The 69,228-nt window shown below is 49.3% G+C and overlaps 2 protein-coding genes across 4 annotated transcripts in view; both read left to right on the forward strand.

The window, feature by feature from the left end:
- The first annotated feature begins 1,406 nt into the window (after window positions 1-1,406).
- Window positions 1,407-30,688, forward strand: COL6A1 (collagen type VI alpha 1 chain). Of its 2 annotated transcripts, XM_026852841.1 has the most exons (36): window positions 1,407-5,007; window positions 5,131-5,373; window positions 6,180-6,309; window positions 8,221-8,421; window positions 8,743-8,902; window positions 9,090-9,212; window positions 9,304-9,324; window positions 9,535-9,555; window positions 9,655-9,699; window positions 9,964-10,017; window positions 10,836-10,880; window positions 10,985-11,011; window positions 11,391-11,417; window positions 11,511-11,555; window positions 11,795-11,848; window positions 12,609-12,671; window positions 13,095-13,157; window positions 13,330-13,383; window positions 13,472-13,507; window positions 13,674-13,736; window positions 16,071-16,133; window positions 20,032-20,094; window positions 20,557-20,619; window positions 21,105-21,155; window positions 21,240-21,275; window positions 21,753-21,815; window positions 22,272-22,337; window positions 23,051-23,086; window positions 23,432-23,468; window positions 24,364-24,372; window positions 25,226-25,359; window positions 26,432-26,541; window positions 26,849-27,032; window positions 27,239-27,413; window positions 27,831-27,860; window positions 28,631-30,688. In XM_026852841.1, exons 2-36 carry the CDS (start codon window positions 5,265-5,267, stop codon window positions 29,239-29,241), a joined length of 3,072 nt encoding a protein of 1,023 aa, XP_026708642.1. In that variant the 5' UTR covers window positions 1,407-5,007; window positions 5,131-5,264; the 3' UTR covers window positions 29,242-30,688. The 2 variants fall into 2 exon arrangements, with proteins under 2 accessions (XP_026708642.1, XP_026708641.1); XM_026852840.1 differs by having other exon boundaries at window positions 1,407-5,373.
- A 23,058-nt stretch (window positions 30,689-53,746) lies between these two features.
- COL6A2 (collagen type VI alpha 2 chain) overlaps window positions 53,747-69,228 on the forward strand; it is a 28,716-nt gene continuing 13,234 nt past the window's right edge. For both annotated transcript variants that reach the window (XM_026852741.1, XM_026852743.1), the window contains exons 1-19: window positions 53,747-53,959; window positions 58,540-58,674; window positions 59,626-60,224; window positions 60,786-60,806; window positions 61,530-61,595; window positions 62,327-62,380; window positions 62,494-62,538; window positions 62,723-62,749; window positions 63,028-63,054; window positions 63,153-63,197; window positions 64,372-64,425; window positions 64,822-64,884; window positions 65,152-65,214; window positions 66,129-66,218; window positions 67,049-67,111; window positions 67,508-67,570; window positions 67,715-67,777; window positions 68,329-68,391; window positions 68,836-68,886. In XM_026852741.1, coding sequence (XP_026708542.1) covers window positions 58,569-58,674; window positions 59,626-60,224; window positions 60,786-60,806; window positions 61,530-61,595; window positions 62,327-62,380; window positions 62,494-62,538; window positions 62,723-62,749; window positions 63,028-63,054; window positions 63,153-63,197; window positions 64,372-64,425; window positions 64,822-64,884; window positions 65,152-65,214; window positions 66,129-66,218; window positions 67,049-67,111; window positions 67,508-67,570; window positions 67,715-67,777; window positions 68,329-68,391; window positions 68,836-68,886 — 1,563 coding nt within the window. In that variant the 5' untranslated portion in view covers window positions 53,747-53,959; window positions 58,540-58,568. The remainder of the gene's footprint in view (window positions 53,960-58,539; window positions 58,675-59,625; window positions 60,225-60,785; window positions 60,807-61,529; window positions 61,596-62,326; window positions 62,381-62,493; window positions 62,539-62,722; window positions 62,750-63,027; window positions 63,055-63,152; window positions 63,198-64,371; window positions 64,426-64,821; window positions 64,885-65,151; window positions 65,215-66,128; window positions 66,219-67,048; window positions 67,112-67,507; window positions 67,571-67,714; window positions 67,778-68,328; window positions 68,392-68,835; window positions 68,887-69,228) is intronic.

A 69,228-nucleotide genomic window follows, 5' to 3' on the forward strand; every position in this document is an offset into this window, starting at 1 on the left:
GGGCTGGGGGTGGCATGTCCCGGGATGCTGCTGACACCATGTGGGCTGGTTGGGCCAAAGCACAGTTGCTTGCCAAGGGCTTGTTCAGGAGCTAGCAAGCAATGATTCTTGGGAATCAACGCCTCCCATCATTTCTTCTCTAGCTTTGTCAGAAAATCAGCCCCCCCACCTCGGTTTTGTTTTCTGCAAGAGCAGGAGAATAGTGCAGGTGTTGGCGATCTTCCTGTTTTGGGCCAGTTTTATCCCCAAACCACAATGCTCCCAGACCCGAAAAGCCTACGCTTTGGGTTGTTTCAATTTTCTGAGTATAAAATGTACATTTTCCCCAGAGAAAAGGAAACAAAAAAAGAAACCTGAAAGTGAGTTTTGCTTTGTTCAGCTTCAAGCCTCCATGGTGGGGCTCTCATTCCCAGGAGCATGCAGGGAGGGCCTTCCCAATATCCCGAATGCAAGACATCCCAGCATCCTGCAGCACCCCCATGAGGAAATCAGCCTTGCGAGAGCTGGGGGCCAGAAAAAGGAGCCTGAAAGCGGTATCTCCTCTCCTACAGCTCCCATGCCGCATCTGCAACCTCCCCTCTCACTCGACCCTCTCATCTTTCCTAAGAAGCTGAGCCAAGCTTTCCCACAGACCCAGACAGCTATTAGAGAAATATTATTACCAGATGGCTTGTTTTTTCCATAGGACCAGAGGCCAGCATGAGGTAACAGGGAAAATATTAACCCATCCCACACCAGCCTGGTCATGGGTTTGTGGCTTTGCTGGTGGAGCTGTGCCGTGTCTCAGCTGTGCCGGCACACAAGGGGTCTGCAGAGTCGGGTGGTGACGGGGGGGAAACTAGCACCCAATGTGTGCTGGACCAGTGGGGTAGTTGGAAAGCCCACCTTGGACCATCGACGGCCCTGTGGGGGTGGCTTGTGGAGGTTTTGATGGGGAAGGGAAGGGCATGTCCCCAGACAGTGCTGGAAGGGAGGGAAGGGTCCCCCCAGGACAGCTCAAACTTGTAGGTGCAGAGACCAGCTGGCAAACTGCACAGCGGGGATGTTTGCGCCAGGTCAGATGAGCCATCGATTCAAGCAGAGGAGAAGCTCCACATCCTGGCTGTCCTGCCTCTTGCAGGGTTGGCAAAGAAAATGTGTCCCTTTGAGTAGGGCTGTCAAGGGATTTGGAAGATACTGCATGGCATGGGTTGGCTTTTCCACTGGGTCTTTTTGCAGGTGGGTGGATGAGTGTGAGACCTTCCTCTGGTGCTGCTGAGCCCACTCTATGCCCATGGTAGGATGCTTGCAAAGCACCACCCACCTGTGCTGGGAGAGAAGCTGCAGCTGTGCTGGGAGATGTGATGCTTTTCCTGCTTGGAGGGGTTTCTCCACTGCCTCCTCCCACAGAGATCCACTGTGGGAAGATAAATTATCATGTGCAGAAACACCACAAGCCGCACTCTTTCCAGCAGGGTTTGTGGTTGGCACAGCACTCAGTCTGGACCACTGCTGCTCCTGTTGTTCAGGTCTGACCATGGAGATGGGCCAGCCAGTGGGGATGCGGCTGAGCCATGGGCAAGCTGGGTTGTGCTCCCTAGGGGTCCAACAGCCAGCCCAGGGAGGTGCAGTCTGTGGCAACCAGAGCACATGGAAACCTCTCAGAGCAAACTCCTTCAACATCCCAAATGCTTGGCAAATCTTGGGCACTCATATCCCCAGGAGTGGTGGAAAGTGACACAGCCAGCTGTCAGGATGCCAGTGTGCTTCATGGCGTTGCAACTGGGGAAATTTCAGTGCTCGTTAATTGTGGCATCTCCCGGGACCATGTGAGAGGACAAAGTAGCCCCAGCTGCAGAAGATGGAGCTGGAAACCTGGTACTCAGTCCTTCCTTGCTTTCCAAAGCACCCTTTGGTTATGAGTGTGCTGGTAGGTTCAATCCTGTTTTTTACCAGGGGAATTCATTTCAGCTCATTTCCATATTTCCTGTGGATAGAATGTTTTCCATTTCTAAGTGGACTTGATTAAAAGGAAGGAAAGGTTGTGTGAAAGAGTTAATAGCAGGACAATGGAGAAAACTCATTCTTCTCTCAATCTCTGGGAAGAGAAAAAGCAAAAATTCTGTCACAAGTGCACTTTTTTTTTCTGCACCCTGATTTGGTCTGAAGTTGAACTAAAAGTTATTGCTTGCAGTACTGTGGGCTGGGACTTGGGATGGGAGCACGTGTCCCCCAGGGCATGCAGCCACTGTGGAGGGGATTCCCTTGCCCATCTGGAGGAATGCTGGTAGATGAAGGGTGTCTGCTGCTCCTGAGGGACCTGCTGTGCCAGAGCCATAGGGGTCAACTTCCCTGGCCTCATCTGAAGAAGGGAAAGGGGACGTCCTTCACAGGCACATGTCCTTAGATTTTTGGATGTGATGGCATGCTGCTAGGCCCAATGATTGCAACATCCCTGGGGTCAGGCTGCAAACTGCTGCCCAGCTATCAGCTGGATTTCTACAAAACTAGCCCACACTTTTCCAAGGAAACGTCCGTTCAATGCCCTGGGGACACTGCTGGCTGCTAGCCCTGGTTTAGCACCGTTTTAATATGCTTTTGAAGCTGGACACAGATCCAAGCCTGTGGCCCAATTGGACAGCAGAGAGGATGAACCTGGGATGTTGGGCCTGATAACAGCCCCTGGGGCTGGCGGCTGGGAACGGGGGTCCCCGGCGGCAGGGGGGAACCCTGACTTGCTGGTTCCCCATACTGGAGTGCACGAGGTCGGACAAACTGCAGCTGTGTGGAGCCATATACGGTCAGCAGGCGCCTTGCACAAGCCATACCATTATCATTAAGTCTTTGCTGGCGCAGCCAACCAGCCTCCAGCTTGCAAGGCTCTGTAGAGCAGCCGGGCTGTTCCTGAGATGGATGTGCGTTTCCCTTCCTCTAAGGAGGGGGAGGGAATCGGCTCTTCTGCTGCTCAGGGTAATTGCCTGGGAGGGAAGAGGAGAGAGGAAGAGATAAAACAAAGAAGAAATGTCTCTGGTGTGCAGATTCACAAGATGCCTCAGCTGAGCTGAGGTATGAAGACAGGTCCCTTCCCAGCACCCCCTTTCCTGGGGGCCTCTGGCTGGTTTTCAAAATCCCAGGTGAGCTCCCTCATGGGGGCACCAAGGAGGCATGTTGGAGAGCCAAAACAGGTTTGATCCCCTGTGAACTGTCACACAGCAGGATTTGTCCCTCAACACCCTTGCTCTCTTGGAAAGCATCTTTAGTAGGTTTGAAATGCCTTGAAAATTTGCCTTTTGGTGTCCTTATCTCCTGGTGCTACATGCACAGCTCTGCAAAGTCCACTTACCTCTATGCCTGGACAGTTATTTACATCCACCAGGTTCACACTGGTTCTAAAGCTTTTAAGCTGTGGGAAAAATGCTTTCTTCAGTCCAACAAACACCTGGCTCTTTTGTGGCTGGGGTGTCTCTTCCCACCCCCAAAACACAGAGAGTTTTGTTTCACTTTCTGGTGTCACCTCCCAACACTTCTTGTCTCCTCCCTGTTGGTCTGGCTGCCCCTCAGCCAAAGCACATGGTACCCTGAGGCTCTCCAAATGTCCGGAGGAGCCGCAGGGACAGGGTGCAGGTGAGCCCAGCAGCAGTCCTGCCTCTCCTTGAGATCACCAGCTTATCCCCTTTCCTTTGTTTTAACATCATCTTCCACAGATGCACCTAAATTTGTGTTGGCATGAAAAACAGCACCTGTTGTGCTGTTGGGTTTATGAGGTTTCAGTTCAGCACAGTCTGCAGGTTTTTTTTTTTCCACTGACCTTGGATTTTGTTTATCCAAAGAGTCATTATTTGATGTATCTGCCTTCATAGTGTGGACAGGCCCCTCCACTGATGTAATTTGTAATCAGTGGAGCCATAGCTTTTTTTTTTATATTTGTCTCAACTTGAGACAACTTCCTACAGCCAAGCTTATGATATTTTCTCGTGATCATTCACACAAAGATTCTGTCAGAGAAGCTGTGTGTGAAAGGCAGGGTGATGGAGGTGGCAGCCAGTCCTGCACAGCCCCACAAAGGACAGGTCTCCTGCCTTTGTACAGCCAACTTGAGTGCAAACCACTTGCACAGGCTGGGTTTGTGCTGTCAACTGTTTGTGCTTTGGAGCCATCCTGGACAATCCATCAATTTGCTATTTAATGACAGGTCTTGGTCCCCTTTGGGAGCAGGTTACAGCTGCAGCTGTAGTAGGATCAACCCCCAGGCATTTTGCCTCTCTCTCTCCAATAGCAACTAATGCTCCCAGTGTGATGAGGGGTTTGGCAGCACCTGTTTCTGGGTCTGAGTTCAGCAGCACGGGATTCATCTCCAGTGCTGGCCATGGAGAGCAAATGGTCTACAATACTCTGGGGGCCTTGATGTGGGGGTCCAGCTCCCCACTGCTACAGGTCCTGAGGCTCTCCTGCCATCCTGCAGGATGTGAAGATGCTCATCTCCAGGCATCCCTAAGGACTTGCACTCCTGCTTCTACCTTCTGGGCTCGACAGCTTTGACCCCATTCCTGCTCCCTGCCCTGAGCATGGCCCAGAGGAGTTGTTCCCAGTCTGTAGGTGTCCCTGTGGGATTTTTCTCAGCTTGCTCCTCAGGTTCCTGACTGGGTTGAGTAGAAAGCCCTGAAAGTCAGGGAGAAAGGTGCTTCTCCAAAAATGTGGTGCATTCATGGTGCACCATCCCTGGGTGGCTATGGAACAGCTCCAGCTCTGACCTGTGGTGAGGACTCCCCTGTTTAGCAGGACAGCACAGGCCAGCTCACACAGGTGGGGATGCAATGGGAATGCATGTCCCCCTGCCCCAGCTTTCTTGCCCCAGGAACCAGGAGGGAGCAGTCTGGCAGGTGCCCCGATCACCCCTGCCCCACAGAGAAGGCTGAACCCCAAGTGGGGGGCACTGACTGGGCCAGGGCTCCCTGCGTGAGGCTTGAAGAGATCCCAGGAACCGGTGGCCAGGGTGCCATGGCAGGTACAGCCACATCCAGAAAATGGGTAAGGAGAAATGCCTCATTTGTTTCTGACTCACAGCTGACAGCTCCTGATCCCTCCCTCCGTCCTCAGGCTGGAGAAGTCTCCTCCTCACCCTTACCCTCCTGCCTGCTCTTCCTCCCACAGAAACCAAGGGGAGAGTGGTAAAAAGATATCTTCAGTGACTCCTGCCTCCGGACTGCAGCCTCTCTGTGCTGCTGGGTTCTCCTTCCCTGCTTTTTTTCTTCGATCCAGCTTGATGTTAGTCTGAACCAAGAAAAATGAGGCTGCGGGACTTTCTATTCTCTTTGCTGCTCTTGACCGTCTTCCTGGGGGGGGGCTCATGGGCTCAGCGCCCAGAAATCACCACCCGGGTCGCAAACGCAGAAGGTAAGCCTGGGCTGCTTCCAGAGTGTTTTTCCTCCCCAGGATCGGCAGAGAAGTCCGGCTGCTGTTTCCCTCCTGGGCGGACGCCTCCACTACCGCACACAGCCACGGTTTTGTCAGGACATTTCGGGGAAGAGTTGTGTTTGAGGAGGGCGATGTAGGATTAGAGACGATCTGCAAGACATACCTTCTTTTAATGCTTTTTGGGTCTTTCTCCTTGGCTGTCTTGTTAGGTGTTACCAGCAGCGCTGGGATGCAAGAGATGGGGATAACAGCTGGTACTAATTTATCTTTCTGAAATATTTTGAGTTTGGCACTGCCCGTTAAAGGGCATTTTCATTTTTGCTCTCCTCTGCAATGATATTTGTGCCAAGATGTGTCAGAAAATTATTAGTTTCTCATTATATAAATTGCTATCATGTCTTGGTTTTATTTTTTTAAGTGATTGCTGCAGCTGCATGTTATTTTATATAATAACAAGTATTGGTCTTGCAAAGATATTCTGTGAATGTAAATGGAAAAAAATGTATAGGAAACTGTTAAATGCCACAAAGTTATGTTTTCTGAATATGTGCTTGATCTGGCTTACCCCTGATGCCAAAACAGAAATAAGCAACCTCACCAGTGTGTGTGTCCTTCTGTGTCTTGCATGGGGTTAGGATGTGAACGTGGTCTCCTCAGCAAAGATTCGGGGAGCCTGGTGGGAGGGAGGGGAGCTGAGCTGCAAGGAGGTGGGAGTGGGGAGCCCCAGCTGGGGAGGTGATGCCGTGGGGCTGCCTGCTGACTCCTGCCTCTCCACTTCTTCCCAGACTGCCCTGTGGACCTGTTCTTTGTCCTGGACACCTCGGAGAGTGTCGCTCTGAGGGTGAAGCCCTTTGGGGACCTGGTTGCCCAAGTGAAAGATTTCACCAACCGGTTCATTGATAAGCTGACAAACAGGTACATGTCCCCAGGGTTTTGTCCAGGCTGCTTTAGGGATGGAGCCTGGTGCTGGGTGGGATGCTGAGACCACTCGGTGTGCCATCCAAGGAGGGAGAGTAAGAAAGCAGGGATGCTGGAGAGGGGGGTGGGAGTGTCTCCTCCTTGTCCCGGTCTGCAGCCATCCTGTTTCTGCTCCGTCCGTGCCGATGGTGGCAATGTGCATTCAGCAGAGCTGCCTGCACCCACCCTTGGGAAAGCAAGGCCTGGGGCTGCAGACATGGCACCCCATCCTCACCACCTCCAGCTGGCCTGGCTCGCCAGATGGTTATTCTGTAGGGCCAAAATGATGCTGATTCCCATGCCACTGGCTGCTCAGGCCCGGGACAACCCAGATGCTTGAGTGGCAGCAAGGCACCTGTGATGTTAAACCCAGTGCTCACGGGCACCCTGCAGAGCAAACCCTCCCTTTCAACTGGCATCCCCCAGGATGATCTGCAGCACTGAATCCAGCTTTGGAGGCCCCTGTGGAGTGACATTCATCCACCCCACTGCCCAGCCCTTTATCTGCCTCCTCCTCACCCACCCATGTTGTCACCAACCCAGGTTGACCCTGTCTTTCCCAGGGTGAGGGCACCCAGAGGCACCAAAGCTCCCAGATCCTGGAGGGGGGTGATGCTGGGAAGAGGTGAAGGCAAAGGCCATGGCTCACCTGCTGTCAGGAGTTCCAGGGATGCACAGGACCACCACAAGTCCTGGGGCCATGTGAGTCCTGGTCCTTGGGTCAGCAGGAGATATGTGCTGTTGCTCAGAGGGGCACTGTGGGGGTGTCCCAGTGCTGCACGAGCTGAAGGGGCAAGGTTGTTCCTGTCTTGACAGATGTGGGGCAGTCAGCAGCTCACCTCCCCATTGCCCAGGTAGGAGAGTTACCACTGAGTGACCAGGAGCCTCGTGCTTTGGAATAACCTGCCAGGCCTGCATCAGTGTAACATAACTCTCTCCTAAGCAAGGTGCTGGGTTTTGTTCAGAGCCCCCACTGCATGCAGACAGATGGGTGGACCTCCTGAACCCATCCCAAACACCCCTGTGCCCACCCTGCTGCTCTCTACCTGCTTCGGAGATATCTCCCTGCAAGCCACCACTGTGTACGCTATGATTCCAGGAACCCATGGCATGCATGGCATCACTGGCACAGATGATGGTGAGGCAGCTGGCAGCAGTGGGGTGGAGGGGAGAGAAGTAGGCAATGCTCAGGTGGCTTTGGGAAAGGTCCTACTGGGCAGAGCTAAAATGAGCTTGGGAAAGTGAGGGAGCTGTGCAACCCCACCGCTTTGGGATTGGCCCCAGCATCCTGAAAATACTCTTTTGGGGGCACTGGCCAAAGCATGGAGAGTTGTGATGCCCCTGTCCCAGGGGGTCACAGGTGCAGGCTCTGTCAGCACACAGAACTTCAGCACATGCTCATAATCCTCTGAGCCAGAGCACCCTTCAGAGGGAGGCATTCCTCTTTGATTTTAACACATCTTGCAGAGGAAAACTCACCCCAGTCCCGTGTGGGGTGTTTTGGTGGTTACCTGTCTTGCACACATACACCTGGCTGTCTGGCTCAGCACCTCCTGCTCAGCTCCAGCCACTGCAGCCCAGTACCTCTTTGGGAAGCCTCGCTGCCAAACAGTCTGACCCCTGTGGACACCCACCAGCTGCACCCCTTTGTCCTTCCACCTGCTGAACAAACTGCCCTGCTCCAATGACTGGGCTTTGCATGTGAAGCACACCCCAGCCTTGCAGGAGAGCAAGGAGCCCTAGAAAAGTCCTGAAGTGTTTGGCAGAGGATTTGCATTTTGCATGGCAGGCCAGTGCAAGTGAAGTGGAGGTGGCAGCAGGGCATGGACAAAGGTGCTGAAAGCACGTGGTCCTGGTCTATCCACACAGGTACTACCGCTGTGACCGCAATCTGGTGTGGAACGCTGGGGCACTGCACTACAGCGATGAGGTTGTGCTCATTAAGAGCCTCACCCCTATGCCCAGCGGCCGGAATGAGCTGAAGAACCGTGTCTCGGCCGTGAACTACATTGGGAAGGGCACATACACTGACTGTGCCATAAAGCGGGGCATTGAGGAGCTGCTCATCAGGTAAGGCAGTGGGGCTGGGACGGGCAGAGGGAGTGATGCTGGTGGTATGGCAGTGGTGGATGGAGGTTGGGAGCTTCTGGGTTAGGACATCCCTGTGCATTGTGCAGAGCTGTCCCCAGGGTGGGACAAGAGGTCACCTAGGCATGAAATAGGCACGGGGGTGGCAGGTTGCTAGGGATCCAGCTTTGCTGGTATGAGGCATGCTCTCATGATAGGCTGGGGCACTGCCTGGGGTGAGTGCCCGGAGATGCCCAAGCCACTCCTCTTCAGCTAATCTGTTAAATTCTTGCAGTGTTAAATCCTGTGTTTAAACTGTTGCAGTGGCTCCCACCACAAGGAGAATAAATACCTGATCGTGGTGACTGATGGACACCCCTTGGAAGGGTACAAGGAACCCTGTGGAGGCCTGGATGATGCTGCCAATGAAGCCAAACATTTGGGGATCAAAGTGTTCTCTGTCGCCATTTCTCCCAACCACCTGGTAGGGACCATGCAGCTGGGATGCTCCCTGCAGGGGTCCCAAGTGGTCCCACAAGACCCCCAGCACAGCGAAGGAGTCTCGGAGTGCCCTTCAGAGGCCCTCTATGGAGGGAGGGTGAAGGGTAGTCTCTGGTAGTCTATGGGTGCCTGCAGATCTCACTCAGCCTTCCCCACCCTCCCAATCCTAGGACCAGCGTCTCAATATCATCGCCACAGACCATGCCTACCGCCGCAACTTCACTGCCACCAGCCTGAAGCCAACCAGGGAGCTCGATGTGGAGGAAACCATCAACACCATCATCGACATGATTGTGAGCATTGTCTGTCCCTTCCCCAGCCCGGCCCCTTCCCAGGCTCACCCATCCCTCTCAAATCCCCTCTCTTTGCTCTCTTGTCTTGCAGAAAGCTAACACGGAGCAATCGGTGAGTGTCCTTGCTCCCCCTCAGTCCTGAGCCTGAACCCATTCCCTGCGGGTCACCCACAGCTAAACAAGGGCTTGGTGGCACAGCCCTGCCCTGCAGGCAGCTCCTTCTTGGCCCCTGCCAGCCTGGGGAGCTCCCCCCAGCTAGGTGCAGCCTGGCCCTGGTGCTGCCTGCTGCCTCTAATGCTGTTTTCTCCTTCTCTCTGGGCAGTGCTGCTCCTTTGAGTGCCAGGTGAGTCAGGCTTTTATGATCCTTGTCCCCTTCCCTCATATCCCCATAGACCCAGGCTGTGCCTTGGTGACTAATCTAACCCATACGTCTCTCCTGCAGCCTCCCCGAGGGCCCCCTGGACTTCCTGGCGACCCAGGCAATGAGGTGAGGGACCAGCTGCAGCCATCTTGCAGGACCAGGGTGGTGGGACGGGCTTACTGAGGATGCTCAGGGACCAGTGGGGCACATACCCTGCCACTACCCCATGGAGAGGTGGATGAGGACGCACACCATGCTTTCATGAAGCCAACATCTGCTCCCCACATCCATGGATCATTGCTGCTATCATCCTCCCTGATCTCCTTTCAACAGGTCATCATTCTGTTCCTGAGGACGATGAGATAACTTTATTTCTGTCCTGTATTGCAGGGAGAAAGAGGCAAGCCAGGTCTTCCTGGCCAGAAAGGTGATGCTGGAGACCCAGTAAGTAACAGACCAGCCCTGTTGACTCTGTGCAACAGCTAATTTTTGGCCACTTCTGGCCAGACCTCTCAAGTGCATCCTCACCAGTCCTTGCCCCTGCATCACCCTGTGGTGATTTCCATGGGGTAGTCAGTGGGGGGTCATGGCCAGCTGTCCCCCTCTGCAGCCACCCTGCTGAGCGATGGCTCCTGGCGGGCAGTGGAGTGGTCCCCTCCTCTGTTGCTACAAGGCTTCCTTGTTCTTCACCCAAAATAGCCATTCTTCTTGGAGGACACATCTCTGACTCATGTATGCCAGTCCAGGGGTGGACTCTGGTCTCCTTCCTGAGTCCTCTGACATGACAAGCACAGCAGTGTTCCAGGGAAACCTTTGCTAAATAATAAACTAATAGCATGAGGAAACTATTTCCCTCCTCCTCCCCTTTTACTAGGTGTGCTTATTTTGGGGAGGTGCATTTCCCACACACATGTGAGTGTGCAGTTACGCAGCTTGTGCATTCCCAGTTTGGGAAACCCATGTCATGCACATGCAGATTTTTCCTTTCTAAGGGTTTTCTACCCTTCCCTTTCATCCCAGTTGACATGTTCCCAAGCGCCCAGTTTCTCTCACCCCCAGGAAGGGCTGGAGATGGTGGAGGTGAAGGCAGGTCCCCTCTGCCCTCCACAATGATCCCGTGCTTCCAGACTAGGAAAATGAGGAGCATTGTTAAGGGAGAGCTTCCTCTGGGATGGTATGGCAGCTGGAGCCTGTGGGAAAACTGCCCCCTGGCAATGGTAATGATAATATCTGCCTCGGTAACACCATTTTCTGTCCTCTAGGGCAGGCCAGGGGACATGGGACCTGTTGGCTACCAAGGAATGAAGGTACATGGGGCTGCGGGGTCATGGGCACTCTTCCTAGATGGGCCACAGTCTCTGTGCTGGAAGTGTTTTCATTTTCCCATTTTTCTCTCCCCTTTCATCTCTAGGGTGACAAAGGAAGCCGAGGAGAAAAGGTGAGGATAGTATGGACTTGATGGGAGGGGGAAGGTTTCTCTGTGTCCTCCTGCTTGGTTAGACTGGGCTGCCCCTGCAGCTGCACAGTGTTGGGGTCTGGTACATGTCCATGCCCACACATCTGTCCCTCCTGCCAGCACCACTTCTGCCAGGAGCAAGGATCCAACGGGAGCAGAACATTTGCAGCTGATGTGGCCTTGGGGATCAGGCAAGCACCATGAAGTGGGCACAGCTGGGCAGAATGGGAGGGACCAGCTGTGTGCAGGGGCATAGTGATTGCCTGTACCCTCAGACTGAGCTAGCATGGGGACAACAGCATGGTGGTGGGATGGATCTGCTCTGCATGGGGGCCTAATTTCTCTCTCCTTCCCTTCACAGGGCTCGAGAGGAGCCAAAGGAGCCAAGGTCAGTTTCCAGTTTTTCACCATTTATTCTTTCTAGTTGATGCTGGGGGGTCTTTGGAAATTACTTCTTCATGGTCTCTATTCTTCATTTCAGGGTGAGAAGGGCAGGCGTGGAATTGATGGCATTGATGGCATGAAGGTAAACCTTGGCTCTGGGGCATTTTGCTTAGACTGAGGACCCTGACTTTTTCTCAGACACCCCTTCAAAACCATTGTGGGGTCCCAGACCAAAGCTGGTGTTCCATGTGGGGCAGTGGGGATCCCTCCCTGCAGAGGCCTCCACCTGCCAGATGAGGACAGGGCTGGAATATCCCTCTGGGATGATGGATGGGGTCTTCCATGGGCACTGTTCATGGAGACCCCTGCTCTGTCTGACAGGGTGAAGCTGGATACCCTGGCTTACCTGGCTGCAAAGGCTCACCTGGATTCGATGTACGTACCCTGCGGGTGTTCCTTGCATGCAAATGAACCAGTGCAGCAGGTCTGCTGTGATGGTGCATGGAAACTGGGAGCCCCCCAAGAAGGGGAGATGTGGGAGGGAGTTTCTGTGCTTGAGAATACACCTCTAGACATGTGAGGTTCATCCCAGGCGTGGCACCTCAGGGGTGTTCCCAGGTCTGCCTTGTCTTTGCCTGGAAGCTGTCCCCCATTGCATGGGGCTGCCTGGGAATCTGCATGCTGGGGGAGCATTTGGCTGGAGGTTGGGCACAGGGAACCTGGCAAAGAAGATCTCAGTGCCAGATAGGAAAGCCCAGGATTAACCAATTTCAGCTTGCTCTGACCAGCCACCCAGGAAACGCTGGAGATTTTGGAGAGCTCTGGAAAACATTAGTCATTTATCCAGTTTCCCTGATTGTTTCCATACTCCCAGGATGAACATTCATGGTGTCACCAGTATCACTGCAGTCCAGTCATAGCAGCCCAACAACCACGTTTTCTACCATTTTTCTCTAACCTGCAAAAGCACACTCAGTTTTGCAGTGTTTCAGCAACATGACTGCAGCGTTGCTTGCACGGTTCCATGGTGCAAGGTTACCTTGCCATCCCTGCATTGCTCCTGAGTACATGTCCCTCCTGTTCGTTCCGCTAGGGAACTGTGGGCCAGGCTGCTGGGATTCTCGGTTCATGCCCAGTTTCCTGCAGACAGTGATACCAGCTTGGTTATTAGTGATGTTGTCATTATTTTCAACAGGGAGCTCAAGGCCCGCCTGGACCAAAGGGAGATCCTGGTGCTTATGGACCCAAGGGAGGAAAGGTCAGCCACTCTGCCCAGCCTCACACAGAAGGAGGGTTGCTGGAGCCCCTCTCCTGCAAGAGGGAGAGGTGGCAATTGACCCTTCGCTGGCCTCCTTTGCACTGCATGGGGGAAAGCCTGTGCTACAGGCCCCTCACCCACAGTAAGATCCTGCTGGTGTGACTCCAAGTGTGCCCAAAATTAGTGGGTACCCACAAGCCTGGCACAAGCATCCCTGAGATACTGGGGGGCTACTGTAAAAAGGTGGCTCACACTGGGCGGGTGGAATAGTGGGTGAGGGTCTGCTGGGAATGGGGAGTTCCCTGGGGAGAGATCAGAGCCCAGAAAGAGGTTCGGGGTGCACCAGGGCTCCTGACAGCCTCTGCACCATGGGAGCCAAAAACCATTACTGTAGTCTTGACAGTGCCTTGTGTCCTTGTGAAGGGGGAGCCTGGGGACGATGGAAAACCTGGCCGACAGGGGATTCCCGGCAGCCCTGGAGAGAAGGTGGGTGAAGTGTCTGTGCACAACCATTCTCTGCCCTCTGTGAGAGGGAGAGGTCCCCAGTGTCAGCCTTGGTTTCAAAGCAGAGCTTGCCCAAGGCTCTGCAAGTGTGCGGGGCTTTGCTTCAAAACCTTCTGACTTGTCTCGTTTGCACCCCTGTGGCTTGCTCATCCAGGGCATGCCTGGAAACCAGGGTGAGCCTGGACCTGCAGGAGAGACAGGCGATGAGGTGAGTCCTCTGCCCATGCCCGCCATGTTCCCCATGCATTCTTACTGGCCATACACACTGCCTGACCACCCCTCTTATTTCTCCACAGGGTGCTCCTGGCATGGATGGTCCTCCTGGAGAACGGGTAAGTGAGGGGCTCCACTGCCAGGCACCAGACTGGCAGGGTGCAGGCTGGTACACTGCTGTGGAGGAGGGCTGGGGGAGAGCCTGCTGAGAGGTGGGAAATGAGGGAGGGCTTTGCTGCTGCTGGGAGCAGGTCTTGATTTTGTGTTCCTGCCATCTCCTTGCAGGGCAGCAATGGAGAAAGAGGACCCCCAGGCTCGCCGGGTGACCGCGGGCCAAGAGGAGAGCCGGTAACTGTATCTGCAGGGTGGCTTTTGACATTGGCTTACAAATATGGTGCGTTTGACAGCCAGGGACTAAAAACAGGTGCCCAGTGGCTAACCCCACTGGCCTGTGGACCAGCAGGCAAGCTCAATACCTTTAACTGCCAGCCCAAGGGGGGACTTGCTCTTGTCCCCCAGCAATTGCCCCTTTACACTGGCAGCTAATCACCAAACAACCAAAACCCAGAGGAGAGCATGCCCAGGAAGCCAAAAGTAGGCAGAGGGGGGATGGGTCAGCCCCTGCCTCACAGCCGATGAGAAGTCAAGGTGTCCTCCTCTTGAGATGCTGGGGGGCTGCATGGGGTACTGGTGACTTGGGAAGGAGGGCACAGGTACCATTAGCAGTACAGCAGCATGTGTGGGTGTAGATGGGAGGGGGAACACCCTTCTCTCCACTTTAGGGTGGGAGTCACTAGGAAAGTATTTTTCTTGCCTTCCGAGGGTGAGTCACAGAGCATGAGCGTGGGAGGGACAGGCAGTAGCCCTCAGCAGGCCAGGACAAACATGTGGTGAGTGACAGAGGTGCCACGCACACTGAGGGACTAGGGGTGCTGCTGCTCAGGGTGGAGGCAGCGGGAGTCAAGGCGTCCAGCAGCAGCATCCTGGCAGGTGGCCATCCATGTCCTGGCACTGCCAGGCAGCCACCACACTTCTTTTCCCCTGTCCCTGCAGCGAGGAAAGCCAATACCCACCACCAGCTCGGGGAGTGGGGGCAGATGTCCACCCTGGGGAGGGGGCAGCTCTGGCAGGGGGCTGCTGGCAGCCTCCCCCTTCCTGTTTACTGCTCAGGGAGCGGCAGCACGGCTGCACGTGATGTGTGGGGCAGATGTGCGCAGGAGATGAAGGCACGCCAGTGTCCCGGAGTTAAATTGTTCAGCAGGCAATGGGCTGCTTCCTTCCAAGTTTCAGTCCAAGCACAAGGCTGTGTAACCTCTCCAGAAACGTCTCCACTGGCGCTGAGGGTCCTTTGGAAGTTGTGTTTTATATTCACTGTTTGGCTTAAGCATCTGGAAGCTTCTAGCTTGCAAACAACAGCTTTAGGTCAGCAAGCTTTCAACCTCTTTCCTCAAAGTTTTAAGTCAGGTGTGACTGTCATGGGACATTCCTGAACACCTCCCTTCCTCGTGGACTGGTGGCTGCCTAGCCCCACGTCCCCAGGCTGCAGGCAGAGCAGCACCTTGTGCACAGAAACTTGTCTTGCAGCACTTGGTGCTGGCTGATCTCAGGGGTGGTTTTACTGTAAGGTGCAAAGCTCTGTGCTTGGCGGTTGTGCAGCCCTGTAAGGGGTAATGCTCTGTTTTGCAGGAGGGAAAGCTTGCAGCAAGACTTCAGGCTGCAGGGATGGGGGGCTGTGCCTCCTGGCTCTCCTTTTGACTTCCTGGCTTGCTCACTCCTAGCCATGGGTCTAGGTGGGAAAGTGCCCTGGAGCCAGCCCAGGTCTGACAGACATGCTGCCCTGTTGGGAAGCAGTTTTGCCGGACTGGTGGAAGGCTGTCCCTTTCTACATTGTTTAAGTGAAAGTGGAACTGAGCTGTGTCCAGCCCTTGGGCATTTCCTTCTATTGGAGTTGTCGGGGTGTCAAAAAAACGAGACTCAGTTCTTTCCAGGCTTTCTTGGGCTGTCAGTTCTTTGCAAAGGGCTCTAACCCAGCTCAGGGTGCTGAGTGTTAGTAAGGAGAGGGGAGAGCATCAGCAGTGAGAGGTCAGGATGTCCCTTCCCATGTGCTGGCTCATTCCCTTGGAAAACCCCCTTGGTTCCACAGGGATGGCAGGCCAGAGGAAGAAGGGGTGGAGGAAGGAGGCTGCTAACCTGGAGTCTCTGCCCATGCATGGGGATAGCAGCTCCTCTCCATGCAGACTGCCCAGGGCATGAGCTGCTCTAGAAAAGCAGCCATGATTTCAGAGCATGGCTGGGAAAAGCCACTGAATGGTTTTGGGGACAGGTCCAAGTCTGTGTATCTGTAGAAGACTTGCAAGATGGATCGCTTCAGGCATTTGATTTTCTGTCACAAAATGGGCTGAAACATGTCATCCAGAGGCAAGCACTCTCATCTTTCTGAAGGTCTTACTCTTAGGGCTATCTTCTTGACTGCAAGGTGGCCATGCTAGCCTCTCTCTCCCCATACCTCTGTTTCCCACCCAGCTCCTGAATCTGCCTCAAAACCTCCCTGTATGGATGACTACATTTCTATTCAGCATGTGCTATCTGTGCTGTATCACCACTTCCATCTGCACGTAGGGCCCTTTACACCCTACGCCTGTCCCTCTTTGAGTTTCTTATGGCCTCTATGTGTGTTTTCAGGGAGAGCCTGGACCACCTGGTGACCAAGGGCGGGAAGGACCCCTCGGACCACCTGGTGACCAGGTAGGAGCTTGGGTTAACCTTCTGAATCCCAGGTGGAAGTGGTTGGGGCAGAGGGGAGAGCGGGGTAGGGGCTTGACTGATGCCACAGCATCTTGGGGCAAGATCTCAGCATCTTTCAAACCAGGTAGAAAAGCTGGTGAAGAGGGGAAGGGATTTCTAGGAGAACCCAGAATAGGAGCAGGGCTGAAAAAAATGGAGACTTGGCTGCTGGGCTGGGGACAGAGCAACCTCCATGCCATTTCCAAATCCCATGGAAACAAATGTCAACACATCTCACAGATTTGGAAACTGGCAAGTACAAGCTGCAGTAATGCACAAAATGTTCGGGCCTGGGGCCAGACACTGCTCACCTCGGTCAGAGGAGTCAATGAGACATCTTGTGCCAGTGAGGATAGCCTGACGGGGCCCCAGTGCCGCCCCTGACACCACTGGCATCTTCAGAGACAGTCTGTCCCAAGGCCAGCGCTCCTCAAGTCTGCTTGCTGCAAGGTCTGGCTCTCCTGCTCTGGGGTCTGCTTGTCCTCATGTGCCTCAAGGAACAGATCTCAGACCCCACGGGCTTTCTGGAGAGCAGAGCTGGCTACCTCCAGCCTGAGGATGGCTTCTGCCCCTGCACAATTAAAGGCTCTTTCTTCCCAAAGATGTACCCAGGTCCCAGTTGATAACTGGTTCTGGAGTTATTGCTAGGTCAATCCTCCATGGTGATAGCACTGTTTGCAATGCCAACAGGGTCTCTGCAGCTGAGCGAGCATGCTTTGACATTGTCTTTGGACAGGGCTCTGTGAGACAACTCCCCTCCTACTCATACTGTCAGAGTTTTAACAGAGCCCAAGATACAGGAAAGTATTGAGATAAACATCCCCACATTGGTGGAGCAGGTCTTCCAGAAGGGGTGAAGCATGGAGACCAGCATGCAGACAAAGAGGACACAGCTTCTGAATTCCTGTTATGGTTGACCAGTTGTTGAAGAGCCCTGAAGGAGATCCAGAGGGCAGGACAGCCATGAAGGGGCCACATTATCCCCACACAGGTGATCCCCATGGCAGACCTGCGCCATGCCACAGCCCGGGGAGAGGACATGCTTGTGCCAGTGTTGTACTTGCCTGGAGTCGAGTTTCCCTCGAGCCTGTCTCATGCTAGTGAATTGCACCAAATTCACACAGGGGGATTGTCTAGATCTTACTGTCTGTAGCTGAGCTGAGCTCCTGCTGCAACCAAAGAGCATCTGGCATCATCCAGCCTGCTCAGCACTGCAGTGGTGAGAGGTGTCATTTTGGGAGGGGGCCCTGGTAGGAAGGCAGCTGTTTGGATGTGTGCATGTAATGGACTGGTGATGTAGCCTGACACCAGTGAGGGAGGAAGGACTGGAGCTGCTGTCTGTGTGGCAGAGGCTTATTCCAAGTTCAAGGCAGGAGAAGGATTGTGCAGAAGAAGACAGATTTAAGGTGAAGATTTGATTCAAGCCTGGAAGACGAAGCTGTACAAGCATGGTGGGGATCCAGGCTGCGGTAGATCCTGCCTTCAGCCAGCCTTCCCTAGTGGGGAGGAGGAGGAGGAAGAATGGTCTCCCTGCTGTCACTGAGTCACCAGTTTTCCCTCCCCAGCACTGAACTTGAGTCAAACCCCTGTCAGAGAGGGAAGCATTAAAGAAGCAGCTCCCATGCCTCCCCAGACCAGAGACTACCCCAGAGCCTCCACGGCTCCAGGAAGATTTCAAAAGCAGTTGCAAAGTGAGGACATTTTTTCCACAAGCTGATGAAGAATGCTTTTGTTTGGCCAAATTAAAAATAAATGCATAATTGGGCTTGGGCAAGACTAGGACTTTGGCAAACACAAGTGTTTTTCAAGCCGTGTTATCTGCAAGCTCTGGCTTTTGGAGTGTATTTCTCTTGGCAAGGGGAAAGGGCTCCCGCTAACCTGTGACTCCCTTTCATCCTCTTTCTATCCGAGAAAAGCTAAAGGTCAGCACACTCTTTCCTTGATCCTCATGGGCAGGTTTGCTGGTCCCTCTCTATTCCTGGCCATGGTGCCCATCCTTCCTGTGGTTCCTGTCACCCCCAGAAAGGTAGTGGACAGGGAGCTCCTAACGATTTCCCAACCCAAAATCCAGTATCTTCATAAATTCCTCCAGGGCCATGAGGGATTTGCACTGTGTGCTACAGTGAGAACATGTACGGCCATCGCAAGCCAAGAGTGCTGTGGATCCAGCTTTGGCTGATGTGAACAATCATGAGTTCTTGTCCCTTCTTCCCAGCTTTCTCTCTTCTGGGCTTCTGTGCAGAAGGTCACATGCCTTTGAGCAGTTTAGTGCTCTGCACTGCACTGTGTAATTTCAAGTCCGCTGCACCTTTCCTTGGAAGAAGGGTGTGTGCAGCATGCATGGATGTTTGGCACCAGATTCTTCCAGCAACTGTCATGTGAAGAGGAGCAGGGATGACAGCTGGAGGAGATTTCAGCTTCTTCAGCCTTTGGGGAGGCTGCAAAGCTGGGCTAGGATGAGCCACTGCACTGAGGCAGCTCCCCAGAAAAAAGCTCAGAGGTGCTGCTGGTGTACTGAGAACATGGAGGAAGCTCTCAGGCATGCACCTCTGTGATGCTGAAGCCGAGGTACCACCGAGCAAGTGATGTCTTCTGCCTGCCAGGACACTGCAGTCGTGTGGCTTGCCACAGTGAACATTTCAGAGACTGGGAGTCTTCAACTGGCATGCCCACTGCCTGCAGCAGCAATGCTGGAGGGGCCAATTGCTGAGCAATTGCTCTCTCCCACCACAGATTGCACTCTGCCTTCCCTCTGCCTACCTCTGTCTCCTCCATCACCTGGGGACTGGTTGCACACCCAGATCCACATGAGATGCTGGCTTGCTCAAGGATTTGGACCCATGAGCAGGAACATCATTACCCAATCTTTACCGAGTATCATCACCTGGCAAGTAAACCCTGTGAAGGGCTGTTGGCACCCAGAAAAGGGTGGAGGGGCTCCCTTGGACATCTATTGGAGCTCTCAGAGAAAAAAACAAAATCTCCTTTTACCTCCTCTCTTATCTCTGTCTGCCTCTGGCCATCCCCGCAGCTGATAGAGTGAGTGGCTGCTGCCCAGATGGGATGTGGCAGCTTTGGTCTGTTCCAGCACATGCTTCCAGGGCTCTGCAGCCTCCTGAGGACAGAAACTCCCCAGAGCCACAAAAGGGCCTCTGCCAGCCCGGCTGCAACCCAGACATGTCCAAGCCCCAAGGGACTCTGTGGAGGGAGGTCTGTGTCACCTTCAGGTGCTCCATCAAAGACCGTTCTCTGCCCCGGCGACACCTCTGTCACAGCCGATGAGATGCCACTACACAACCCAGCTGTGTTTTTCTGCTCGAAAATATCATCCCTGCCTCCCTGCTCCTCTCCCCCACCAGGTCCTCTGTTACTGTACTGAGATGTGGAGGAGAGGGATGGCTTTTAGGGCCTTAGAGGCTGTGCTCAGAGACCGCTCCCACCTGCAGCCCAGCTGCCACTGAAAGCGTGTGGTGTTCAACCCACTCCTGCAGTGTCACACCTTGGCCCAGAAAGCCTCTTGTTCTGGCTCGCAATCAGCAGGGGTCCGGCCAAAGCTGCCTCCAACAGGGCTTTGCAGAGAAAGCGGGGCATAGGGAAGCATGGGGAGCTGCAGCCTGTGCAGACAGAGGAGGCAGGGAGGCACGGGAGGAGCCAGGCACAGGTCCTGCAGCATCTCCCTACCTGCATTCACCCCTGTCAATATGCCATTTACTGTGAGGCTGGCCAAGGCGGAGATGGGTGTGAGGCATGAAGCGGATGCTCCCACCCAACACATCACAAAATGAAGGGACCAGCCCTTCGGGGCAGGAGCAGCACCAAGAGAAAATCCCTGTTATAAGAGCTCTTTCTGTTTCCCTAGGGCGAGCCTGGACCACCAGGACCCAAGGGCTACAGGGGAGATGACGGCCCTCGCGGCAATGAGGTCAGTGCTACTTCATCACCACAACTTCTGGGGGGAGGGAATGAAGGCAAGACCAGGAGATACTGCCCATTAGGGCTGTCCCCAGATCCCTCAGATCTTGGAAACCTGTTGTAAGTACAAATTCGGGTTCTGGCTTCCTGGCAGACACATCAAGGTATTTTTCACGGGTCTTTAAGGCCCTTGCTGCCTTTTTCTCCAGAGGCCATTTCATGGAGAGAGTATAGCCACACCAAAAGCCATGTGACTTCCCATCCCAGAAGCTGGAGGAGCTGCTCTCTGAGGGCAGTCATCTGATCCCCAGGGCAGGGAGTAAGCTGAAGTCCAAGCCCAGCTGTGGGCTTTGCGTTGCTCTTGTATAAGCAAAATGCATCCTGTGATGGTAGCTGGTTGCCTCAGAAGGCATCATCTTCCCAGCTCGAAGGATGGTATACAGTGCTTGACTGTTTCTTCTGTTCCTTCCAGGGCCCAAAGGGATTGCCTGGAGCACCTGGGCTGCCTGGAGACCCTGGCCTGATGGGAGAAAGGGTGAGTGGTATTTGGTTGGGGGCATTGCACGCCATGTGGAAAGGATATACAACATGCTTGTTCCACACAGCATGATGCAACTCAGGAGAAAAGAAATCACATTCATACACAGCTGAGATACTGGGAAAACGTGCAAGCAGCCTGGTTTTGAATATGCATCATGTCTCTAATGTTCTAAGAGCTGTATTTTGGGGTGTACTTTCCAGCGACAGAGACTTATACTTCCCAGTTTGTTCCCAGCCTGTGGTCATATCCCCAGTCTCTGAGAGGGACAGTGTCACTCTCCTCTTGGTGGTTGTGCAGGTCACACACAAGCAAGATGGTCTTTTTACCTGCCTGCACCAGTGTTCAACCACTAGTGACTTATTTTTGGCACAGACATACTACTGTGGAGATAAACTGTCCAAGGAGGTCAGGATCCTGCTGCTGTGCTATCTAAGGGGTCTGCTTTACATTATCTCACATATTTCTCCCTACCTTTCCAGGGGGAGGATGGCCCTCCTGGGAATGGTACGGTTGGATTCACAGGTGCCCCGGTAAGTATTTTGTGCTGCTTTGAAAGTACAAGACCATTATTTCTGCTTGTCTGACCTAACACACTTGCTTTCCTTCATCCCCAGGGGCAACCAGGAGACAGAGGTGACCCTGGAATTAATGTAAGTGTGCTGCTTCTTCATACTCCCAACAGAAATTGTCCTGGCTGGCGGTTTGGCTTCTAGAGCCTCTCCATCAGCTGCATGGTGAAATGAGCTCCCTGAAGCATCCTGCTCCTCCAAAGACCTCTTTTCCTTCTTCCCACCTCTCCCTGCAGTGGATGCTTCTGGTGGAAGTGTCTTGCCTTGGTGTACTGGTAGTAACACCCAAGGGCAGCAGCCTGGGTTGAGTGCTTTCCAATGCTAGAGCCAGAGTTTGCTGTTGGGAGTGCCACTCAGGGGGAGCTGGATGATGCAATAACAGTGAAAGCCACCTAAGAAGCTCTATCCTTCAATAGCACTGCAGTTTGGTGCTAGGGAGTCTATATGCTGCTCTTTACCCCCTCCTAGGCCAGTTTTCACAAGGTCACTGCATGCCAGCACCAACTTCACCACACTAACAACTGTCCAAGCAGTAGTCTCTTCTGTACTGTTTTTCAGGGAACGAAAGGCTATGTTGGTCCTAAAGGTGATGAAGGAGAAGCTGGTGACCCTGGCAATGATGTGAGTAATCTGTATAAAACTGAATATTCTTTCTCTGTGAACACAGTGCAGGAGCTTTGGGCTGTGTCTTTAACACTACCTTGATTGTGGGTCAGAGCTCATCAGACTTTACAAGTCTGCAAGCACCCTTTGTCAATGAGCAGTGTCTGATGGTAAGGGGAGCTCCCTCCAAATGTTCATTGTGTCCTACAGCTTATGACTGTCAAGCCTCCAGGTCTGTTAGGCTGAGATGGGTATAATCTCTGCAAGGTTCTGTATGTTTCCAGATAGCTGTGCTGCTGTGGAGGATTTTCCCAGTCCACCCCAATCTTGCCAAGACCTAACTCCTTTTGGTTGGGTACAGAAATTTCCGATAACATTTTTGTGGTTAAGCAGAGCTCAGCAGACATCTGGAGGGGAAGGTGCTGCACCCTGACACCAACAGATTTGTGGATTTTGGTTTTGTTTTCATTCCAGAACCTAACCCCCGGCCCCAGGGGCATCAAAGGAGCAAAGGGCCACAGGGGACTTGAAGGCCGCCCAGTAAGTAAGGATCCTGGCAGGGTTCGCACCGATAAGCGCAGCATGCCAGGCTGATGGAGCTCCCAACAGCAGGGCTCGCCGCAGACTTGCTGTGCTTGGCCCTGCTCACAGCAGGAACAAGGCAGTTTGCAAACCCACTGCTGCAGCCTGATATGTGGGTCTCTGAAATGATCATCCCAAATCAAGGCAGAAAATAGAGGCATTTGTGCTTTTTCATGAGCAAAACATTCTCGTATGATCAGATTCAGTAAGGGTAAACAGCCTTTTGGGGTGGCCATCCTGAACCTGAAAGTGTTTCAGTTCATGTTGAGCCGCCACTCGCTTGTGTTGCCCTACGTTGGCCTGGAGGATACAGGAGAGGCATCTTCTAAGCAAATGGCATCAATCTGTCCGTCCCCTGGGTGCTCTGGGGGAAATGCCAAGCCATGTCACACATGGTGCATGTGCTTGCTGCCTGCAGCAAGAGCTTGCCTTCCCAACTCAGTGGGCATGTCATGCATGGAAGTGGGTCTCCTTCCCCCAACCCCCGTGCAGCCCCAGGGCATCATGCAAACAAGTAGATGTACCTGATCAAAGACCAGTTCAGGGGCCAGCAACTGAGAAGCCAAGAGACTTTTCCAGACTCTGGATTGCTTAGCAAGGTATCGTCAGAGTATGCTGCAGATAGGACTGGCCGCTCTTGTAATTGCTCTCTCTACACTTCTGTTTGACAGGGACCACCAGGACCTGTGGGGCCTCCAGGACCAGATGTGAGTGGGACAGGATCAGGGCAGTGCTTGCTTACCTGTCTATGCTTTTCCTACCCCACATGATGGCTCCTGGGAGGGCATCATTGCTGGAGAATTCTCATCCTCCTGGGTTGGGTGGTGGCTGCCCCCCCATTACTGTCCCAGCGAGTCTCACTGGCCAGATTTCCTTCATGCCAGTCCATTGCCAGGCAGTCCCCTCTGTAGTGCACTCCACTTGCACATCACTCATTTTCAGATCAGGATCTGCTCTGGGGGTACAAAGCAGCAGCGGGGTTGTGGGCAGCACCTGGGAGCCAGGAAGCTGCCCTCACCATTACTCAAACGTTTCTTTACTTCTGTTTTCAGGAATGTGAAATCTTGGACATCATCATGAAGATGTGCTGTGAGTATCCCTGTACTGCTCCTCCTGCCCTGCTCAGGTCCTTGCTGAGTGGGAGACAGCTGCTTTTTCTCTGGCCCTCAGTAAGCAGAGCCATCCCCAGGCAGCACAGAGAGGGATGCCGTGGGCATCACTCCCCTTCCACAAGTCACAATTAAGTCAACAAGCTTGGGGAGAGGTGGAAGGCTCTCCCTGCAGCCAGGACACCAACCTAAAAGGGGCAAATCTTTTGTGTGTTGTTGTCGTCCCTTCTCTTGACCCAGGGACTTCCAGCTCGATCTCTAGAGTAGATCATGCAGCTGTGTTTCACTTGTGCATGCTGCAGACTGGTTTGCTATGTCTATGGCTCTGTAGATACACAATTACCCCTCAGTGAAAATACAAGCGAAGTTGAAGTTGTGTACAGTCCTTGGGTGGACCATTTTACAATTTTTTTTTCTTAAACAGCAGTGCCTGGCTTTACCCCTTGGGAAAGGCAGGTCTGTTCTGGGGTGTTCTGCCATGGGGAGCAGCAGTACACATGTGTTGCAAAGGGTTTCTGGCAAGTAATGAAGCAGTGGAAGGACACAGGGTACTTAAGGAACTGAGTTTGAGCTCCATACTCTGATGATTTACTTAATCCCTTCAGGATTAGCTTTTATTTTTATTTAAATAAGAATGCATCAGCACATACAGAAACAGGGCTCTGTTGCATGCAGTGCTCCAGGTTGTGGTGTAACAATCTGAAAGAGGAGAGAGATGTGATTATTTCAAAGAGGAGGGAAACCTCTGAGCTTGAATTGTCCAGTCCAGGTGTCCTTGGGTTTGCAAAAACACAAATCTGCAGCCTACATTAGTGTGTGAAAAAACCTTCTGTCAAGCATTTTAACATTGTCTCTTTCTCTCCCTTGTCCTCTAGCTTGCTGCGGTGAGTGTTGCTTGGCAAAGTTGCTCTACAAACATTTCCTAGCCTTTCTCCCTGCTTGCACGCCTCCCTTTCCCTGCTCCTTGCCTTCTGCTATGGAGATGTGGTGAGAGCCTGGGAGGGAGGACCGAGCATTAGCAAGGCAGGGGAAGGCAGAAAGCTCTTCCCAAGGGTGCATGGATTCAGAGGCTGGGTCCTACAATTGGAAAATTGTTGTCAAGGTGCCCTGTGCCAGCAAACTGCAGGCGGATTTTCTCCACCCTTTTTTCAGTTGAAAGGGACTCACTTCAGGGCATGCTGTGGATCCAGCTCTGTCCTCCTTCCAAATCCTGTGCTAGTCTGCAGAGAAATGTGCTGGGCTTTCTTCTCTGATGCTGTCCCAATGAGTTGGGTTTGTAGTCCAAAAGCTTAAATGAAGAGCCAAGGGCACATGATGTCCTTCAGTCATGGGGAAGAGGGGAGAAAGCTGAGTGAACCTCCTCCACCTCACCAGTATCACCTCTGTCCTCCTGGGCTGGGTGAGTGGAAGAAGTGTGAAGGCTTACAAAGAATCAGGTTCTGGAATAATTACTGGGTGTTTTAAGGGTACTCACAGCTTGGAAACATTATAAGGGATGCTGAGCAAAGTGCAAATGGAGAAATCAGTAAACTGACTCTTAAGTCTCCTGTGCATCTATTTTACTGTTTTACTTTACACCATGCTTTGCAGGTAGATAGGGCACAAGCACCCACCCAGTCAGGACTAAGAGCAGACATCAGCTGCTTGCTTTGGTATGCCTCTCTGCAAAATGCGCTGCTCTGAGCAAGATGCTCAGGTAGAAAACACAAGGCCCTTCACTCCTGTGCCTTGCTGCAGAGTGCACCTGTGGTCCCGTCGACCTCCTCTTCGTGTTGGACAGCTCGGAGAGCATTGGCCTGCAGAACTTCCAGATTGCCAAGGACTTCATCATCAAAGTCATTGACCGCCTGAGCAAGGACGAGCGTGTGAAGGTGAGATTTCCACCTAGTGCTGAGATACACTTGTGTACACTCATTTTTAACTGCAAGCAGAAAAACAGGCAGATGCGTCCACACCAAAGAGCCTCCATGAGGCTTAGCTTCAAGTGTGTAACTGGGGTGGATCTTGATTCCTTCCAGATTCATACAGCGGTGGAGATGACACAGCAGTTTGTTGTCCAAATATATAGACATTTTACTCTTTCTGCACAAAGGGACTCTGCCTGCCGTGGCTGTGAATTCTTCTTGCATACCCCAGAGCAGATGGCTCATAAAGCATTAGCCTGATCAATCAGCCTCTCAGTCTCTTCCTTTTCCTGATGAGCACTTCAGGTGGCTGGAGTACATAACACCATGAGGTGTGTTGTAACTTACTTGAGCTCCCTGATGATCAGCCCCCCAGGTGACCTTGTCTGCACACAAGCTTGGGTTTAGGTTACCAGTTAGGCACACTACCAAAAAGGACCTTTGCAGCCCAAAACAGCAATATTGTCCCAGTAGCGAGTGTTCCAGTCTCGCACACAAATGGTTACTCTCCCAACTCTTCCCTGGTAACCAGCTGTGCACAGGAAATTTCGTTTACCTCTGTGATTTGGAAGGAATGTTTGGGATCCGGTCTTTCCTTAAGGTATAACCAGAGACATCTGTAGCCCACGGGCTATAAAGCCACAGTGACCTGCTGTTGGACACTTGTGTGGGCATACACGTCTCTCTTTGGCTGGCAAAGAGATGGTAACAAGCAGAAAGCCTAGAGCTGGGCAGCAAAACTACTGTGTTGGGAAAAACCAGACATTTTGACAAAAGATCTATTCCTAGACACCCACCATGGCCAAAGGCTTGTGTTGAGACTACTGAGCCAGGTTTGGGTCTTGTTTCACTTTCTGGCTCACTGAATTTGTCCTTATGTGCATCCACTCCTGTTGGGGCTTCTTCTGCCTGGAATAAGACAGAGGAGAGGTGGCAGATCCTGCTATGAAGGCATTCAGTACAAACCACCAGAGGATTTCTGAGCTCTGAAGGGCCCCTGATGTATCTGACCCTAACTTGCTTCTGTTTTTTCCAATAGTTTGAAGCTGGGGAGTCCCGTGTGGGTGTTGTGCAGTACAGCCATGACAACACGCAGGAGCTGGTGGCGATGGGTGATGCCAACATAGACAACATCGGGGCACTCAAACAGTGAGTCTGTAGGGTCTCAGCCCATCATGCAGAGACCTGATACAGGGACACCTACTCACCTCCCATCCTCCATCTCCAGATCAGCAGCTCCTGCAACTGCAAGGACGCTAAATGTTCTTTGGCAGAAAGTAGAGGCTGGCAGCATTGTAAGTGGTGCTGAGGCCAAGGACCTTGCCAGTTTTCCACCCAAAGCCCCATGCAGGGATGTCATCCTGTTTCGCAATCGTGTCAGAGATACGTGTTACCAGGGGCTCCTTCTGTATCCACAGGGCAGGGCTTGAAGGCTAACCAGCATCTGTGCTTGCAGGGCAGTCAAGAACCTGAAATGGATAGCTGGTGGCACCTACACTGGAGAAGCCCTGCAGTTCACCAAGGAAAACCTGCTGCGGAGATTCACCTCTGACAAGCGCGTTGCCATTGTCATCACGGATGGACGCTCGGACACGCTGCGGGACCCTACCCCTCTTAACTCTCTGTGTGATGTCACCCCGGTAAGGGCACAGGGGAAGCACCCTGCCTGCAGGGAACTGCCACACAGCACCTGTGCATCAGAGCAGTGCAGGCTCTCTGGGAGTCTCCATGTCTTTGCTACCCAAGGCTAGGGCAAGGGGGGGACACATCACTGTCATAAACTGACAAGCTTATGTATGCATCAGATGAGGAATCATCTGGTGATGGACTCTAAACTTCACTGCAGGTGGTTTCCCTTGGGATAGGCGATATTTTCCGGAACCCCCCAAATCCAGATCACCTGAATGACATTGCTTGTTTAAGCAGACCGACCAGGCCAGGACTGTCCATTCAAAGGGACAACTACGCCGAGCTCCTGGATGACACCTTCTTGCAGAACATCACCTCATATGTCTGCCAAGGTGGGTGAAAGATTGTGGCTGGAGGCAATAAGGAAGGTAGTGAGGATTGCCTCAGCCAAAGGGTGAGGGATGCAGGCTGCCCTCCCTTGCCTTTCCCCAGACATGCTATTAAGCAGGTGTTGAGTTAGGAGACCAGCATTCAAGTTTTAGTTAAATAAGGGACAAGCTCATGTATCAGAACACTTTGCAGCCAGGTCCAGGTCCTCTCCTGCTGCAGGACACCTCCATCCACAGCATTTTTCAAGCGCGCACCTCTGCGCTTTCTGGTGCATGTTCATAACCTTTGCACAGTGCCTTGTGTAATGCGCCTGTGACTGAGGTGAGCATTTGTTCCTTCTGTGGCTCAGTGGGAAGCTATAGCAGAAGTGGTTTTCCTGGGTGAGCTGGTGACATTACTCTTTCTAATTTTCTTAACAGAGAAGAAATGTCCGGACTACACCTGCCCAAGTGAGTACTGACTCCTCATGGCACCCGAGGGGGTTGTGGGTTGTGTGGTGGAAGAAGCGGGACTTTGTATTTATGGGAATGCATAGCTTGGAGACCTCTTGCAACAGGGAGACCCCTGGGCTGGAGAAGGAAGCAACTAATGTTAGAAGTTCACAGAGCTTCTCACACACATGCCAGCCCAAAGCACCTGGGGGAAAAGCCTAGAGAGTTGCTTTTCTGGAACGACAAACCTAGAGAGAATGCTATGCCAGATTTTAGCCCTCACAGGCTTTAGCTGAGGCAGGTAATGAGATCAATTGCGAGGTGGTGGTGGGAGCACAAGGAAAAATCAGTAGGGATATTTGAGAAAGGTGCCTGAAAAGTGAGTTCAGGGAGGAATTTAGTGGGGTACACCTCCAAGTCAGAGGTGTATACAATGTGCAGACTTATGATGGAAAGAAACCAGCCTTGGGAGATGAAGTGGTTCCCCAGACATTCAAGGACAGCACTGTATTTAAACAACAAGAGTCACTAGATTATCTAAACCAGATAAGTACCTGGGAATGCAGCCTGCTGTAAACCAAATAAAAGAAGGAATGAAAAGGTAAAAGGACAAGTGTAGGACAGCACTGGTGTAGGGGAAACCAAGCTAGCAAATACCCAGATTGTGGGGATTTCCCAAGTCTGAAAAGGCAGGAAGCCTGCAAGACAGCTGGTGACTTCACTGGCTTTCCATGGAGGAGGCAGGAGTTGAAATGCAACATAACAAGCCCTGGCCTTTCCCCTTGCAGTCACCTTCAATGGGTTGGCTGACATCACGCTGCTGGTGGACAGCTCCACCAGTGTGGGGAGCAAGAACTTTGAGACCACCAAGAAGTTTGTGAAGCGGCTGGCGGAGCGGTTCCTGGAGGCTGGCAAGCCTGCCGATGACTCTGTGCGCATCTCAGTGGTTCAGTACAGTGGCAAAAACCAGCAGAAGGTGGAAGCTCAGTTCCAGTACAACTACACAGTCATTGCCAAAGCCATTGACAACATGGAGTTCATTAACGACGCCACGGATGTCAACGCTGCCCTGCGGTACGTCACGGGGCTGTACCAGCGGTCCTCCCGTGCTGGGGCAAAGAAGAGGGTTCTGGTGTTTTCTGATGGCAACTCTCAAGGGATCACCGCGAGGGCCATTGAGAGGGCGGTGCAGGAAGTTCAGCAGGCTGGCATCGAGATCTACGTGCTGGCAGTGGGCAGCCAAGCCAACGAGCCCAACATCCGTGTCCTGGTCACAGGGAAGAGTGCAGATTATGATGTGGTCTACGGGGAGCGCCACCTCTTCCGTGTGCCTGACTATACCTCTCTGCTGCGTGGCGTCTTCTACCAAACTGTCTCCAGGAAGATAGCTGTTGACTGAGTGTATGGGTGGGTTTCTGCCAAGGCCATGCCTGCTTCTGTCTTGCCTAAAAATGAAAATCAACAAAACAAAACAAAAAAATAACGGTATTCTTGACCTACCTGAGGAATTTGCGTCTATGCAGATAGCCATAGTGTCACAGCCTGGCTGTGCATAGTCCCCTTCCTTCTCCCCCAGCTTCATCATTTGCATTGCTACTCTGTTAGTCTCGAACTTCCCTCCCTGCCCATGACTGCGTCTTCCTCCCCACAGCAGGCAAACACAAACACACCTAATAATAAGCTGACAGAACACCAATAGCAACCTCATCCCACAGGTTTTTTTGCCAAGAAAGAATTAGGATGAGGAATTTTGTACCACTAAGGACTACCCTGGTTCTCATAAGGCTGATTATGCTCTTTTCAGATACCGGTGGGTTTGTTCATTTGCTTCTTTCTTTCATACATCAGCTGAGCACTTGCCCAACTCACAATGGTCCTAACACAATGCTGTGCTTCAAGTGAAAACACTTCAGCAAAGCTTTGAGAGGGGATTGTTGTAATGGCTGGCAAGTTTGGTTTGTATCTCCTATGCCTGGGGGGCGGCGCAGGGAGGGCTGGACTGCATTACCCAAGTTGGGTGGAAGCATCTCTGTCCTCCAGTGCCATGGGATGGGGCACCGACTTCCCAGGGATGGTGTGGAAGTGGGTGATAGAGCATCCCTCAGTGATTCAGGGCAGGGAGTCTGAGCACTGACCAAATGAAAGACAAGACAGTAGCCATAGGGGAGGGGGGAAACCATTGAAGAAGCTACGTAACTGCACTCCTTCACTAACAGATCTCATGGTCCTACAGTGAAACCAGGAACCTCATGAATAACCTGATGACTTGTGTTATAGTCCAAGCTCCATTCTGGAAAAATCTCTCTGAGCCCAGTTAGTGGGATTTTTTAAAATATTTTTTTCAAAAGTGCCAAGCTGTCTAATTCCCAGTAAGCTCTCTGGGAGTATTGTTTGTATAGGACCACCTAGGAGTTAGGCACCTGGGCCCTAGGGAAACCCACTAACTGTACTATATATATTGATTTAGGGCCTCATCCACAGCCCAGCGAAGTCAAGGGAAAGGCTGCCATTATCTATCAGGGTTTTTGACTCACACCCTACGGATATACTGACAAAGGTGCTATCACTACGTGGGTGATATGGGCCCTTGGTGTTTACACAGTTGTTTCCAGGACCACACTGAAAATGTGGTTTGGCTGGGTGAGATTTTGTTTCAGCGCTTCCATTGGTGCTCTTGCTATGAATTCATGCGCTTCTGAGAAAGCAATAGTGATTGCCAGGTATCGGCATTCCAAACTCTTTACTTTGTATCCAAAACCCCACTGTATGAGTTAGTTTTATTTTATGCCTGTGTTTTACTGAAATTGTCCACTTTGGAAATTTGTCAAATAAACTGTTTTCCACAATCTCGTTGGAAGTTTATCTGACTTGAATTTCAAGGTCTCCAAATGTTCAAATAATCACTCAGTAAGATAGAGGTTGCTGGGATCTGGGAAGACTGTAGCAGAACTTCTCATATAAAACTGTAAGTAATAGAAGACGAGATCTATTGCATTTGTATCACAAATCTGGCTATTATTGAATGCCATGGATTTGGGAAACGCTGTGAATTCTCTTAATCTATTAAATGGTGCGTAAAAAAATTTATGAGAAGAGCACCAGGCTCTCAAAGGGTGGGAAATGCTTACGCAGCTTCTGTTTGCCTTCTGGTTTGAAAAAAACCCCAAATAACTACACAGGTAGGTACTGTTGTTTCCAGAAGACCAAGTACAGAGGGATGGTGATCATCAGGTGAAGAGGTAGCTGCTTTAGCTTTTTGCTTATGTTCAGCATCTCTCCATAGTACCTCATTTCCTGGGCACATGGGGATGCAGCTCTTCAGACAAGGCTAGTGGTGGAAATATCAAACATCTCATCCAGCCTTGTCAGGCTCAGTGCTCCTCAAGCGTTGTTTTACATCCTAAGACAGCTCTAAAGGATGCTTATCTCTGGGAAAGATCCCAGGTCATACCTGTACATCCCAGGGGCTTGCTGCAACCTTTCACTGTGTGTGGATGCATGCACACTCACTTGCTCCCCAGACAGAAGACCACATTCATGTCCTGTTTCTGTAACAGAGAGGCTTCTGCCTTGTCTCATGTCCTCTTAGTCATGCTCTCTCCTGGCCAAGCACCTCAATTGAGATGGTTGTTGGGATCTCTGGCTGTCCCACAGCACTGGAGACACCTCACAGCTGGAAAGTCTGAGGAACACCTCTGGGGAGGCTCTGTGGGTGGCTGCACTTTGTGTCAGTTGTCCTGCTTTCCTCTCCACGGAACGATAGGAAAAAATGCCTTCACGTCTGCCCTAATAAAGGCAGTTATTGTTACAGCTAAAGAAATATTTCTTAATGGCCTATGCAATCCTCAGCGTGAATCATCCACAAAGGAAGGGAACATGATACACACAAGCCCCTGGGTCACACACCTACTGCTGGGACTGCCCGGCTGGCAAGATGCCCTGCTGCCACCAAGGAGGGGTGGGAGAAGGCAGCTGCCCCTCCATGCACCATCCCAGGGGTATGCCCCTCTCAGATCCAAGCAGGGCCATGTCAATTGCAGGGATAGAAAGGACACCCGGGGAAACCTACCTCTGCCTTTGGGCTGCTTTATGCTAAAAAAGCAGGTGGCAGGATGGATTTTTCCTGCTTCTGTGCATTTCCCCCAACCATGGCCTTGTTTTTTCCCTTTACTGAAAGGGGAAGAAAATCCCAAAGTAGCAAAAATTGTCAGATTCTAAACCACAGTTCTGGAGTGTTCGGCAGTTTTCCCCATGAGAAAAATCTAAACATTCCCTTTAAATTCCAGTTTGTCCCAAAGAAACATAGTTTTAAACAGAGCCTAATGGCAAGCTGGCTTCCCCAGCAGACAGAGGCCAGCATGGATTTTTCAGCAGTGCCCAACACCTTGTGTTTAGGTGTGTTGCCATGTCTCCCCCCACACTTGTGCACTGTCCAGGCAGGATTGCAGGAGCCCTTGTTGGGTGGTTGGGCCAAAGTCGGCCCCGATATGCTGGACCCATTTTGTCTTCCATTTCTAGTTATATTTTCTCCTCTCTTTTCAGTCTCAATTTCTATGCTTCCATTACAGGAAAGGTCAAAAATGCCTCTGCCTGCAGGCTCGCTTTGTTAAACTTCAGATGTTCTCCAGATGTTCAGCAAAGGGGTTTATGTAACAACATCAGAATTTGGGCCACATTTCTCTCTTTTCCTCTGACTAAATTCTCCTCATTTAGGCAATGCTGATTCACAGCCCTTCATGGGAATGTGATGGCTGGTGAAGGAAGGGATCACTGAGGCCACTTTACTAATGTTGCAGGACTCCTACAACACGTCCCCAACAAGCAATGCAAAAACCCAACAACGCAACAGGCTGGGATAGGCCTGTGGGATTGCAATCTTAAAGGACAGAGCAAAAAGTGATGTAAGAGAGGTAAACTGGTAAGTAAGAGATAAATATCCTACCCAGTTAGCTATTGTAAATGAGAACATAAGACTGCTTGCACTTGGGAAACCCTAAGAGGCTCAGTTAAACCCATCCACTGGCACTGCTCATCTGACCTGACCTACTCAGCTTCGCAGCTGCAGCTGTGGAGCAGTTCTGCAGATTAGTTACCTCCCCAGTGAATGTTTCTCCATGGACATCAAGTACAGCACAAGGCCGTGCCTGGCACCACATAGTGTACCTTCACAGCCCCGAGCTCTAATTAATTTCCCCGGGCCCTGGCCAGTGCTTGCTCTTGCTGCCAAAGGGAAGGCACACTAGCATTGGGAATGCTACCTCTACACCCTTGGGCAGATCCATCCCCCAGAGCCATAGCTCTGGACAACACGGGACTCCTGGAGACCACAGGGCTGTCAGGGTAACTCTTCCCTTAGCCTGCAGCCCTGTAGCCTAGCCAAATTACTGTTGACGATGCTAGCGCTAGACCTCAAGCTGTGTAACAATAAATAGCTGCTCCAGGATGATTTTGAATTGTGTTTTCAGAATTGTTTGAGAACCTTTCATGTGCCTATGATTTTCCCGAGGAGCAGAGGTCCATTGTCTAGCCTCTCCTAGCTGTAACAACAGAATAACTGAATGTTAAAATGCCTTTTGCTATCCTGGGGTTTGAGGTTTGTTTTAACTCTATTGCAACCAAATGTGTTTTAGTTTAAGCTTGCATTATTTTGTCCAATTACATGGATCTCCTCCTTAAAAGAAATCATACTGTATATGGAGAAAGAATCATGGTACACAAGCTTGTGGACTATCAGCAGAAGACTGTAACCCATTAAGAAATACAGGGTTGACAGACAGATGTAATTCTGGGCAAACTCAAGACCATGGAGGAAGACCATCCCCTCCCACCCAAAACATACTGTCATCATCATACTTCATCAGGTAAAGGATTTGAGAAGCTGATGGCCTCCCATAATGTTACATAGGATGGGGGAGCATCACCAAAGCATGGTGCAGCTCTGGGACATATGTATATAACAATTTTAGGTTTTGTTAATTCCTATCAATAATTATCACTTAGATTATAGGTACCTATATAATAACTGGACTAAGTTGTTGTACTCTGGCTAGGCCAAGATGTTAATTAGACAACGAGTTTTTAAATCTACAATTAACGGTGTCTTTTTTGGCTGCCCATAACTAAGCCCACACACAACAAGCATGCTCTGCCAGGGTCTTTCCCTCAAAAATTTCTCCTTACTGTCTGTCAGAAGATCAGGCTGGGTCCACAGTCTCTACTTCCCATGACTGTCTGCAGAAATTATGTGTTGCATCAGCTCAGCTCCTATGGCAGCAGAGAGCTCTGGAGGATGGATGTCAGGAGGGAAGCTGCAGCCAGGTAGCCTCACCAAGAAGTCGAGAGGACTGAGCAATCGATGCTATTTAATTTCTATTTTTGGTTTTTTTTTTGTTTTTTTTTTCTTGTTTCATTTAAATAGTTTCTCATACACATGGTGAGCCCTGTCAGACATGGAAACTACTGAGGTGCTCACAGGAGCACCCTGAGACAATGATACGGCCTTTCCAGTGAGGACTGGGAATGTGTGGAGTGACTTATCCCCATGAAATATCACCACAGCCCTTCCACCTTCCCACCATCTCAGCAGAGCAGTGCTTCCATTCCCATCCATTGCTGCAGACACCCACATGAACACTTCTCAGCTTTGTCATTCCTGTGAAAATATTAGAGTTTAATGTCCAAGCCACTGAAACAAAGAAAAATGCAGCTGGGGTATCTCTTCTTGATGTTATTATATTAAAAGGGAAAATTAAATAGCAGAAGCTGGAGGCAATGCAGATGCATCCTACCCCTTACCTCATGCTTCTGGAGAAAATTATTCTTTTTTCTTCACTTTTGATTATGGCACTTTCTTCTGGGTGATTCCAAAGGCCTTGGGAGATAAACTGCTTCTTGAAATGAATTTTCTAGTGGGGAAAAAAATCATGCAAGAAATTTTGGGGGCCATCTGTTTTTACAGTGTCATCTGATTTGACTGCACAAAGCATATGCTGTAGCAGTCCTGGTATAGCCACGGACTTAGCCTCTGTCTAAATTTTTTTTTTCTTCACAATCTGTTGGCCAAATAGAAGTTGCTGCCTTAACCAACTTAGGTTTCTTTAGTCACTGAAGCACCAAAACATAATGCATAAAGAGGTCATTAAGCCTGTTTTCTACCTTAAAGGTATGTTTTACCCCACAGGCTACATATTTGTTAACCTGTCAGATGGGTGTTTGTCAAATCTTAAAGAGCTCTAAACATGGGGGCTTTACCACATCAGTAGACAGTGTTTTAGGGCAAATCTCTGCTGCTATTTACAGTGCTGCAAATAATGCAGTCAGTGTTACTCTTGTTGACATTAAGCCTGTTACTTCTTGTCATCTGCACTGTGGACACAGAGATCATTTCCTCCTTCTCTTACAGAGTCATTTATCAGCTGAGGTGTCTTATTCGTGTTTTCTTTTTTCTCTCATGACCTGAACACACAGTCCTTGTTCATGGTGCCAGAAGCCTGTGGGAGCACTCAAAGGTAAAGCTACGGCAAAAAGTCTCGCAGCAAGTATGTTCATCCCATGAGCAATCTGGAAAACCTTCTCCAAATTGGTAAAGGGTCTGACAGTAGTGAGGATCCCCTTATTCCTTGGTCGTGGTTCTTTTTGGAGTTGTTTTCATGTTATCAGATAGTCTTCACGGATAACCTTTCTTTTCTAGTTGGCCCACAGGGTAGTTATGGGTTATTTCATTTTGAGACCTCTACCTATCATAAAGATAATGTAGGGACAGGACAAAGCCTTTCTGAGCCCCCATGGAGAAGATTAAGAACCCAAACTACACTTCTGACAGGAGAACCTCGAGACATTTGTTTTGCACAGTTATTCTAGAGACCAGAAAGGGATTCAGGCACAAATTTTCTGTATACAGACAGCTTCGAAACAACCTTTGTGAAAGGCAGCTTCTGGTTTACGTGTGGATCAGCAGAACATGCTCAGAGTTAGCTATCTTCAGTAACAATCTAATGCCAGACAGCAGCAAATCATTTTTGAAGTTGAAATTTGAAATCTGACCTGTTATCCTGGAAAATACGGGCCTCAGAGAGCTCCCAGTCACAGAGGTGAGGCCAGAAGATGCTTGACAAAAAGAAATAAATAGCATCCTTCCACAGAGTCAAACTGAGGAGGAGAGACATCCTGCCAGACCTTGCGGTACTCGCATCCCTCAGATGTGCACCACAATGCACAGGCGAATTTGGCTGCTGCAGCACGTAGGGATGATGGAGCCCAGAAGCCAAGGATCAAAAGCCATCAGTGGACTCTGTGCTTTCTGAATCACTTAGTTCCAAAACGGCCAGCCAGACGTTTCAGTTTTGCAATCACTCATGTCTGCCAACACTCCCTCTCCCACCCATCAGGGCAGGGTCTCCTGCTGGGGCCGTGTCCCCTGGGGGAAGGAGCACAGGCTGATATGGCATGGAGCACCACCACCAATGGCCCCAAAAGCCTCTGCAAAGAGGACAAACTCTTCATGAGAGGGAGCAAAATATACACGTCTACAAGAGTTTGTACATCAGCATGTGAGAGCCCCAAAGCCTCACAGTAATTTCAGGCACTCACCATGTCTTGTCCTTCCTAAGCACACCAGTTTGTACTCTGACCCCTCAGGGAGATATGAAATGAAATGAAATACCAAAGTAGACATATGTGTTTCATAGACCAGATGGGACAGTCATTGGCAGCTACCCACTTGGGCCTCATTCAGCATCTCAGGTGTCCTTCAAGCTCCCTCCCTGGAAGAGCCTGTCCTTTCTCAGGATGATCTCAGGATCATCCCTGCTACTGCTTCATTTTTTCCTTTCACTGAGGATGATCCCTGTTGGCTGCCAGGCTGAAAATACTAGAAGCAGGTAATTTTGTTGTTAATACCTCCTTGTCCTTTGCATGGGGGGTAAGGGCTCTTTGATGTTCTTCCAGCTTTCCAGAAACAAGCTTTTCTTAGGTTAGGATTGGGACATTAGCTCCTACTGATATACTAAACCTCTGATGCTGCTGTAAGCCAGAGCAAGATTTCTGAAACATCACAAATACATGTCTTGCAGTCAGACTGAACCAAATCAGACCTCAGATGCCTAGTCCCACATTGTGTGACCTCATACCACATTCAAGGCATATCCAGTGCAGACACTGGCTAGCCCTGGCAGCAGGAGGTCTTTGCCCAAGGAGGTCAGCCAGCAGTTTCAAGATATGTCTTGCAATAGATGTTGCAGGCAAGGAAGGAGCCTGCAACCACCTTTGCCTGTGCTACTACTGCCCCGGTCCTGGCCTGAGACAGCTGATGGGGACAGGCAGTGGAAGGACAGCTGCAGACAGTGTGGGTCTGGACACCCCATTTTGAAAGTAGGCTTTTCTACATGGCACAATCCTGGTGTAATGTCATTCTAAATGTGATCTTAAATGTGATCCTAAGGTTATCCCTAAAGTTTTTCTCTGTCTCTCTTTTCTTCTTCCCCAATAACCAAATCCTATTCTCCTCAACTGGCATTTTTCATGGCTTAAGAGGAAGTAAACAAGGCAGGAATAAGCGTGCAAGGTTGGCACCTAGATCCCGCAGATTCACTGCTCCAAAAGCACAGAGAAATATCTGTCAAACCCTGGCTGGTGTTTCTTTACTGGCTCAGTTCTAGAATGCAATTTAAACCTTCATAAACATGGATATGAGCTCAAAGTGCTTGTCTATAGTTTCTGAAATCCCTGCAAATCCCTCTCTTGCCCTAAAAAAATCCAAATCCTCTGGAACCACAAAATGTTTGCTCCTTCATCTGAGTCGTGTTTATTTCTACATTAAATGGGAAAATCAGCCCAGAGTGTTTCCAAGAGTTCTGGATTTCTGATAGTACTTCAGGTGATAAAATTATTCCGGCATATAAAATGACGTCTTGGTTAACGTGAGAGCTAACCACAGTTACATACAGTATTTTCCAAGGGGCCTGAAGTACTTGAGATTTTTCAAAGGCAGCTTGTAAAACCAGTGTGTTGCTTTTCTAGGGCAAGCCTGTCCCGGATAAAGCTCAGGCCATGAGCAGCAGACTGAAGTTTTTTCTGGCTCTGAGAGCCTAGCATGGAAGCACTGGGCACGTACTTAACAAGATGCAGCCAAGGATGGCTGGATGAGTCCCATCTGGAGCCTCACAGCCCCTTTGAAAAGTGTGTCAAAAGGGGTCTGGCATGCGGGGGAAATGAGAACATGTGGCAGATTACTGCACATGAAACTAGCCGTCCCAACAGCAGCCTGGGATGCGACCCGAACACCGCCCCCAGGCCACAGCGGGGCCCTGCTGAAGTGTCATTTGCTACCTCTCAAAGGAAGGCAGGAGCAGACTAGCCTTCTGCATAAACTTCCCTCTGCAACACTGCTGGGTCTCACAGGTCCCATCCCATGGGAAGACCCATGCTGGGTGTTAGAAGACCCCGTGCTCCCTGTAGTGCAGGAAGAGGACTGCATGGAAAGACAGCAATACTGCTCTGAGGCCACACGTGCTTCAAGCTTGTGCAATCTGGCCAAGGGTCTCAGGGACCCCATGGTTTCCAGTTTCAGCTGACATCTCATCTAGCCCACGCTGTGCCCTTTGCTATGCAAGACGGATGTCTTGCCGGTTCATTTGCAGATGGGTGGGCCTGGGAGTTCAGTGTTATCAAGCCCAAATTGAGTGGCTCCACTCTTCATAGCCACAAGGGGAATTGGGATTTCCTGCATATTCAGGGCCCCTTGGGCTCACATGGTTGTATGTTTTATGCAGGGACTGGGAAGACCCTCATGTATGTGGCAAGACATGGCCAAGAAATACTCTGCTGGTAGATGCTGCACAACTGAATGGTGAGTCAACCGTGGTGTTCTTCATGCAGAAGTCAGGCATTGCCACATCCCAGGAGCTGTCTCATCCAGTTGACAACAGGCTGCTGTGTGGGCATTCTGGTAGATTCAGTCTGGCTGCCAGACAGGTACTACTCACTCAAGCATGGAAGGCAGAAAGTGTGCTATCTGGGAAGCTTTTCTGTATCATCTTTGGTGCAGGGAAGGGAATTTGCAGGAGAAGGCAATTTGGTGTGAGAAACTAACACAGCAGTGTCTGACCTGCATAGCAAAGACAGATATGACCATGTCATATCTGCGTGGAGCCAGGGAGACACCACACAATTTAAAGGTTTCTACTTTGAAATCAGATAAATCATTTTCTCATCATCCCGTGCCTGGTTTACAGGCAATGCCGGAACTGAAAACACTGGTTGACAAAAAGATTTGTATAATATTTCTTGCCTGTGATGTCTGATGGGTTATTAGGTAATGAAAAGAGCCAGAAGAATATTATGGGAGCTATTTTGCTGGCAGGGAGTTATAAAACAAAGAAGTCAAAGAAGTTAAGAGTTTGCCCAAGACTATAACTCAAGGCTGCAAGAGATGTAGTAACTGAACCTCTCTCAACTGATTCTTGTGTGCAAGGGATTCTGTGAAAACCATCCTGAGTGCACAGGGGACACAAGACAAAGGCAGTGATGCACAAAAACGTCAAGCTCCTGTTCAGGCACACTTCTGACAAAGTTTTTTTTCTGCATTGTGCATGGAGCATGAGAGCGCCCTACTGAGACAACTATACTGGCTGAATCCTCTACATCACTGCCAGGGCAGATGCCACTTTCTATAAGATTTTTTGGGGGCTATTAATTTCCTATAGTTTGAGCTATCTTCAGTGAATACACCTCAGTCTAAGCTAATTATTTAGGACTTCTTCACAACACAGACAAAAAGCAAGCATATCTGGAGCAAAATTAACTGGAACCATATCAGACAAGTCAGAAGGTGACAAACTGGTCCATACAAGTCCCATTTCTCTCTACCATTTATAAAGGGGGTCATGGTGGCTGTTTCAGAAGTGCATGGTTCTTTATGATAACAATAGACACTCACTTCAGCTATTGTATAGTGTTTTCATGCATTTCTGGCGCAATTTTTCATAAGCTTAGATAGTTGAATCAAGCCTGCGACAACTATGTCTCCAGTTTCTTTAAGTCCATTGATTTTAATAGCCAAATTAGAAGCATGTGTTCACTGTGCAGTTGCAAAATTGGAACTGGGGTACTCAGCTGACTCACAAACACTATTTTTTTATTCTACTTAAACTAATGATTGCTTGTTAGCCACTGGATAGGACATGTGTGCTGTATTAGTAAAAATGGATTTATTACTTTGCACATTTTTTCCAGGAAATTTGCATCAAAACAGTCCAAAAAGTCCCTTTAATTCTGTTAAAACATTTGAAACGTAGTCATATATGTTAAATAATCAGTCAATGAATAGGAGGCTGATAGTTTTTACTGAAATGTGAGGAGAAATTTAGGAAGCAAGTGATTTTAATAGGATGCCATAAGGAACTCGCTGCTGAATTGAAAATAATTTTTTTTAGCTGAATATTTCTGTTCATCTTCTTTCCCATCCTGGATGGTTTCTACCAGAGTTAAGTCTATGTCATGTACATACCAATTCTGGTTTTAAAGTTGCCCAACATGATGTGATGAGTTTTGTAATTGAACATGACTCAGCAATCACCCTTGCAGCCAAAGCCAACAGCATCTTGGGTTCCAATAGGGGTAGTACTGTGGGACAGGTCAAGAGAGGTGAACCTTCCTCTCTGCTCAGCACTGGAGTGCTGTGTTCAGTGTTGGGCTCCCCAGGGCAAGAGAGAGAGTATGTCCATACTGGAGAAGGTTCAGTGAAGGGCCATCAAGATGATGAAGGGATTGGAGCATCTCTCATACAGGGAGACGCTGTGAGAGTTGGGACTGTTCAGACTGGAGAAGTCTCAGGAGATCTTACTCATGTGTATAAATACCTGATGGGAAGTAAAGAAGTGGTGCCCAGTGACAGGACAAGAGGTGACGGGCACAAACTGAAACACGTGAAATTCCATCTGAACACCAGGAAACAGGTTTTTTTACTGTGAGATAGTGGAACTGGTTGCCCAGAGATGTTATGTGGTCCCCATGTGTGGAGATACCCAAAACCCAGCTGGACACTGTCCTGGGCAGCCTGCTCTGGCTGACCCTGCTTGAGCTGCGGGGGTTGGACTGGATGATCTGCAGAGCTGCCTGCCAACCTCAGCTGTGATTCTGCTGGTCCCCATTTCACTGAAGGCAACAGAAGGTCATCTGCTCTGCCTCCCTGCAGAATCCTGAACAATCAGGGTTTCAGAGGAAAGCATTCTGCAATCATTGCATGAGGTAGTGGAAAATTAAAGAGGAATCTTGTCCCCTCTTTAGTGCACCACCTCAGCTCAGAAGGGACTCAGAAAATGTGGGGTAAGGTCTATAAACTCTGAAATGGTTCCTGACTTCATATTTCAAGGTAATCCTGCTGGATTTGGGATGACCCCTGCTTCAGAGCACCCAGAGCCAAGCTTCAGGAGCTGAGCATCCCATTGCTTACTAACTCCCAGTGCCTTTGTGCTCCTGGTCGCCACGCTCTAGCTGGGGATGGTGGAGGAGTAGTGCGTGCGGAGCGCCATGGGTTTTGTGTGTGAAAGAGCAGCAGCTTACAGAAAGTACAGTTTCTTGTGCTGATTTTGCTGCTTAGTCATACTGCAGTAACTGTAACTTGGCAGCTGGTCTTACCCTGTTCCTTGCAAATGTTTCCATTTATGGCTGGGATTATTTCCCTTTGCCTCCAAACACCACACAGATGGAAAGTCTCCAAAAGAGGAGGCCATAGATTTACATCGGGAGAAACCAGCTGTGTGTATTCATACCTTGTATTTCAAGTATCTTTTATGGGAGCACGCCACCCAGGATGCTCCAGGGATTCATTAGGGATCATTTTGTCCAGAAGCAGGCGTTGTACCTGTTTGGTGGCAGGAAAGCAGATATTACTTTGGTTGTCAATATTTTCCTTACCCAGGGCTCAGATACACTGTGCAGGACAAAGGTATGGCCATTTGACCTGATTGTCCCTGCTAGCAGCTGTGTGTCACTCCTGATCCGGCCAGGGATACCGGAGAAGGGGCAGCCACATGAGCAGGCGGTGCTGGAAACCCTCAGGGCTGTGCCCGTTCTCTTTCCAGAGCCATAGCTCCTGAAATCTCCTTTCTGGCCTCCAGGAAGAGAGGATCCAGTTACAGAGAGACACAGCATGTGGGATCCAGGTTCCCTCCACGCATTACAGATGTGCAGGTTTACGATGCACTGTGCTCCATCAAGACTATGGAAAAAAAGCATTTCCAGCTTATGAAGACCTTTAGGGCAGATAAAGCAGAGTCATGACCTGAGCTGCAAAAGAGATATGCCTGCTGCAAGCTTATTGCTTTGGCGGGGGCTAGAGCCTCTGGGGAAACAGCACTAGGATGCTGCACCCCCATCTTGCTCTCGCACCATGTCTTACTTGCCTGTTCGCCATCCCCTGCTCCTCTCCATACTCACATGCCCAACGCAGAGCAACAGGCTGAGAAGAACTGAGGAAAAAAAAAAAAAAAGTTCTTTTCCTTACCCAGGGCACCAGATTGGAAAAATAACTGATCTTTTGTATAAGGCCCAATTTCAGCAAGGCACTGAAAACCCCATGTTTTTTGCTTCCACTCCATGTAGTTTTGTGGAAATTAAGCACATGCCTCAGTGAAACCTGGACTGACTGGCCAGAGGTGGCTGCAGGTGGGAGTAGGGCACCTTTGGGGCACTCACCCCTTTGGCAGGGCAGAAAGGATGCAAAGACCGGAGCACTGACCTGGCAGCTGCTTCTTCATCAGGTTACGGATAACCTCTCCATGTCTGAATTGTTTCCTTTCAAACATTTGTCTGGGTTCTGGGTATTCTGTAGAAATATGTGATTTCTGGAGAAAACTTTTGAAAACAGAGCATAGACTTTTCCAGCCAAAAAAGCCTAGTCTTTGCCAGAGCCAATTCCTCTACAATCAAAGCATTCAGCTCCTATGAACAGGGAGCCACCATGGGAAGAACAAATGTGTTGTTACTGCCAGGCCCTGCTGATGAAGTCCTGTCTGCAGTTTTCTGGCCTGTGTTATAACAAAGATTCAAGAAAAGAAAATGGGAGCCATTTAAAACCATCATATCACAGGATGCAGAGAGTATGTGCGTTACCCCTTTCTCAAGAGCTTGAGTCCTACCCAGTCCTTTCTTTGCCCAGGCAGGGAGAGGAACAGGAGAGAAGCTCAGTCATGTGAGACTGCAGAGTGCTCTCCCCAGATGGGAAGCCAGTCCCGGGATGGGTCCTGCTCCAAGCCCCTGCCCTGGTGGCCTGGGTCTGGGACTTTCACCGTGCGCAGGATCCAGACACACCAGCTCAGAAGCTGCGTCAGGGCTGTGCTGAGCACCAGTACCAGACCCAGGTAAGCGCGTGCTGCTCCCCTGTGGGGGTGCCCACAGTTGCCCAGGGCTGCTGAGCAGGGCTGGAGAGTCCAACCGATGGCCTTAGGGGGTGCAATGAGCTACTAACAAGGATACTAGTGGGGCTGCTGGATGGGAATCAGCACTGAAGCTACCCCCAGAGCAGATGCAGGAGCAGATGGAGATAGGGGGAGTGACACCACCACTCCCCCCACAAAGGGGGACCCTAACACTTGGGACAGGGAAATGGGGAGATGCTCCTGCAGCAGCTACAGTGGTGGTGGGACACTGGAGCTGGTGGGATGCAGCTGATGGGTCATGAGAGCAGCTTGCTGGGGCCCACGGTGTCCTGTGCCGGGGAGAAAGTCTTTGGAAGGGACCAGTGGAGAGATATGTGGAGCCGTGGATAAATCCTGCTGTTCCCACAAAGAGAATAGCCCTGTGGAGACAGCACATGGCATCTGCTATATGTGAACATTCAAGTGGCTGTCCTGTTCTGGGATGTCTGTTCTGCACCAGCAAGGGATGGAGGTTATCACAGTGTAAACCGTCTATCCCGATCCACAGGGGCAAAGGGTGGGGATTGTCACATACATGTGTTCAAATTTATAACCTTAATTTTGGTGTTCTGTAGGGTGAGGGCGTTGTTTACTGAGTGCATGGACGTACTGTTATTATGTCCATCTGATCTGTCTGGGAGGAAAGGTAGAGTTTGTAGATGGTGTATGTTAAGGCTGTGATGATGTTAAAAGACTTTAAAGTTAATATATATTCAACTGACAGCTCTTAAATATGTGTTCCTCTGAAATACGGACTTTGGACTGCATGAAAGCAGCTCCCTGTTCTGGAAACATGTTTTCCCTGAAAACAGGGCTCTTCAGTCAGCATGATGGTATTGAAACTGAGGCTGGTGCAGCTCATGGATATCATAGCTCAGAGGTAGCAAACACAAACAGTAATCTTTACTGGCATTTCTGGTTCAAGTTCTCTCCCGAGTGCTCTTAACAGCCAGCACCAGCCCCTGCTCTCGCCAAGGGTGAGGAGGGAGCCCACACGGGTTTTCTCCTGCAGCTGCAGCATCTACAACCAAGGCTGCAGAGGGGTCAATGTAGACCTCTCACCTCCCATGCTCCCACACCTCTTCCCAAAAGTTTCAAGAGTAAAACCCTGGACTGGAAGCAAGCTTGCTGTTTGCTTGCAGAGACAAAATGTGACAGAGGCTTTGCCAAAACCAACTGCTGCCTGCTGTCTCCTGTTGTCAGAAACTGCCAGCCCCCCATCCTCCCCCAAGGAGACATCTTTTCACTGCTGGCCAAGCTGTGGTCTCTCAATGGGATCCATGTGTTCTCGATGAGAGACCAGGAGAACTTAATTGTTCCTGGTCTGGGGTGTTCTGTCAAGCACTCCTACAGCCTTCAATTATCTGGATTCCCCAGAAGGGATGTGGGAGGCTGATTTTCCCACAGGGTTTCCAGCAGCTCCTGCAATTCCTTCCTTCTCCATTTCCCTTTTCCAGCACCCTTCATCCTTTCTCACTGTGCTTGTCCTTGTGCCACCCTGAGGGTGGGCTATGCTAGACTGTATCTTGATCATGGATGAACCTTTTATTTTTTCATATCTGACAGAGATGCTAAGCAGACAGGACACCTATTTTGCCTTTGTGAGGCATCAAGGTGTGCAAACATGAGCGGATTGCTTTTTAGGATGTTCACATTTGCCTGCTCTCATGCATGGTTCAGCTGTTAAGCCTTGAAGCTTCTCCTGTGAGCAAACTGGTGAGCCTGCCACAATCGCTATCATGATTTTAGGACAGGCACAAACAATTTTGTGATTTCATGTCAGGGCACACTTTTAATGCAATTATACTAGTGATGTTGCTGTGTGAAGAGGCACTCAGATAGGTAATGTCAACAATTTCAGGAGCCTTTAGACAGCCAGAGTGTTGCAGGGGAAACGTCAATGTAAAATGAAAATCTGGTTTCTGTGCAGAGGAAGATAATTATAAAAGAAACAAATAATTCATGTTTTCTTTCTCATTTCTGCTTCTCTCTATATTTTTATCTTTGTAGATGGAGGCTGTCAGAGTCTGGGTAGATGAGGGACAGAAGAGAAAGCGAAGAACTGTATGAAAAGAAGAACTGTATGTAAAAGACAGTAAGTGCATGCCTGCATTTTCACCTCCCCACTGTTAATTTTGTTTATCACACACTGAAGCTGGAAAATCTCAAGCCTCTTTGGACTGAAGATAAGACTCTGAGTTCCACTGGCAGTCTTAAGGAAAAGTAGTGTAAACATAAGATGTTATTTATTGTGCACATGTGATCAAAATGATATCATTTGATGTTGGAGGTTGGGCTCACATTAATGCTTAAATGAAGAGCACAGATGTTCAGTTGCTGGTAAACGGGGATGTCACATCCCTGGCAAAAATATTTTAACTTGTTTGTGACTCTGATCTCTTGGGCTGATTTAAGGTGACATCAAAAAAGAATCCAAGGAAATATGAAATATTGCTCTCCTTCTGTACCTCTGTATTGCTAACTTGCTCTGCAGAGTGTCTGCTTGTTTTGTCAGAGTACAAGTTAATAACGCAGCATATTTGGGGGGGGGTGTGGATTTTGTTGTTTGTTTGTTTTACTTTGTAGAAGGACCTCGGAAACAAACTCAGATGAGAATCTTTTTCTTAACACTGACTCTGTAACTAATTATATTACATTTCTTACATGCATAAAACTCCTGTTCAAATTTTTATGACTCTGTGCAAATACCATTTTCCTTGTCAGCAGCAGCAGATTCACATGATAGTAGAGGGGAATTTTACAGTGATGATGTATTTGGTCAGGAGGACACCTTATTACAGAATTAAATTATACATTTCTTGAGCATCAAGCTATAGCTACAGATGAAATGAGGGCCTTTAATGTTTTGTGTTAGAGCAAAAATTCGACTGTGTGCGTAAGGGAAGGGGAGGTGTTAAGTGTTGTGCCAAAAACAGAGAAGCAATGCTCTGCTGTACGTGACCTGGGAAGCTGGGCCGAAGAGCTGCACAGGGTTCCCTGGATTCACATCAAATACGTGAAGAACAGCAGCCATCAAGCAGTGGGAAAGTTCTGCAACCCAAGGAACAGCAGCTGGGTGGCTGCCCACCACACTCTCCAGGACAGGGATGTTCAGGGAGCTAGGCACATCCTCACAGATGGAAAGGCAGAGAAAAACAAGTCCTGGGAGGGCTCAGCACATAAATTCAGTCCAAGAGGGCTGGAGGCATGCTGGATTTTTGCTTTGTGACTTGGTGGCTGAGTTGGGCACAGATTTCAGAGGTCTTTATCACTCCAGTTCAGAGGCATACCTGTACACCTGTGGCATATACTATTAGCAAGACTTGAATTAGCTGCAAAATTTTGGTTTTGCAAATTATCTTGCAAATTATTACGATTGCAAATGTGTGCAAAATTTTTGTACACTATTGTTAGTTTAACCTCTGTCAAATTTGGCCCTGTATTCAGGTTGTGAAAGGGGTCATGGTGGAAGCCTTTGCTCCAGGACTGCATTTGACTTCCAGAGAATTTGGGGGCAATATTGTTAGTGAGTAGCTAGATACTTTTCCTTAACACTATAGAAACTCCGGAAGATATTACTGTTTGGTCTTGTTTGCTATCATTTACCTGTGCAGAGTCTTTTGTCTGTCAGTCCGTTGATTCACACAAGCATGGATCAGATGCTCTTCTAAACCCTTGCTGGCCTCCTTGCTGCCTGCATCCAAAAGATCCTGTGGTTTGGGGAGGAAAGGATTACATTTTCCTTTAACCTTTATAAGATAAAAGCTAAAATCTTACTGTGTAGTTAAGGAGAGACTCAGGGAAGGCTTTTCAGTGGCTTTGTGCTCCTGGAAGGCAAGACAAACCTCCCTCAGGCGATGTTGGAGATATTGCTGCCAGTGTACCAGCATGGTGCTATGTCAGTAGATTTTACCTGCTCTCTTCAGTATTGACCTGGGCTCATATTTGACTGCTACACTATCGCACCCTGTGCTAAAGCATCCCAAGTGAGGACAGTCAAGCTCATTTCTCAGCAGCGCCTCCATCTCCTGGGGGTTTGTGAGGATTAGGGCTTTTCAAGAAGCTAAACTTCATGCTTTCTCTTGGTGAGCATTTTTAGTTAGAAGTTGCATCCTCGAAGTCGCAGATTTTTCATTTAGAACCTGAATCACAGGTCCCTAAAGCCAGTAAAAAGACTCTCATTGGCTTCAAGGGATTTTTTTTTTCCATATTTCCTTTCTAATTCCTTTTTACTGGTCCCATGGAAATGGGAATTACACATAATCTGTCTCAAGGATTCAGCTCCATACAAGAGTTGGTGTTGGAAACATTTGTTTAAGACCTGAGGGCAGGAGAACAATGTGATTACAGAGAGACTAAACTGGGATTAAAGACAAGATTAGCATTTCAAATAAATCAGATCAATTGCTGAGCCCTAATGTGTCCTTGCCAGGCCACCAGACTCCTGAGGGTAGTCACTCCAACCAGAGCCAACCTCCTCCCAGTCCAGCAGCCCACACTGCTGTACCCCCACATTCAGAGAAAAAATGTTTTTTTCTTATCTGATCCCTTTCAGCCCCCTCTTTTCCCAGAATAAAGCACTAATTAATTCCTTTCCTTTCTATTTATACCCATTAGTCACTGCAGAAGTGTTCCCCCGTAGATTTATGGTTCAATATAATGAGTATGTCTTGAGGGAATAATATTCATACAGTTAGCTGAAATCTAACAGAGAAACTCTATATTTTATTTGTAACCTTAGCCAGAGTAGTCATTACGTGGGGAGGCAGTACCTCCAGGCTCCAGAAGTGAAAAAAGCAAATGTTTAGACAGGAGTTCACCAGCGGAAGAAGGAAACTGAAATCTCTTTCTTAGGTCTGTACATGGCATTAAGGACTGTGGGTGGAGCGGGATGTGACTAAGTTTCAAATATGTACATTTTTTTGAACCGTCACTGGTAACAGGCTGGGGAGGGGAATGAGGTTTCCTCTATAAACTATGTGGGTTTTTTCTCTTAATTTTATGGAAACACCACTGCAAGTTTTTCCTTCTCGTTTCTCTGGTGACAAGAAAATAAAACAAATGCAGCTGGGTCATTCTGCTCTTGCTGTATTTCACCACAAAGCCCCAAATATGCAAACTGTGTTTTAACTCTTTCCCTACCATGGGCTCCTAAACTAAAGCAGGTTTGAAATCTCCACAGATAGCTCGGAATTATCCAGCATGTACTGTGGACCACAGAGGCATCAGTTGCCTCTCCAAGATCTATCTTGCCAGAGAGCTGGAATGCAATCACTTCACTATGCAAAGGCTCTTCCCAGTGAGTCAACAGATTTTGAGACTCAACCGTCTTGACTAGCTGCATGGAAAAAATATGCTGCAAGAGATGAAAGCATGAAAAAGCAAGGATTGTGAAACTGGTAAAAGGGGAAGTATTCTGGGAGAAAGTGTTTCAGTTCGTCCTTTTCTCCACTCTCTCTGCTTTCTATTCACCCATTTTTTGCTTGTTGGGTTCATGTATGATCTTGTGTTGCTGCTACCTGGCACCTCTGGGAGAGCCCTGGGCACTTTCACTTCCCCTGGTATTAAAATGGCTGAGATTACTTTTCCACCCAGTGTATGGTAACGAGGAGACCTCAAAATGGTCAACTGGGAGCCCTGGGTTTTTGCCCTGTTGGGAGGGAGCAGCTCCAGAAGTGGTGATCCATGGGGGCACTGTAGAAAAGCTGACTACAGACAATAAGCCTGGACTGAGCAACTGAAGGTAAAATATGAACAAGTTCATAAGTATGGCTTCAGTTTTAAAAGAGCAAACTTCAAAGACACAAAGAAATTGTGCGACAAGAGCAGCTTGGCATGAGCGCCCCAGAGCATCCCTGCTGTTTCTTCAAGCCAGTATACAGAAACCAATCCTGGCAAGGGACATCTTGAGCAGAGGGGAAATAAACCTTGGAGCAAGCATCACCACACTAGCAAGGTCTAAACAAACACTTCAGGAGGATTATTAGAAATAGTGGGGAAGCAGGGTCACGGCTGGCTGTAGGAGCAAAGCCTCTGTAAGGAGCAACCTGCAGCTGGGACAGAGAGCCAGGAGCACACCGTTCCTTTAGGTGGTTTCTCACAATGAAACCTCTGCTGTGCAGAGCAGAAGCGAAACAGCTGCATCTTGCTAATGCTCCACTGGTGGCATTAAGGGTGGCTCCTGCCAGCTTCTCTGGAGTCTGTGCAGCATGGGACCATCTGGAAGATGGGGGACTGCCACCTCCATTTCTGGCTGCTCGTTTTCCCACCACTGTATCTACACAATGCAGAGTCTCTGAGATGTCATCATCCTCCAAGGATCTTGGGCTCTAGTGAAAAAACACAAGGTCACAGATATGCGCCTCCGTCTGGCAAGGCTTCAATAATGCTGTAGGTTGGGAAATCTGTGGGACTGTTTAAAAAAAAAACTCTAGAAACTCCAAACAGTACCTCCTTACATGTTAGCAAACAACAATTTATGAGCACACAAATGCTGTATATAAAAACAGGGTGATAGATAAATATGAACTGCAATAGCATAGGGGACTTGAAACTTAACCAGAATATTAAACTAGGAAAAAGTATGCAAAGCTTCAGATTGTGTTTGTGTGCTCATGATTACTCTCTAAACATCCTGGAGCAGTGAGCTTTAATAGCCTAAATCCCAGGAAGTACTGCTAAAATATGGTATCAAATGAACATTTACATTTTTCTTCAGAAAGATTCCCCTTTGTGTCTCATTTTACCACAATTCAAGATTGCCAAACACAATGGGGGCTGTTCACATACGTGACTCGAGTTAATCTAGAAAAACAAATGGGTTTTCTTCTTTTGTTTCTTTAATACATGTCCTCTCCCGGGCACTGGTGAGGATGAGCAAGATCTTCCAGGGACACCTCAGAGCCAACCAAGCCTGCACCCAGTGCCTGCACAAAAGGCAGTGAGGATCAGAGGGCAGAACAGCACAGATGATGTAGTAGGGGGCTTGCTGTATACCACCTGATGAAGAAGAGGAAGTAGATAACGTTTTCTTTAAGCACTTGGAGGAATCCTTACAGCCACAGGTTTGCTTACTCATGAGTGGATTTGACCACCTCATCATCTGCTAGGCAAGCAGCTGTGGCTGGGCACGACCACCACAAGAGGTTTCTGAAATGGGTTGAAGGCAATTTCATGATGGAGGTGATGAATGAACCGACTAGGGGAGATACTCTTTTGGACCCAGTGCTCAAACACACAGAAGAACTGGCTGCAAATTGGAAGGCTGGAGGCAGCCTTATCAGCAGGGACAAGACTGTGGCACTTAAAGTGCTAAGAGAAGACAGCAAGGCAAACAGCAAAATTACATCAGAGGATCAGGGGTTTGTCTGTTGGGGCAGAGGAATACAAATGAATTGTACAAATTGAGTTAGGAGGCAAGAATTTCAGAAAATGGCCACTACAAAGGGCATAAAATCCATCCTTCCATTTGTCATCAGTTAAAATGCTGAGATAAACAACCACATACTTACAGATATTTGAAAAGTAGCATTCATTGTTTTCACTAAGCACTTAACAATCTTGGCCTCGGTTTTGATTCTCTTCACATATTTAGAAAACAAGACCCTTGGAGACCACTGTGTAATATCAGAATCACATGAAGAGTGGATGCAATTGCAGACAGACACAAAGAAACTACAGTAGCTGTTTTCCAGAAAACCGCAGAAGTCCCATAAAGCTGTTTCAGATGTATGTATGTGATTTAAAATCAGGAGTTTGCATTTTATTGGGGGCTACAAGTCAGATGTAAAAAAAAAAAAAAAAAAAAAAAGTAACAGCTAAACATACTGTAAATCACATTTCAGCTTCAAGGAGATGTAAAAGAAATAGTAGCCATCCGTGCCTGTCTCCCTTCAGATTCTATAGAGGAGAGCAGAAAATCAAGCAGCTTTTTCCTTCTTTCTTTCTACTCTTCATCTTCCTCCATTTCCTCTCTCTCCATTTTAAATATAATTGAATACTAAGTATCAACTCAGTATATAGTGAACAGCAATAATAGTATGCAGGTCAGAAACATAGGGGATGAGCAACCAATGCATGCCCATGCACATTCTCTGCAAAAATGTTTGCATGAGATTTGTAGTTCCACAGAAAGATGAAAAAAAAAATAAAAATTGATTTGAGGATTAGGAAGAGGAGCCAAAGAGAGGACAGATACAGTGAATGAGGTTCCCCTGAGTGAAGGAGAGTGATTCCTCACCTGGACAGACCTCCATATACATATATAGCAAGCACAGTGTATAAATCACAGTGTGCACAGAAAGAAATGTCTTTACCCATCTTGATTCCCTTTACAAAGAAGAAAGGAGATGCTAGATAAAATTTTGGTAGTCTCAAAGAGTTCCTGCCCTATATCCATTTTCCTTTAGAGCTTCCTATTACATTCTAATCTCATTCACAACAAAAATTCAATTACAAAGAACTAGCTCAGGCTTGTAATGTCTCCAATTATAGAAGAAGAGTGTAAAAAGCCCCAAAAATCCAGAAAAAAGCAGCATCTTGTTTTGAGGTTATTTTCTGAATTCCTGTGTAAAGAAGACATACTACCGCTTCAATGGGCCTGCATGTCAGAGCACCCCGACATAAGAAATGAACTCACCAGATGTGTTAATCTGTGACAGAGGTATGAACATAATATTCCTACAAATGTAATGAAAATGGGTGCCTGGGTAGGTGAGAAAGACCAGTTAGGGTTTGTTTGTTTTTTTTTTATTGAGGGAGAGGATGCAATAGGGGGCTGTTTTGTAAAATATATGGAATCCTTATGGAGACAAAACATGTCATGTCAAGCTGCAGGAAAAGGTTTTGATTTGACATGAGAAAGTTCAAGAAGCACACATAAAAAGTTTAAAATCTGTAGGTCCTTTGGCCAGGAAACTGCAGACAAAAGACAAGTCTGCAAGGAGGAAGAGGGAGATACGGAGATGTGGCCCTGTGCTCTGCTTTCTACACTTCAGGCACTCAGCAGCAATGTAGGAGACAGATGTGCTGTCTAGTTGTTTGCGATATGTCATCTTGCTGGAGAAACAGCTTCTACAGGGGCAGATTCCCTTAGAAATAGTCATACTGAGTGTGAATTAACAGCAGTGTTGGTGGGTACTCATGGACACAACAAAGCTCAGACACAGCAGCAAACAGGCAAAAGAAATGGTCTGGTCATGTGGTGTGTTTGCTGGATTACTGGAAGGTGAGTGTTTTGCCTTAGACATCTCATGATCACTGAGAAATGTTTTATTTCTCAGGTATGCTTGTTCTTCAGTGTGCCCTTGCTCCAGAATGAGTCCTGCTTCTGTCACAGGGCTTTGAGATGAACACGAAAATGGGCACGTAAAATTCTAGCTTACATCTGTGCTGCTTGAGTATCACAGAATCATAGAATCCATAGGTTAGAAACTACCATTAACATCATCGATTCCAACCATAAACCTAATACTGCCAAGTTCACCAGAGTACTTCTGGTAACGATGCTGACACAGAAGATACTCCAGAAATGTACCTTTCTAAGCCCAGCCAGCTACACAGAGTTTGATTTATTATTTTAATCTGATAGTTCAAATGTTTTCACAAACCCAAACAGCCCAAGCAACATGATCCATAGATCCGGACTGGTGGGTTAGCAACTTACTCCAAGATCTCTTGAGACAAACCCTTTGCTTTTGTCACTACTTGGAGTCAGCAGAGTTAAATGAGAGTTAAATTGAGTTTCCCCATTGCGATTACCTTGTCTGGCAGCTGTGGCCTGGTTGTGGTCCCTTCACACTGTCCATTTACACCAGAGTTTGGACACAGAAAGTCGTAACTCAAGAGATAAAAAGCCATGTTCCTGAAAGTCATTGCCGTTTTCCACATTTTGTTGTGACATTTGCCCCTATTTTTCATTTAGGAAAGCTAAAAATTGCCTGTGAAATTAAAAATAGAATTTAAAAAAAACCCAAACACAACAAACACAAACAAAAACCCCCAAAACAAACCAAAACCCAACCTAACAACAAAAAAACCCAAACCCAGAAATAAACACAAAGAGGTAACACTCAGACTTGGGTGACTCTGAGCAAGACTTGGATATTGGCAAAGGCTAAGATGCAAGCTGCTCTTTTTTGAAATGTTCTTGTTTTATTTGTTCCACTCAGGACACGTTACTAGGATGGGAAGGGAAAGGAGGGGGGAGAAATAGGAACACTCTCTGAAGGTACAAATATGTGGGGCAGCAATGCCAACCACGAAAAGGGACTTCTCATCATGGAAAAAAGCGATTTCTTCCAGCTCGTGTAAAACAAAACTGCCTTCAGCTCGGAAGATGACAACCTCGCCCCGGCCCAGCATCCGCCCCGGGCGGGGAGCGGGTGGGAGGGGACTGGCCCGAGGTGTCGGTGGACCCACAGTGACTCTCCGTGGATGTCTGGAGCTACTGCAAATGAGACTCTGCCTGATTTTGAAGGAGGAGGAATATAGAGGGCAGTTCCAGGCAGCGAGGGAGTAAAGGGACTGTGCTGGAGACGCCTCTGCTGCTCCCGGCCGCTCCTCCGCACCCAGCGCCCCGAGCCCGGGAGCTTTCCCTTCCAGCTGGGGATGCAGGAGCCTTCCTGATACGGGCCACTTCACAAACTTTTCCTGGCATTTTGGAGGCTTTTTGGAGGCAATTTGGATGACCTCGTTTTCCAGGTAGGCAGTTTTCCTCTCCCTGTACAGTGGTTGTGTGGCGTCTCCAGTTTAGGACCAGCAGAGCCAGGCTCAGGGGTCCCAGCATGTGCCTGGGCCCCTGATGCAGCCCACGGGCTCTCCAGCGAGCTGCTCGCCTCGGGCACGGCGGGTTTGGGCAGTGCCCGCCTGCCCTAAGAGATCTGATTTGCTTTCAGCTTTTAGGTAGCTCAGGAGTTTTTCCAAGATTTTTTTCCAGGTGCAGATATTGTGAGCTACACACTCTTCATCTGCCAGGGCTGGAGGTGTAGTTTGTTGAACCAAATCCTTCCTTGGGGCAACTGATTTGAGTTCACCAGCCACAACAGAGAGAAGCGGTGCCTGCACCAGCAGCACGGTGCTTGCTGATCTGCTGCATGATTCCTCTTTGATTTTTTGAATTTCAGATGATACGGATTAGACTAATCTGTGATTCATGTCTCCTAGTTAAACTGAGTTTCATAAATTCAAGCTTCTCTATAGCTTGGGGGCGGGTTATCTCTATAGGGGCAAGAGCACATTTGGCAATTCCTGAGAGCTCGTTGTGCTTGCCTCCTCGGATCAGCTATATTTTTTTTTGGTGTCAGGGGTCCACACGAGTGCTGTAAGTGGAGGTTTCTAGCTGCCAGAGCCAAAGCTCCAGGGGGCTGCAGGATCCACCCGGGGGTCAGGCACAGTCCTGCAGCCAGAGCACCTTGCTGCAGCCTGGGCTTCCCCTGGCTGAAGTGCCCAGATAGTTGCAGTTGGAGAGCTGGAGAATTGCTGGGCTCCCTGTACTTGTCAGGAAACCTTCCCCTTGTGTGGTGTGCTGAGGGACTAAGCGACAGGGCACGTTTGGGTAGCGACTGCGAGAAACACTGAAATTCCCTCTGCCGCAATGTGCAAACCACCGTGGGCACACAAATGATAAAGATGAGGTGCATTTATAAGAGATTTTGTTCAAAATTGGGACACCTTTTTTTTTTTTCTTTTTTCCCCTGGTTTTATTTAGCAAACATTTGAGTGGAGCAAAATGCTGCCTGCACAAGTGGGTGGCACCAGAGACACTGCCCACTGAGCATAGCCATGAAAAAGTTGGGACTGGGCCCATGTCAGAGCAGCAGTAGAGTTTCAAACTTTATTCTGCATATGTCATAGCTAATACAATTCTCCTTTCTTGGGAGTAATTCAATTTTTGTGGCTTTAAATAAGCTCCTTGCAGGAAGAGTTAGCTTAGAGAGCAGAGCGCCTGAATTTTGTAAATTTGGGATCAATTTGCTCAGCATAGGTGTTGTGGTATGGAAGGAGAAATACACAGTGCACCAGGAGGAACTTAAGAAATGTCAGTGTGTGGGATAAGACAGACCATAGGTCTGCCCACCCAGGCACATGAAGTGATCTTTTTAGTGCATTAAAATCTGATCTGATAATCAGACGTGAGAGTGCAAATAAGTTGACTGTATTTTGCACCTTTGAAATAGTCGTTGGAAGTCATTTGTTTGCCATAAGATTACATTTGGTTCAGTTGCTCAGGGTGGAAAGAGGTACCCATAAGCAGAGAACTCAGGTCCTTCTGCAAGACCACTATTTTTGCAGGGATCTCTGTAGGTAACTCCATATACTTTTGCAATTATGTGGGCAACAGCCAGGTCACCTGGGATCTGAGTGTGGGAGCAGCACAGACCATGCATTTTTTCTGCTGAGCACCTGAGGCATTAGGTTGGAGCATAGACCCTAATGCAGAGAAAACAATGCAAAGCAGCGCCCTCAAAATCTGGTCAGAGGACCCAAAACCACTGCTTGAGATTCCCTGTTGTTTTTTTTTTTTCTTCTGTGCATCTCATTTATCACTCAACAGTACAAATACTGAGAGAAGGAAATTTCAAGGGAAGGCCTTGTAAGGCCTTGCTCTTATAGTATCATGGTCCTGCTCTTGCAGAGAGAGAAAGGTCAAGGAAGAACAGGATGAGCAGACCCTAGTATTCAAACGTAATGAGTCAGCTCCCGGTTTGCTCTTTCCATTAGTTTTCTGGACTGTCAGTGTTCAAAAATTGTCTTCAACATCCAGAAAATGCATTAGCCCCCTGCACAGCCAATGCAACCCTTTTACTGGTGAAATCTGAGATTTTAATTTGAGAATTTCGCAGCAGGGGGCAGGGCTTTAAAGTGGGGCTTTATTGAATATTATGAAATTTGTGAGAGAATTGCAACAACTGATAGTTCTCTGAGGATTACAAAATAGGCACTGTTGCCCACCCCAACCTTGAAGACCCCTTAGGGGGTCCTCCCCCTCTGTGTGTCCATTCACTGTTATTGAGCAGGTGGGATGCCGGCAGAACAGAGGGGTAACATGGCTCGAGGCACAGAGGTCCCCTCTGAGGGAGACAGAGTGCCTGCGACAGAGTGTCAGTCTCTAGTGTTTTCAGCTGTTGCTTTTCTGCTGGTGTAGAGACAAAGGCCATGGCACCTCACTGATCCAGTGCAAAGCCCCGAGGACGGCAGGCAGGGGCCATCCTGTGGCAGAGCTGGCCCTGCCTGCCTGTGCAGTCTGACTGCTCCTCGCAGCTCTGCCAGGAGAGCCGCAGTTCTGCACAGCGCCTTTCCCACCCACACACACATGGCGGGAGGGAGCAAAGGAGGGAGGTGGTTAAACTCGGGATGCTGTGACCTGTGAGTCAGACACTTGGCCAAGGACCCCAGTGCTCCCAGCCTCTCCAAAAGCTGATGTCTCCAGCTTCCACAGCCATCACGGAAGACTAGCTCTAAAATGGTGCTGTCTGAAGGCACAAAGCTGTTGTGTCTTACAAGAGATCGGGCTCTCCTGCAGCTCTGCTTTGTGGAGGGCAAACAAGGCGAGGGAAGCCTGTAATAAGGCTAGAGGGAGGAAGTCTTGATCTTAACTAAAATACCCCTTTATCATTACAGTATTTTATCCTTACGGTACCTCTTCTGTTCCCTGCAGCACAGTGTATACTGAGCCACACTTACCTATGCAGGGACTTCATAAGGCCACAGTCAGGTCTCTTTGCAAGCAACTGTGCAGCCTTTCTGAGTTGGGTTGGGGAAAAGGACCCACAGACTGCTTGGTAGGGACATTTGGTTGCTGAGCTGGAGGCATGTGAGAGGCCCGCCATGTCAGAGGGCTTTGCTGAGCCATGTCCGTGTTGGTGTTCCCAGCGCATTTGGACCTCTGTACATCTTGTCCCCTTCCCCAGGAGATCTCCAAAGAGCATGACAGTTTCTCCTTCCACTATCTAAAATCCAGCCTGAGCTCTGGCTCTCACAGGCCTGTTAGCATATGCACAAGCCTTAATAAGGAAGAAAGGCTGTCACTGTTGTAAGGATATAGGCAGCACTGATAAGAACCAGCCTGTCTTGCATAAACCAGTCCACAGAACCCTGTGATGTGCTGCAGCTTGCAGTGTAAACTGGAAGAGGACAGTCCCACCAGGGAGTAGCTGGTCACCATGTGGAAAGAGGTATCTAGAGAGATGCAGGGGGAGCTGAGCTGTCTGTATTCTTCAGGTAATGCTGTTTCTTGTGCAACTAAGGCAGCAGCTCAGGTACATTACTAACGTGCCCTGCCCCTGCACAGCCAATGCAACCGAATGCACTCTCAGTGTCCATTTAAGCCTTGGACTCTTCCAAGAGCTACCCAAAAAAGCCATTTAAGAAGCTCTCTGACTGGACTTGGACCTTCTTTTCCTAACAGAAATCACACATGGCCCTTTTTGGTTTGTCTTGTGGTGACCACCAAGCAGAAAAGAGTCTATGCTGCTACTTGGCCCATGTGCCATCAAGGGACCATGCTGGTTAGTGCGATTGTCATCTAGACGTAAAGGCGAGTGTTGCCTCGTCCTCCATATTCTTTGTTGTTGATAAGTGTTGCTTGGGTTTTGTCTGTGAATATCCTTTCAAATCCTGGGTTCCTCTGAACACTTACACACATTCCCAAGAACTTTTCAGACTAGAGCTCTAACTCTGCTTCTGCTTAAGTTATCATAACCCTACACAAAATTTACTCCCAGGTGCAGCTGGACATTGGAGGCCCAGTGATGGGTTGAACGCTAAAGATGTTCATTTCTTCAAGTGCTTGTTTATTCATCCCTTCACTCTATGGGTTGTGCAGGCTACAAAGCAGCATGCTTAAGCATAGGGGTTTGTACCTTTTCAGTGTACACAGGCATCACCAAACCCATGTGGTGAGTTAGAAGTGTAAAGGATTTGCTGCACACCTTCACTAGTGGTCTGGCCAAGCAGAAGAAGAGAGGAGCATGGATTCTATGTCTGCATGGATCAGGCATGATGGAGTCAGTATGGGCATGGGGCAACCAGAGACATACCTGGAGAGAAACCAGGAAATAAGAAGATCCTGATCCACTGTCCATAGCTCCATCACCTGATCCCTCCCTTCAGATTGACAGAGAAGCTAAAGCAGTTTTAAATCATTTGCCAACTCACAGTGATGGAGAGGTCATGTTTTTCACAGACAGGGTTTACAAGGAGCATCGGCTAGCTTTGCATCTTCCTATCAGAGCTAGGAGGTTGTATATTGTGCTTAACATGTAACTTATCTTTTCCCGCAGGCATCTAAATATCCAGAGGAACTACTAAGATGTTCCGACAAGCCTTTTTTTCCACTCTCCTTTGTGTGGCTTTAGTTCCGCTCCAAGCTCAGCTTGATGTGGATCCTGGAGATGTCAGTCCTGTCTCCTGTGCAGGTATTAACCACATAACTTGGGTTTCTCTCTTCTTTGTAGACAGCAACTTTGCCGAAAGCAATGGCCATTCTCAGTTGTAGAGCCTGCTCCCAAGGAGCTGACAGTGGCATGTTATACCTCTCCTGCCCTTTTGCACTCCTGGGCAGTGCCCTGGGGTAGCGATCCATCTGTAAGGAACACCATCCTCCATCCACCAAAACTCCCATTTCCGGGTTTACACTTGAGTGCAGAGAGGTAGAGATTGAAGAGCTGGGGTCTGTCAGTGATGGCTTCTCCCAGATGATGCAGTAATAAATACGAGGTAGCTCAGGTCTGTATCTGATGTCAGAAAGTAGCCCACATAGAATTTGATGATTTGAGAGCTGTTCACTCGCAATGCAGAGGAGGTGATTTACATGTCCATGTAAATGTCCATTTTGTAAATGGCTTTTACAAAAAATTGCAAGATTTTGAAGATTGATTCATTACTCAGCAGATCTTAGGAATTTGAAGTCCTGGGCACTGGAGAGTCATCTGACCTGAACACAGATGATTCTGCTAGAGCTGGGTGGGACTTGTGCTTTTTCCAGTATCACACTTGGGTATGACCTTTTTCAAAATGTTTATAAATCAGAGAGCAAGCAGCAGCCTGGCAGGCAGAGCATTCATTTAGTGCAGGAGAGCAAGTCATAACCTTGTTCTTCTTTGTTTAATCCCAGCACTTAGTCCTCAGTTTCCTCATTTCCTCCAACCCAGGTGGAAATAACTCCTGATTAGTAAGAGCTGCAACACACTCACAGGAAGCTGAATATCAAACCTCATGCTGTTGTTTGCTCTCTTCAACAACTCTATGTGCTGTCCTCTGTGTGCTGTCTATATACACTTCTCAGTCCAGGTTTCTGGGGGGCAGTGAAGGTGGTGCAGTGGTGCGTGAAGTCCTCTGACATGATCTGAATAATTGTCTCCCTGCAGAAAAGAGGAACTGCCCCATCAATGTGTACTTCATCATCGACACCTCAGAGAGTGTTGCTCTGCAGACTGTGCCTATCCAGAGCCTCGTGGATCAAATAAAGCGGTTCATCCCTGTGTTCATCGATAAACTGGAGAATGAGCTCTACCAGAACCAAGTCTATATCACTTGGCAGTTTGGTGGACTTCATTACTCAGATGTGGTGGAAATTTACAGCCCTTTAACGAGCAGCAAAGACATATACCTCCCCAGGCTGTCTGCCATCAACTACCTTGGCCGGGGCACCTTTACGGACTGCGCTATCTCCAACATGACAGAGCAGATCCAGACACAGATGGCCTCGGGTGTGAACTTTGCAATAGTCATCACCGATGGCCATGTTACTGGCAGCCCCTGCGGGGGGATGAAGGTGCAGGCTGAGAGGGCGCGAGACATGGGGATCAAGCTCTTCGCAGTGGCCCCCAGTGAGAACGTCTATGAGCAGGGGCTGCGGGAGATCGCCAACCTGCCACACGAGCTGTACCGCAACAACTATGCCATCACGCAGAAGGACACCCTGGACATCGATGTGAACACCATCGACAGGATAATCCAAGCTATGGTACGGAGTGCTGTCTGAGGTGCAGGGAGTATAACAGGGGGACAAGAGAAGCAGCGCATGGATCAGGGGGGATGTTTTCCAAGAGGCCTCACAGTGGGTTTTGGCAGGGCTCTAGAGATCACTTGTAGTAGAGAAAAGCCTCTGTTTTGTTTCTCTTCCCTTTTTGTGTCCTTTCAGCACTTACAAGACAAACAGAGTCTTGAGCGTCTCTGATTTCTCTGGTTAGGTGCTTAACCAGGACTCTTTGGTTTGTGCCTCTGTTCCACGGTACATCTGGGCAGGCTGCCACCCTAGTCCTGGCTTTGCTGAAGGCCAGACCCATACCCCAGGCTACTCCCCATCCAGGGGTATGTGAAAGAGTATGCAGCACTGAGACATGTGCTCACCATCAGCGTGGTCTTTGAGGCCTCACCTTATAATTGGGGACTCTGCTAAGGACATCTTTAAAGCCATGGGACCTTTACCACCTTCTCTCCCTTACCATCACACACACCTTCAAGGACGTGATGCTGGGGATTACCACCTTAACTGATTCTGTTCATCCTCTTTTCTCCTTTGCAGAAACATGAAGCCTACGGAGAGGTGAGTGAGCAGCATCTTCACGTCACTGACACATGACAAGGGTTTAAGTTGCCTCACTTAGAGCAGACCAGCTTGTACCCCGAAGTATCAGGCCAGATTTTGCAGTGAGCTGCACAGGGTGGGTCTCTGCCCACCTGTGGATTAGTGCAGAGCCTGGGGACCTGTGCCCTTACCCAGTGTTTAAAATGCCATACACTGAACTCTTCACTCTCTGCCTCCCTCTCACCTGTCATGAATTCAGGTCTGTTGAATAAACTAATTTAATGACTTCGGAGGCATATTTTGTAGGTGCTGCACAAGCTGAAGGTCCTGCCCTGCTGGTATCACATGGAAAGGCATACCTAGGGAGGACTATGCAGAGCAATGCTCCAGAGGGCATGCACAGCCCCTGATGTTCCCAGAAGAGCAAGCCCACACCACCTCACCTGACATTTAGGAGTCCTGTTCCTTCAGTCTGAGCCCAGAGCCAAGCCATAATGAATGTGCCTGTGGCAACTTGCTGCTTTTAATTTATGGGCAGCATTTTTTTGCATGCTTGTTGCTGCCTCAACTCTGACCCAGCTGGAGCTGTAGTACTTTTTAGCACTGCAGTCACAAGGAGGGGTGCATGGAGAACCATGGTGCAGAGCCAAGCTTCAGGTGCACACTGGCTCAATGCATGAAGCAGCTGGCATGCTGCAGCATGGGGGTTACACCTCCTGTTTAATTTCTTCTGTATTTCAGTGCTACAAGATGAGCTGCCTGGAGATTACAGGTCCACCTGGTCCCAAGGGATACCGAGGGCAGAAGGTAAATCACCCTAACCTGTGGGAAGAGAATAATGCCAGTGCCTGCCGCAGACACTGCAGAATGTCCTAGATCACACCTCAGCTGCAGCAGCCTTCTCAGGCATAGCACCCAGGTGGGAAAGAACTCTCTAGCATCAGTCTTGGCCCTGAGAGACTGCCATGCTGCAGTGAACAGAGCACACAGCCAGCACCAGTGTCTCTTCATGTCCATGCCAAGGCTGATGCATTGACACCAGCACAGAGAGGCAGTTGGGCATCGCCCATATTGACACCCAGCTTATCTGGTTATGGGAGGTAACACTGACACCTCCAGGATTCCCATCAGACTGAGCATAGAGGGGAACTAGAGACACACAAAGGAGAGTGGGAGAAAAGGCTTGTCTGAAGATCTTAGCAATTCCTCTGGATATTTAGATGCTTGTGGGAAAAGACAAGTTACACATGAAGCACAAGCACAGAAGTGAGGCAGCAGTTGTCTCCAATTCTCTCACCCTCAATAGAAGAGCTCTTACATGTACAGGGTGTGCCGTTCTCCTGTCCCCAGCTCTGTGTGCTCCCATCCCCATACAGTCTTTCCCCAACTTCCCCGAAATAAAGCAGGTCCCACTCCAACCGGCATGCTGCCCCAATCTCTGTAGGAGCACCCACAGTGAGCCTGATGCTTCCAGAAATTGCCATTTTCTCACAGCTAGCACCAAGCCCTGACTTATGTTGGTTTTTTTCTTTCCTTAGGGTGCAAAGGGGAACATGGGTGAGCCAGGCTCCCCTGGGCTGAAGGGACGACAGGTGAGTTGTGGAAAGTCCCCCCACCTGCTACAGCCATCAGTGCTGCCCGTGCATTAACTGGGGCTGCAGCACTGCTGTGCTCAAGCTAACTCTCCATGTCTTCTTCCCTTAAGGGTGACCCAGGTATCGAAGGTCCGATCGGATACCCTGGTCCCAAGGTAAGAACCCTGTAGCTGGTGATTGAGCTCTTCACATTCGTTGATTTTTGGTGAAGCAGGGGGAGCACTGCTTCTCCCTCTCCACCTGGTTGTTTACCATACAAGACCCCGGCACGCCGGTACCTCTGCTTCTGCTGATCCCCGGGCACTAACACAGCATTTTTCATATTTTCTTTTTGTCTAGGGTGTCCCAGGGCTGAAAGGCGAGAAGGTGAGAAGGAAGAGACTAAATGACTCTCTGGGCACTTGGCAAGGGACACACACCTTTCTGTTGGAAAGAGGGAGAGTTTAGCTGTAATGGGGAGAATAACAACCCTATTAATATGTAATTGACGACATGGAGGTGGGTGGGGATTTCCAGGGGCATCCCAAAGACTGTCTCCTTCAGGCATTGCTCATGATCTTGGGAAGTGTTGATGTTTTCACTGAGCTAAATGGGTGGGAGTGAGGTAGGCAGGCCAGCTGACTCCTGTTCTCTTCTCCCCCCAGGGCGAGATTGGATCCGATGGACGGAGGGTAAGAAAGGACATTTTCTAGCTTGCATGTTGTTCCAGCTACCAACCCTTGAGCGTGTCAACAGATCACTGATCCATCTTTTTTCCCCTTGATGCCAGGGTGCCGCTGGTTTGGCAGGCAGGAATGGCACCGATGGACAGAAGGTAACGCCACTTGGGAGCACCTTGTAATGTCACTGCTGCTGTTTCATTTCTTTACCTACCCTTGTCTCCACAGGCTGTTTTGCTTCTCCCATCCCACACACTAGCTATTTGTTCTGACTGAGGTTTCTATGAACTTATTTGCAATTATTCTGCATGTCCTGTAGAAATACGTGAGGTAGCTGGAGATGGATTAATTCAGGTCACAGAAGTGCTATCACTTCATCAGCAAGCTCTCTGCAGGAATTCGGTGTGTAACCCGGGCTGTGCTGCTGCAGGAGGTGATATGGCCAGATCATCTGGGTGTAGATATCTTGGGTATTAGTGACCCCTACAGGACATGTACACAGAAAATTTTGCAGAAATTAGGTTTTCAAGGCAGTTCGTCGTAGATTTAATCTGGGATTTAATCTCTAAAATACTGCTTGTTCTTAAGACTAAAGCCCTAAAGCTAGGTTCAAGTACCTTGTAACAAAGTCCCTGAAATCCTCTGTCCCCTCTGTAGTAAGTGTAGAGGGCTACAACCTCCCTTAGATCTGCATGCCATGCAGATGTGCCACAGCAGGATAGTCAGATTATTTCAGATGGCTTTGTCTGCTGTCCAGCACATGTTGGTTTTGCTCTGCACTTCCTCGTATACTCAACCAAGTACATCTGTGAGATAATACCAATTCTTCCCACTACTAAAAAGCCACTGACGCTCTAAAACATAAAAGTCCTTCAGTCACCGCTGCTCTTTAGCCAGGGCGAGCTGTTTAAGTGCTGCTGGCAAAGCTGTTTCATGGCGCAGGGCAAGGTGGTCACTGCCTCAGGTTCCTGTGAACCTGAGCTGCTCTGACACAAGATGCACAATGGAGGACCATGGGCGTGAGTGATGACCAAATCCAGCCTCAGTGAAAGGACGCGTCCATCAACCAGGTCATGTGTGTGGGATTAATGTGCTTGAATTCCTACCAACACCTGTGCTACCACTTGGGGTGTTTCAACTACTTTCTCCTCCTCTGTTTGACCCTGCACACCACACTCCTGTTTAAAGGAAGACACTATTTATTCTTTAACTGATGGCAGGTATGGTCAGTGAATGATGTTAAAAATTAGTAACTGTTAACAGGAAAGCTGTATTTTCTCTTCAGACACCTACAGCTTCTGTGTCTTCTTTTGAATGCTATCTCTCTAGGGCAAGCTGGGGAGAATTGGACCACCAGGCTGCAAGGGAGACCCTGGTGACAAGGTAGGAATGCTTCCTCTTTCACCAGGCACATCAGATTTATCACCCCAACTTTAGCTGCTGAATGAGCTGCACATGCAGAGAGATATGGCCAACAAGAGGTTACTGGCCCATTTTCCAACCAATTGCATGATCTGATCCCAAGTCTGGGATCCCCAGAATGGGGAGCACAGCCTGAATATTTTGTGCCTTCTTTCCATGGGCAAGTAATCTGGGATCCCACAGTGTCCCTTCCCTCCACATAGAGAGGAGGAGCTGCTCCTTTCATCAACACTAGCAACAAGCAGAAACTATTTTAGTCTCTAGAGCAACTCTCTAAGCCAGTTGGTTTGTTCTGCAGGGAAAGTGTGTATTGTTGCCACTGCAAAATGTATGGTCCCTTGTCCTTTCCCTCCTTAGGGCCCTGATGGCTACCCAGGAGATGCAGGAGACCAAGGTGAAAGAGGAGATGAAGGCATAAAGGTACAAGTACTCTGAACAGTGGGCAGAGTGTGGGCAGAGGCCACCAGTGGGGTCAGCTAAACACCATTGCCTATGTTTCCTCTTAAATCTTTCGCTACTCATGGACCCCTTAGGCTCTGTCTGCCTGGGGACTGGATCCCATCACCAAACACAGGAGCTGAGGGAAGAGCCTTGCTGGCCCTGCTCCTCGGGCTCCTCATGGCACGTGACAGTGGTGCACAGCCACATGCTGATGGCACAGGCAATGAGCATTTCTCTCTGTTTCAGGGAGATCCTGGTCGGCCTGGTCGCAGTGGACCCCTAGGACCTCCAGGAGAAAAAGGAAGCCCGGTAGGTTCATGCAGTGTTCAGATGTCTCCAGTGTCATACTGGGGTCTGCTCCACAAGGAACCAGAGTAGTATCAACGTGGGCAGCTGCACCACAAAGATGACTGTTTGCCAAGGAATCCTGGTGATTTTGCAAATTAGCCCACCAGTGCAGAGAAAGCACAAGCACCTGGGTGTTCAAGTGAGCTCTTCTGCCATGTGTGTCCCCACCAGTATAGTGGTAAACATCATGTGGGCAACAGGAGAGGGGACTGAACAACATCCCTGAAGCTGCCCAGAGCAAAATGAGAATGGGTCTCGAGCATCTGTCCAGAGCAGAGCAAAGCAGGCAACATAGACTTAGAAGGATTTACCTTTCTAGCTGATACATTGCACTGCATCTTTCATTCTCTTCCCATCTTCTCCTGAGTAGAAAGGCCCTGTTTGGCCATGGTTTCCCCTGCCAGAGTCTCATGACTTCCTCAGTGTTTGTGGCAGTGCCACTGTTTGCAGGCTGGTTTTATTCATGTGAGTAAACTTTAACAATTAACTGATCAGAGATCTATCACAGGCTTTACCCACTGCACTCAACCTTATAGCCCAGGGTTTGCTATGCTGATGGCCAGTTACTTCAGATATAGTGGAAGAGGCTGAAATAGCCCTCCCGCTTTGGGCAGGGCTGAACAGATACTGTAAGGAAGAGTTGATGAGCTTTTGCACTGGTTGACGGAGGAAGGGTGACAGAGCATCACACTGCTCCAAGGCTGGAGCCTGTGCACATAGCTTTGACATGTAGGCATGGTGGGTGTGTGGAAGCATAGGCTGTATGCTCATGCACATGTCTGCTAAAGGGTGGACTGCTTGACACAGGACAAGAGCTCTGTGTGTGTGACCTTGACCTCTCTTCTGACAAATTGTATTTCTTTTTCTTCTCCAAGGGACTTCCAGGCAACCCTGGACCTCAAGGGCCTCCTGGAAGTAAGGGAAGAAAAGGTGAAACGGGACCTCCTGGACCCAAAGGAGAGCCTGTAAGTGTCTGAATGGAGCCTGATGGAGTTTCATGGATGAGCTCTGAGAAACTGCCCCATTCAGCCCGCCTGCCCTGCCTTCTGCATCCCAAAAGATGTGTAGATGCTGATCTCCTTGTCTCCCTGAACTTCACAGAGCAGTACTTCCATAATCCTAAACCTGATAACCATTTCACCTTAGAGAAGCATCCTGTATTCCCACATAACCACAAATGCCTCTGCCCAGAGACACTTTGCCTGTACTCTGGCAAGTTTCCCAAACCTCTGGCTTCTCACAGGAGCTCACGGAGTTCTGGTGGATGTTACAGTAAAGTGCTCTGAACAGGGCAGCATCAAATCACAGCTGTGTCACAACATCAATGGTACCATGCAGACCCAAGCTAATGTGATGGGGCACTGCAAAATTTGGGGAGTGGGTTGAAGATGATGTTCCCTGGCAGAATACAGCATCGTGGCTCCACCGGCACCAGGAGGCCAGAGCCCAGCTAGCTTGCATCCTTGTATGAGATCTGGTGGGGAAAGCAATGCCGGATAAGCTGGAAGTAAAGCAGTCTTTAACCCTGAGGGAATGAACTACAAGTGTTTGTGGTCACTGCGGTGACCACTCTCCTGAAAGAATAGTCTGGCTATAGCTTCCCAAAAGCCTAAGGCAAGACCCCCCACGCAGTGCCAGCATGGGCATCCCTGTTCCCTTGCTGCCAAGCACGTGCTCGCTAAGGGGACAAGGAGATGTCTCAGGCCAAGAGGGAGAAGGCAGAACAGCCAGGAGTCACTATTTAGGTAGCATCCATCTTTGCATCCCATTTACGTGACTTTCTGTGTCTACCAAGGGTCGACGTGGAGATCCAGGGACAAAAGGCAGCAAAGGTACTCCTGGAGCCAAAGGAGAAAGAGTGAGTAAAACAACTGTCCAGACCATTGGGAGTGAGCCCCAGATGCACAGGACCAGTACATGATGCGTTACTGCCCAGCCACACAGCATCCATCGCCAGAGCTGGGAATTGCAGATCCCAGTGGGCTCTGCATGTGTGCTCTGCTCCTGCTGTGCCCTGGTGGCAGCAGGTACAACCTCCTCTTCCAGGGCTTGATCCAGAGCAGGGGTAAAGGGTAGAAAAGCTCAGAGATAAGAGAAATGTTCAGAGTGCAATCTGCCCTGACACTGTGTTTTTTAGCCAAGAAACACTAGATTTAAGAATGGCAGCATGCCTCCTCACTCTAAGGAGTGCTGCCATGCACACAAACAGCATTGGAGACATCCCTGACCAGAAATATCTTTACCCACTTTACAGGGAGATCCTGGTACAGAGGGTCCTCGTGGCCTGCCCGGTGAGGTTGGAAGCAAAGGAGCAAGGGTAAGCACAGAGCAGGGGCTGGTGACAGCCAGGAGTGAAGGAGAGCACTGCTGCTATCCAGGGGCAGCTCACCTGGCTTTCCTTCTCATGCACACCTGCCTGAACCTGCTTCTGTATGTTCTTTCTTCTTGATTTGCTTTGCAGGGAGACCAAGGACTACCAGGACCCCGAGGCCCTTCAGGTGCTGTAGGAGAGCCAGGGAAGATAGTAAGTCACTCTGGGGCATCTGTGTGACTGTGTCCTCCCTCTGCAGTGAGAGCTTGCCCCACTGACATAAGCTGGCTTCACCTTCCCTCCTGAGGGCAGCCTGCTTGACTTTTTCTCAGGGATGCTCAAAAATTAGCCCAGAGGCCCCTTGCTACCCCTTTCTGGGACAAGGAGAAATTGCAGGAGCCAGGAGTCCCTGGCTTCTCCATCAATCTCGGTCCCAGGTGTTCCTGTGACAATGTGAAAGGGATCATGTCAGAGTGGGTCATGGAGCAAGGAAAGATGGGGCTCCCTGGGTACCCATTTGTCCTGGGTCTGTGGTTAGTCCAGCATCCCACTGTGGCAGTAGTGCTGTGACATCCGTGTGGCTCCATGGAATGTGGGAACCCCCATGCTGAATCAGTCACTGTCACAATAACCTTGTCTGGAGGGGAGATGATCTCGCAGAATCATCTCAAAAGCTGGTTTCTCCAGCATGGTCACCTGTGTGGCCAGGCAGCTGCAGGGACCATCCTCACCCACTTCCCCCACTCCCCAACACTATCCTGCAGGGATCACGTGGGGACCCTGGTGACTTGGGCCCAAGAGGTGACGCTGGACCACCAGGACCAAAGGTAAAGTACATGAATGCAACTCTGCACCTGAAAGTGTATTTTGATGTCCTTTTTTTTTTTTTAATTATTAAAAAAAAAAAGGCAGTTTCCACTGCAGAAATTTGCATGCCTTAGAAATAGAATGGCTTAAACCTGAGCCTTCCTATTGGGCAGAGATATAGGTCTTGCTCTGGCCAAGGCAGCTCTGATTGCACTCTTCACCCTGCACAAATTCAGGGGTGTCCCTGGCATGTGATGTCCCCAGGACCCTGCAAAGCCTTGCTCTGCACAGCTGTTCCCAGTGTTTCAGGGCCAGCTGCAGAAGTCACAGCTCCTGGGGATGTCTCACCCTGAGAGAAGAAGAAAACAGCTCAGGCTGTCACTGGTATCACCAGAAAGGCCTGGTTTGGTTTCTGATGGGTCTTTTTTTTTTTTTTTTTTTTTTTTTTTTTTTTCCTACTAAAGGGTGACAGAGGCAGACCTGGCTTTAGCTATCCTGGACCCAGAGGACCGCAGGTACGTATGCCTCATCCAGCACAGATGTACATGCTTCAAGGAAGCCTGTTTCTGTAGAGGTTGCTGTTGGAGCTGAGCAGCCTGGGAGAAGAGGGAAAGAGGAATTAAAATTATCAGGGTCACAGAAACACGGAGCCTGCAAAGGGAGTGATGAGGGTTGAACACTGGGACTGAGCCAAGCCACAGCTCCATCAGCCTTGTGACAGAGGTGCTGGGGACCCCAGCCTCAATGGTGGTGATGGGGAGGTGGCTGCACCCACCACCCCAACCTGAAGCTATACCTGCTGTTCAGCTTTCTGCCCCTCAATGCAAATTTCAGATGTATGTGTGCGCGGTGTGGAG

Source organism: Athene cunicularia, assembly GCF_003259725.1.
Source record: "Athene cunicularia isolate RWA chromosome 7 unlocalized genomic scaffold, athCun1 chr7_part1, whole genome shotgun sequence".
Taxonomy (NCBI): Eukaryota; Metazoa; Chordata; class Aves; order Strigiformes; family Strigidae; genus Athene; species Athene cunicularia.

What these genes read in the sequence shown, in the direction of transcription:
- COL6A1 (XM_026852840.1), top strand. Translation starts at nt 5,265, where the DNA reads ATGAGGCTGCGGGACTTTCTATTCTCTTTGCTGCTCTTGACCGTCTTC. An exon ending in AAGCTAACACGGAGCAATCG is followed by an intron (nt 9,325 to 9,534) that starts GTGAGTGTCCTT and finishes CTCTCTGGGCAG; the next exon opens with TGCTGCTCCTTTGAGTGCCA. An exon ending in GAGGTGACCCTGGAATTAAT is followed by an intron (nt 21,276 to 21,752) that starts GTAAGTGTGCTG and finishes ACTGTTTTTCAG; the next exon opens with GGAACGAAAGGCTATGTTGG.